Below are 72,089 nucleotides of genomic sequence, written 5' to 3'. Positions count from 1 at the left end.
AGACAATGGGTGGCTGCTCCAACCCATCTAGGAGGGCATATCTTGGATCTGGTATGCTCAAATTTTGATATCACTATGGCCCAACCTGAGCCAGTAATCTGGTCGGACCATAAGCTTGTCAGATTCTCTTGGCCTCTACTGACTTCTGCTGCGGTTCATCCCCAAACCGCCCACACACAGAAGATTAATCTTAATACCCTCTCTGATGGCCTCGCTGCGTCTCGTCCTTTGCTTCCCCCTGATATTGAGGCTGCAGCCAGCGCATTTAATTCATGGATGGAATGCGCGACTGCTGCATCAACTAATAGCAGCCGGGTCTGCAGGCTCCGTTCTACCCCCTCCAAACCTTGGTTTTCCCATGCCCTCCGCGACCTCAAATCAGGTTGCAAAAAGCTAGAGAGGTTGTGGAGACAAGCCTATCTCCCCGAGGCAAAAAAAGATCTGCGGGCTGCGCATAAAAAGTATTATGCAGCCATCAGATCTGCCAAGCGTAGCTACTATGCAGGACGTATTAATAAAGCGAATAATAACAGTAAGGAAATCTTTACGATTGTAAAAAGTTTTACATCTCCCTGTGCGTCTCAACCTTTGTTACCCGCATCGAAGGAATGGTGTGAAGAACTATCTGAGTTCTTTATTGAAAAAATTGTTAAAATCCAGGAGGACCTGCAAAGTGTTTGTAATGGCTCCACATCACCTCTAACTACCCTGCTTCCCTCAATGCCCCCACGCACTGAGCAGCTGGCTGAATTCACCCCCCAACTAAATTCTGACATCTGCTCTACTATCGCTGCTTTAAAATCAGGATCTCCTTCTGACCCTTGCCCGGCTAGAGTATTCGCGGGTTTAGCGGAAACAGTGGGAAATGAGGTTACCCAGCTCATCAACCTTTCGCTCCTTACGGCTACTGTCCCCGCTTGTTGGAAGCAAGCAAAATTGCTCCCATTGCTAAAAAAAAATGAACTGGACCCGGCCACGCCGTCTAATTTTCGGCCTATATCTTTGCTCCCAGCTCTTGCAAAAATCTGTGAAAAGACTGTCTTCAAGCAGCTGGATAAATTTGTCGAATCAACAGAGGCCCTACATCCTGCTCAGTCTGGTTTCAGGGCCGCTTATAGTACCGAGACGGCCTTAGTCGAAATCTCGGAGGCTATTCGGGAGTGTCTTGACGAAGGTGGCAGAGCGGCTCTGATTCTATTAGACCTCTCTGCTGCCTTCGATATGGTGCCTCACTCCCTCCTACTCGCCAGACTAGCCGATATTGGTGTTATTGGCCCTGCACTTGATTGGCTGACTTCATTTTTAAATAACCGCACACAACAAATTTGGCTGCCTCCATTTGCCTCCACCCCTAAATTACTTTCAACAGGTGTTCCCCAGGGGTCCATTTTAAGCCCTTTACTTTTTAATATTTATCTTACCCCTCTGATTTACCTTGCTGAACAGTTGGGGGCAAAAATTATGGCATACGCCGATGACACACAGCTTTTGTTTACCTGGTCTAGAGATAATTTAGATACGTCGGTGGCCCAACATTGTTTGACCTCTGTCTTTCAATGGTTAGCACATGCCCAGCTAAAATGCAACGAAAGTAAATCTGAGATCCTGTTGTACGGCTCTTTTCCTGAGGACTTTAGTGAGCGTCTCTGGCCTGCTGACCTACCCCCACCAAAAGCCACATCTGGCCCAGTAAAAAACTTAGGAGTTTGGTTCGGTAAGAACCTTAAGTTTGAAGACCACATAAAGAAACTCACGGGGGTTTGTTTTGCTACCCTAAAAACTTTACGTAGGTTCTTCCCTCTGCTGCCGAAAGAAGCTAAAGAGACCGTTATTCGTGCCTTGGTTCTCTCTAGGCTGGATTACTCGAATGGACTGTTCGGTGGATTGCCGGCATACTTGATCCACCGCCTTCAGGTCATTCAGAACGCCGCTGCCAGACTCTTGTTCAATGTTCCTAGGCGTTCCAGTGCTCGTCCCCTGCTATGTGCTCTCCACTGGCTTCCAGTTGCCCACAGGATTCGGTTCAAAATTCTAGTGCTGGCCTACCGAGCTATTCATCAAACTGGCCCTATCTACTTGAGGAAAAGGTTCTGTTTGTATGTCCCTAATCGCCCTTTGCGATCGGCCAATCTGTGCCAAATGTCCGTTCCCAAATTTAAATACTGTAGACTTGGCGGCCAATCAATTTCGGTTAGAGCAGCAAAATCCTGGAACACTCTTCCCCTCCACCTAAGAACTGCATCGACTCTCAGTGCTTTTAAGAAAGGACTAAAAACTCACCTTTTCAATATTATAGTCTAAATATGTTCCCTTCCTTTATTTTCTGTTTTTAGATATTAGTCCTCTCCCAAACTGCTTTGCCTTCAACGCGCCAGGATACTATTTTTTTAGTAATAGAGCGCGATATAAAAGCCTTTAATAATAATAATAATAATAATAACTATTTGAAGTGAATTATGCGTAGGTTGCCATTTGACGTCAGTGCATCCATCAGTCAGGAGCTATGTTCCCAGTACTCCTGCGTGAGCTGGGGTTGGAGCTTCTCATTCCAACGGGCCAGACTTCTATTCGAGTCAGTTGTGATTTCGTCCATAGCTGCTTTGTATAGCTTGGTGATTAATTTATGATGCATGGGACTAACTAATACCTCCTGCACTGTTTGTAAATGTTGGTGGTTCCTCTGGAAAGGTGAGGTAGAGTGCCTGTACAGCTGCCCGAAATCTGTGATATGCAAACGCAAATAGTGGTGTCTTGTGTTGTATGTATTGAAAATCATCTGTCGTAAGAAATTTGCCATTAGGGTCCAAATCCTGCATTTTTTTCTATGCTTGCGTGTTTTCAAGTGTTCATAGCACCTGCTTCCTGCGTGACCGACAGAGCTGAATGATGTGCTAGTAGGGGCATTAGGGCGTATAGGAGATGTTTCGCGGCCTTGCGCTCTATTGCCTGCCAAGCATCGACTGTGCAATCTATTGTATTAATTTCAGTTCTAGGTGTTCCACATTTGGAGTGTGTCAAAATGCTACGTAATGGGATTGAGTGTGCATCACCGGCTTCCACCGCTAAGTGCGGTGTAAATGCGTGAGGACTGTACCAGTAATGCACGAGTTGTGCTTGGGAACAGAGATAATATAAATACAAATCTGGTACATTAACGGCCAGATTCATCAAGCCGAAAACGGCTCGCAAAGGGCCAGATTCTGAGAATCTGACCCTTTGCGAGCGCTATTTTTGCATTTGGGATTCATCATCCTAAATGCAAAAATCGCATTTTTAGAAATCGCATATTTGCGAATAATTGCATTTAAGGAATCTCAATTAGAGATTCCTTAAATGCAATTCAAGAAGCATTTAAAAATTGCGAAATCGATATTTTTGGCCGCTATTTACCGCGAAGTCTGACTTCGTGGTAAATAGCGAAAACTGAGAAAAATGCACTTTTGTGCATTTTTCTCAGTTGTATGTTACACACACACATGTCCATTGGACATGTGTGTGCGCAACATCAGTCTACATTTTAATTTCAGGGGTGCTACAAGGTGTACTTTGGAAACCCCTGGCACCTTTGAAATCGCATCCTTATTTGCGATTAGCAAATTGCTAATCGCAAATAAGGAATAACTCCCCATTCATTCCTATGGGTCTTTGGCCCATAGGAATTAATGGGGAGTTATTCCTTATTTGCGATTAGCAATTTGCTAATCCCAAATAAGGAATGTGTAGGAATCGCAATTTATTTAGCGATTCCTACATGAATCTTGTTTTGCAAGTCCTTAATAGCGATTCCTTAATAATCGCTATTAAGGACTCGCAAAACGGGGCAATGATGAATCTAGCTGATAATCCCCCCCTTCTTGCAGTCCAAAGTGAGTGTATCCCAACTTACTCGAGGCTGCTTCCCCCCCCACACCAGTCCCACCAGTTGAGAGCGTATGTTTTTAAAAACTGACTAGGCAATTTGATGGGTATGTCAAATCGGCAAGTGAAAGCAGTAACTGTATCCAGCTAGTCACTTATTGCTCCAGCTTATTATATGCTGTGCCGTAACGTCCCTCACCACCAATTCCGGGTTCCTATGGACCCATATCCCTAGGTACTTGACAGGTTCTGTAGACCACTCAAGGGGGTTTTCAAGTTTGTGCGGGATGGTTCTCTCAATTAAAGGTACTAGAATGGATTTATTTTAATTTTTCCTGAGCCCTGAGAACCGCTCAATTCTTGTGTATTCCAGTAGAATTGGTGCAAGCTACCGCTGCAGTTCCCTAATGAACAGCACTATATCATCAGCATACAGAGATATGTTTATAGGCCGCAGCGTGAATCGCAGTGCAGACTCTCTATGGCACTGTCAGACAACGCAGGCCAGCGGCTCCAGCATGAGGGTAAATAGAAGCTGAGAGAGAGGGTACCCTTGCCTCATTCCCCTGCGGATCTGTATGGGATCTGATGTCACACCCTCTATCCTGACTCTCGCCTGTTGCAGAGCATTTTAGGAGCCTAGTGTAATTTTCCTGATTCATGCCCTTACATAGGTATAAATCACCATATCCTTATATAGGCATAGAAATCATAACCATATTAAGACATAGCTCAGGCAGTCCAAATACGGCATGGCTACTTCCACTAGTTTCGAAAATCCACAACGATTTCTTGGAAAAACCCGCCTTCAGCAGTCAGGGACCTCACCTTGCTTGAATATTGATTTATCCAAGAACTCATGGAGTTTTCAAAGAACTGAGTCTTTTTGATGACGTTATTATGTACAACCTTACCCCAAACTCGGCACCTTCAAGGTATAAATATGCCCACACTTGCCCAGGCAAACACACAGTGGTTTGGAGCAGTTCGACTATCTACCTACACGACACAGCTCGCCGCAGCAAGTGCCGAAAGAAGCCGACCCTCCAGCAGACGCACTGAGAGAGACGTTGTTTTTTCTCTTGCCGAGAAATCCAGCTCCAGTGTTTCCAAGCTACCCTTGCGGGTTGTTGGGAAATCGAGTCCTGAGAGAGAGATACCAGACCTCCTTCATTCTAAACCAAGGTAAGGAGCTGATTAGACCCTTAAGAGAATTCTTGGATAGATTCTTGGCAAAGAATACTGAAACTAAGCTACACCTCACTTACTTCTTCGCTCGTACTAGACTTAGGTTAGGTACACCGGGGTAGGCGTATTTTAGAAGCACCAGTTGAGTACTTTTAGTCTTTATTTATTAATGTATGTATTCTATGTATTTTATGGCTTAGAAACCATATCATGCTTTTTCAGTATTATTTTATAATACTCTTCGTACTGTACGCATTGTACTTCGCAACCAGTATTGCGATTCTAGCAGTTCATTTCTTCTTCATGAGAAAGAAGACTGTTCAATAAATACTTTTATTGAAAACGCCCGTCTCTCTATTTCTCTGCACCTCTGGTGAAACGAAGAGCTCTAGAGATATATTTCTTATTCTTGGGAAGCAAAGTTGTCATGTTTATGCGGTTGTCAGAAACAAATCCTTTCTTGTTTATTTGAGAAAGTTTCTAGTGATCTCTGAGCTAGCTGGCACTCACAATTAAATCTAATATATTTGATAGAGACCTAGTCAACCTCAGTCCTACGTCTAATCTATAGTATATATTATTCCAATGCGCAGAGCCTATTGGGAATATAGGAACTACACTACATGCCATAGGAGCAGTATACAGCAGCCGCACCCATTTACAGTAAAACTCAGGCTCCCCAATTCTTTGCAATATCCTGAACATATAACTCCACTCAATGGAGTCAAATGCTTTGACAGCATCTAACATGACTGCTATAACTTGAAGGTCAGGGTTCAAGAGGTTCCATCAGGCAGCGCCAGACAATGCGAACCAGCAGTACACATCACAGCTCTCTCAGGCAACTTCTTCCACTCCGGGCCGGCCAGTGTTGACACTGCTGCTCCCCGATTTCCCGTCACTGCCTGTATCCGGATTCCGTCTTATCAGGCTGTCTCTGCAGAGCTGTTTTCTGTTATGTGCTCTTCCACCAGTACAGGAATCGGCGGCCGACACAGAGGCCCGGCCCAGTGAGGCCTATCATGCACTCCGCGCGGCAGCGATTTCGCCATAGCGAATACAGATTTTCAAGCCGCTCGTGGCCACAGACGCAGCGGACCACCACTGCACACTGAGGACTCACTTTTAGGGGGTGAGAATGCTGGATTGGCGAATTTTAATCTGATTGTTATCACCTGGCCGGCGGAGCTGCACTAATGTGCGGCCATCTTGCTTCAGGCTCTCTAGCGCCCCCATGACAGCAGAACTTAATTCACTTTATTGAAAGCATGTTTTCCGCAGTTCGGTGAAAATCCATTTAGTAGTATTTGAGATATTTGCTTCTCAAAAACTGCTGGATAGGCTAGAAAGTGTTATCACTTCTGTATATCTTATCAGGTGAAAAACTATTTGTTGTTTTTCGTAGAACATTTGCAGCTTCACAATGAAACTTAGCAGACATCTTGTAAGTTGAAATTACTCTTGGTGTTTTCAAATTTGTGCTGATCCATCAGAAAGAGAGGGCAAAATGGGAAGGAAAACAAATGTAGGGATGAGTATGCACCACAAATCCTTCGTTTTCGCTAACTTGAAGTTGGCGGTCTCACCACTGTGGTCAGCTCATGGAAAAGCCAACTCATAATACGGACCACGGTGAAACTCCCCTCTACCGTCCCATGGCAGCTTCTTTTCTCTGACCGCAACCCCGGCGGTCTGCGGTGTGCTGGCGGTGTAGACGTTCAGCCGTGTTCTTTCCAAATGGAATCTGCACATCTTGTAACATGGCAGTCAGACCGCCGAGCTTGTGGCGTTCAGACTGCGACCGTGGGTACGGCGGTTCATGGACCACCAAACTCGGAATAAGGACCTTAGTACAGGTATGTGTGCTGATTTTGTGAAGTGCAAGGATGAAGGGGCTTTGCAACTGTTTGTTGTATCTGCACATGTTCAACCTATTTTTGGCTCTCTCAATTTTGTGCAAGCCCATCAAAAGCAGTACAGAATTAAAGGAGGATAAAATAAGTGCTAATTTGCTGGTAAATTTAGTATAGTAAAAAATACAGAATATACAAGCACAAGAATACGCAGGAAAGTTTGTGCTTCATGAGCAGGGAACCAGAATAGGCAGGAATGCCACCGATAACAATCTAGGGGCTCACCCAAAGCCCGGCCTGTGTAGTATGGTATGCAGTGCTAAAAACGACCGGCAGGTGAAGTTACTTGTAGTAAGACAACAAAAACAGATCACAGCCATTCCACCAGCTCTTCCTGTCTGCATGAGCTGTCATCCAAACGGACACCAATGGCTAAGAAGGATATGCTTGCTGATCGTACTTTTTTAGAGTTACAAAAAAAAATTAAAATCACTAAAATTAATTTTGAAGGTCCTTTTAGGATACCATAGCTGCTGTTATTTTAGAACAAATTAATTAGAAGTTCAATTATTAATTAAAATTTTCATGGAAATAATGGTAATTTACAGAACACCTTAAGTATCCACGAATGCACTACAGAATGTATCCATAGAACATTAATTCTCCCCTAGTGCACTGTTCTTGAATCAAGACGTGAAGTCAGATTTCCAAAACGACGTCACTGATGACACCATAAAGGCATCACCATCTAATGCTTTTGTCTACAGACCAATCAGTGGAGGTGTTTCCAAGGTAAAGGGACTTTTTCTGTTGGAGCAGCCAGGGAGGGGGATATGGACAGTGGTTGTTGTTAAACTAGACCTTGAAGGGGAAGTGGAATAGAACGTGCCCTCACTGTAATGATCCAAATGACCTTGTTTGAAATGAAGGTGGCCATCAAGCTGCCTTCCTAATTACTTCTCTGGCTGCTTCAAGAGTTCTTATCGATCCCACATCTAATGGTGGGACAAGGGCAGCAATGCAAATGAGGCATTCCCTCACCACACATGCCATAGTGAGACTGGGGCAGTGCCACTCTTAAAGCATCATCCCACCCCACAGCATAGTGAGACACAGGAAGCTGTATGAATGAGGCATCCCCTCAGCACACATTCCATAGTGAGGCACATCAACACTGACAATGAGGCATCTCCACACATTCCACAGTTAGGCACAGGAAGCTGTATGAATGAGGCATCCCCTCAGCATGCATTCTATAGTGAGATACATGAACACTGACAATGAGGCGTCCCCACACATTCCATAGTGAGACACAGGTAGTGCTTTTCTAGAAGGATACCTTTGCAGCATAGTCCATAGTGAGACACAGGAAGCACTATAACCCCTTCGCTGTGGGGGTAATTGCCCCGCTGTGCTGGGGGCGGGGCAGCGCGCACAGCGCCCCCATGCTCATGACAAGCTCAGCTCGTCATGAGGCACAGTGCTCCTGTGCTCATGACGAGCTGAGCTTGTCACAGCCGCACCCGTTTTGGTGGAACGTTCAGCACAGCAGGGGAATTATCCCCGCGTGTGAGCGTTCCACGGCTCATGACGAGCTCAGCTCGTCATGAGCACAGGAGCACCGTGCCTCATGACGAGCTGAGCTCGTCATGAGCATGCAAGGTGTTAAATGAGGCATCCCCTCACCACACATTCCATAGTGAGGCACATGAACACTGTCAATGAGGCATCTCCACACATTCCATAGTGAGACAGAAGTAGTGCCTCTCTTGAAGGATACTCTCAGCGCACAGTACATAGGGAGATACAGGAAGCACTATATATGAGGCATCCATTCACCACACAATCTATAGTGAGACACATGAGCATTGCCAATGAGGCATCCCAACACCACACATTCCATTGTGAGACACAAGTAGTGCCTCTCTTAAAGGATACCTTTACTGCATAGTCCATAGTGAGACACATGAGGCAGCCCATCAGCACACAATCCTTAGTGAGACAGAGGAAGTGCAGCTCTTGAAGGATACTATCACTGCACAGTCCATAGTGAGACACAGGAAGCACTGTAAATGAGGCATCCCCTCACCACACATTCCATAGTGAGGAAGAAGCAGTGCTGCCCTTGGGGCATTCCCCATCACACATTCCATAGTGAGAAACAGGGAGAACTGCAATTGAGGCCTCCCATCCACACGTTCCAGAATGAAGCACTCGGGACACTACTAAGGAGCCATCCCCTAAGTAAGGCAGAAGCATTGCTGCTCTTGAGGCATTCCTCACAAGCATTCCTTAGTGAGACACAGGAAGCACTGCAAATCAGGCATCCCCTCACTTTACATCCCATAGTGAGACGCAGGAACTCTGCAAATCAGGCATCCCCTCACCACACATTCCAGAGTGAGACAGACGCAGTGCTACTCTTGAGGCATTTCCGACACACATTCCTTAGTGAGACACAGGAAGCACCACACATAAGGCATCCTCTCACCACACATTCCATAGTGAGACACAGGAACATTGCAAATGAGGCATCCTCTCACCGCACATTCCTTAGTGAGACAGAAGTAGCACAGCTCTTGAGGCATTCACTCACCCCACATTCAATAGTGAGACACAGAGAGCACTGCAAATGAGGCATTCTCTCACCATACATGCCATAGTGAGACACATGCAAAAAGAACAATTGACGGACAGAATGCAGAACAATGTCATACATTCTCCCCAGTACAGAGATCAAGGCCTAAATCCACAGTTGTTTTGCTCCCCCTGCCATTCCAGTTTGAAACCAACCATATGCAAATCAGTCTTGACACTGTGCCCAATGGGAACAGTCCAGCCCGAACTGCCAGGCCAGGTCCTCTCTGGACTGAAAGCAAGCATCCTAGGACCGGTTTCGGAGTTGTGCCCCTCATCAGCCAGGACAGCTTGACTCCAGTGGCATGGAGAGCTCGGGACCCACCTCTGGGCATTCCCATCCCACTCGGGATGACAAATGCAGAAAGAACATTTGATGGACAGAATGCAGAACAATGTCATACATTCACCCCAGTACAGAGAGTTGGGCCTAAATCCATCGTTTTAGGCAGTGCTGCCCTTGAGGCATTCTGTTACCATATGCTCCGTTGTGAGACACTGGAACACTGAAAATGAAGCATCTCCTTACCACACATTCTATAGTGAGACACAGGTAGTAGTGCCACTATGGAAGGATACCTTCACTCTAACGTCCATAGGGAGATGCAGGATGCACTACAAATGAGGCATCTCTTCACCACACATTACATAATGAGGCACAGGAACAATTCAAATGAGGCATTCTCTCACCGCACATGTCATAGAGAGACACAGGCAGTGCTGCCCTTGAGACATTCCCTCATCATACATTCAATGGTTAACACAGGAAGCACTACACACGAGGCATCCCCTCACCATACATTCCATAGTGAGATACAGGAAGAACTGCCAATTAGGTATGTCCTCATCACACCTTCAAAAGTGAGACACAGGAACACTGCAAAGGAGGGAAGTTTCACCTTACCACACCGGAAACATCCATTACAACGCAGACATTACATCGCACTGCTTTTACAAAGCAGCTGTTACAATGCAACTGCATTTACTTTGCATGCCATTACAAAGCATGACACTACAACGCATGCCATTACAACGCATACCATTACAACGTATGCCATTACAACGCATTATAAGGTAAGTAATAGAGATTTTTTGTTTTAGGGTGGGTATGGGTTTTTGGGATAATAGATGAGAATTACAATCTTTACCCCTACACTTTCCAACACTTTCCCTACTGTTGCACTCACTGGAGAGGGAATTGTTCTTTTTACCCCAACACTATCCAACACTTACCCCACTGTTCCCCTAAAAGTATTATGCGTTGTAATGGTATACGTTGTAATGTTATGCGTTATAATGGAATGAGTTGTAATGGGGGTTTTTAAAAATGCACTGTAATGGTATACTTTGTAAAATCATGCGATGTAATGGTAGTTGCGATGTAAAAAACATATCGTAAAAGCAGGCGTTGTAATTGTTTCCATGGAAATAATATATATTCCACCACACATTCCATAGTGAGGCGGACTGCGGAAGTAGTGCTGCTCTGGATGCAATCCCTTACCTCACACTCCATAGTAATACACGGGAAGCACTACAAATGAGGCATCCCCTCACTGCAAATGCCATAGTGAGACAGAGACCCTGCTGCTGCTCTTGAGGAATCAATTCACCACACACTCCATAGTAAGACACAGGAACACTTCAAACGAAGCATCCACCAACCACACATTCCATAGTGCGACAGACCAGCCGTTCTTTTGAGGCATCCACTCACTAAACACTCATTAGTGAGACAGAGGCACTTAGTGCAGCCAGTGGTACACAGCATTACCAGGCATGCCACAGAGAGACACAGGCAGTACTGAAATGAGGCATGTTCTCACCACACATCATGTAGTAAGACATGACAGGCATCCAATCATTATATGCACCATACAGACAATGCTTCCCAGGAGGCATCCCCTTCACCACTCATAGAAAATAAAGACAATGCTACACAGGAGGCATCCACACTCAGCCATCTACTTTGAGGCCCTGCCTCGCTTCGCTCCTCCTCTCCATCTGCTTTCAAACCGTCGCACTCTCACTTCAATCATGTGGTCTGTCTGTTGTGAGTGGATTTTTGTGCCTGTTTGTTACTGTGATTTGGTTTTGTGCCCATTGTCTTCTGTACGTGCTCTGTGATTTGTACCGTTTTACCTGGTTTTTTTTTTGCTCTACCTAGTCTTTCTGCCTTTACTTTTGTGCCTGTTTGTGTCTGTGCTTTGGCTGTTGTGCCCATTTTCTTGTGTGCTCACTCTGTCATTTATACATTTTTGCCTGTTTTTCTTTTGTTCTGCTCAGTCTTTCTGTCTTGACTTTTGTACCCATTTGTTTTTAGAGCCTTTGTGCACATTTTGTCTTTTGCCCAGTCTTTTGTGCCTGCTTTTTGTGCTCTTTCTTCCTTTTTTGTGCCTGTAATTTTGCTTTCCCGTTTCTCCCTTCACTTCTGGGTCTTCCCTCTCCTACCCCCTTTTGCGCTTTTACCTCCTCCACCTCTCCTTACCTGCTTCTCCTGCTGCTGTCCCACTTCTCCCTAACACAACTGCCACATGCTCCGCCCCTCTTTAGGACCTACGTAATGGTGGCCGAAGGCAAACCTGTCTGCACCTGGACCGCACCTATCACCATGAACCTTGGTCCATTTGTTCAACACTGTTACACTTCCTCTGACCTGCAAGAACTCAACAAATTGGTGCCGACACAACTGCTGGCCCAGCACCACACTGCATCGTGTGCTAAGACCGTTCTTATGCGCTCTCTGCTGCTTCTCTTGCAGCATCCCTCCTACTCCACTCACCGCACACTACACATACTGCACCCCACATTGCCTGCAATCTCCTTAACACCAGATCTCTTTGCAAACACACCAATGAAATCTGGGACCTCAACACACATTCCCTGGGCATCTTCTTTCTCACTAAAACTTGGCTCAACCAGTCATCCAACCCCACATCACAGTGGCCATCCCCCGGCTACAAGATTGTTCACCGCAACAGACTCCACAAACCTGAAGGAGGCCTCACAATCCACAAAGATGCCATCACCTGCCCTATGTCAACGGACGAGCCAAATATGCTCATGGAACACCTGCTCTTCCAACTGCATCTCCACCACTCCATAACCATCTCAGGCACTCTGGCCAACCGCCCGTCCATACCCCGCATTACCTCCATTTCCAATGACTTCCTACTGTTTGCCACCCTCGAAATCCATCTTGAGAAGCCAGTGGACTTCAATGGCAATGGCCTCCTAGAGAGCCTCAACAACATCAGGCTCACACAGCTCATACAAGGCCCGACCCACATAACTGGACATACATTTGACCCAGTCTTCACAGCCAGAAACAAGATTACCTTCACCCTCCTCACTCCACTCATAGGGAACAATCATTCCATCATACACTTCTACATCAACACACCCTACCCCAGCAAACCAAAACAAACCGACATCCTTACCCGGAACTGGACCAACATAACAGAAGCAATCTGAACCCACATCCTCAGATCGATTCAGCCTATCCTCAAAGATGACTTACAGAATGACCAATCTGACTTCAACAACTGGATCTCAAACTGCCCCAACACCCTGGACCCCCTGAAGAAGATCTGACATACCAGAACTCACGCTCAAGCCTGCTGGTGCACAGAAGACAGAAGAGACTCCATGTGCTTTTGCAAATAACTAAACAGAAGATGGAGACCATCAGTGACAGCACCTCCAGAGACACCTACAAATGTGCACTGAAAATATATCATGCTAAGCTCAAAGAAGTCAGATAAGTGGTTCTCATTCACAAACTCAAATCCTGCTTCAACTCCCATAAAGAACTCTTCAACATTGTCAAAGAATTCAGCAACCCTACAGCAACCTTCAAGAGCATCAGCCCCTCACAGATCCTCTGCGATGCCCTTTCTGACTTTTTCCACACACGTCGCCTGACCAGGGGCTAGACTGGCGCAAGATGAGGAGCCATCCATGAATCAGGTGGCCAGAAGACCTGCAAGGTCTGTGCCTAGTTGGAGTCGGGGCTCCCGTGGCATCGAGGAGAGCCCCACATGCTGAGGAGGGGATCGAAGCCTCGCGGGATCCGTATGGCTGCATCCTTTCTGATTCTTCCCCCCCCCGCGTAATGGAAGCCCCGGTGAGTGGGGCCTTCAGGGGAACACTGTTGGTGCCTGCGGGTGCCGAATTAACTGTGAGAGAAGTCTCGGTAAGGGGGGCTCCCAAAGCACACTGTTGTCCTACGAGAAGGAGCCCCGGTGAGTGGGGTTCCCGAGGCACCCTGTTGGTGCCTGCTTGTGACAGTTACATCAGAGAAGCCCCGTTGAGTGGGGCCCACAAGGCACTGTTGGTGCCTGGTGCCATTCGTACAGCTGCACCGCCAGATGGCAGGCAACTGCTACGTGGCGGGGGCTTTTTTCAGTCACTGAGAGACACAGGTGAGTTGCACGCTTACCCCCATTTTTGGTTCCTACCCATTGGGGCTTGTACCCTGCTGCATCAGCACCCTGGTGACTCAGACAAAGCCATGTGCTCAGAGAGCCCTAACTTTTGGACAGAGGGCCTTACGGGACAGCCCACGATGGGCCCCGAGGAAGGCAGTTGACCTGGAGATCACCTTGTGTTCTGGTAGTCCTTCAGGACCTAAGGTGATGTGTGCACCTCAGTGTACTGTGGTGCATGGGTAATTTACGAACTTTACTTAAGATGAAATGCCTAATATGGTTAGGTTACCTGCAAGGTTACCAGTAGTTACTGGTTGTTTCTATTTTCATTACTTGGATGTTCTAAATGTTTATGACAGTGGCCTGATTGGCCCTGTAATGTATATATATTCTCCTGTAAAGTAATACCTAGTGCCAGGTGGCACAGGGTATATATGTGATTGTGTTCTAATGTTTTTTATGAGTAATATAAAGGCTATTTTTTATATAACCTTGTGAGGAGTTTCTGTTTTGGTGTGCCTAGTGTGTCACTGCTCTCTGAGTGTATTGCGTAAACGATTGACACATTGCCTCTGGGATAAGCTCATGCCCAGCTACCAAGGGGGTGATCAGGGGTTATCTTCAGGGTAAAACTCCCTTGCCCTGACTAGAGTGGTGGTTTCCGCCTGGCTTAGGCGTGTGCCCTAGTCAACCAGGAATCCCATTTCTAATAGTGGCACAACCAGTGCTGCAGGTCCACTAGTAGCATATACTTTACAGGCCCTGGGCACTTATAGCACCACTTGTAAGTAAATTAAATACCAATTGGTTATGAGCAATTTTATGTTTTAAGGTGAAAGCACATGCACTTTAGGGCTCGTTAGCAGTGGTAGAGTGCTCATAGTCCTAAGGCTTGCAAAAACGAGGTCAGAAAAAATGGAGGAGGAATGCAAAAGGTTGGGGGGAAGACCACCCAAAGATTTACAGGTCTAACAGTCGCATCTCTAATCATATCACACAAAGACTCCAAATAATACAAAACACCACTATCAGAATCATCTTAGACATCCCAAGCAGTGTCCAAACCACTCCCTACCTAACTGAACTCCACTAGCTACCCATTTAGAAATAAATGCTGCAAGTTTAAGCTGCTAATCCACTCCTATAAGCCCTTCACTACACAAGACTTGCTTACCTCAATGACCGACTCCAACTCTGCCATCCCACCGGACAACTAGGCTTCACCTCTCTCTTCCTCACACGAATCCCACATATCTGCAGAAACAAGAAAGAAGGGTGGGCTTTCTCCTTCATAGCCACCAAAAACTGGAAAAAACTTCCCCAACACATCAAAACTGCCACTCCGCTCCTCAACTTCCCAAAAAAGCTGAAGACCTGGCTGTTCAACTAGGAGCACCGCCAGACCAAGCTCCTGTGCCTGGACAGCTTCATGGGTGATACTTTGCACCATACAAATCCACCTAACATAACATAACAAAGCATAACTTCATATCCGAACACTACACATGCCATAGTTAAGCATAGGCAGGAATGCAAGTGAGGCACACCATCACAACACTTTCCTTTCTGAAACACAGTCTGCAAAACAAATAAGGCTACCATCACCAACAAGTCAACCATACAGGCAGTCCTGAAAATGCAAAGTCCTTTCACCTCAGGTACCAGAGAGAGACAAAAGCACCCCTTTAAATAAGGGACACTTCCTACGAGGTTCACCTTAACCATGTATGCCATGGTGACACACTGGCAAAACTACAAATTAAGGTCTGCACTGCAGATAAGACAGCCAGTCACCACTCATTCTGCAGTGAGATGAAGACATTGCTACAGAAGTGGGCTCCCAAATACTTACACTACATAGTAAGACATATGCAGCACTGCAAACAAAACCTGCCTGCACCTCATACACCATTGTGTGTTAAGGGAAAGCAGCCTGCAAGCCATCACCTCGTCTTTTACCATAGTGAGACATAGGCAATACTACACAATAGACATTCCATTACAACACACACAACAGTAAGATGTAGGCATTGCTGACCTTGAGACCCACCTTCATTACAAATGCCTGAATAGGACACTTGCAGCATGACAAATAATGTGGACACTCACCCCACGTTCACAGAGAGCCACAAATGTTGAAAATGGGACACTCCCTTAATACACATACCATAGTGAGACACAGGCAGTGCTGCATAATAGGTATTGTTGTACCAAAATACTGTTGCCAGAATATTGTCTGACATAATGTGGCCCCATTGAAGTTGATAATGGAAAATTGACACCAATGAAAAAAGCTAGTTTTATCAATAATATTCATGACATTATATATATGTGAGATAATGTCTCTGTACAAGGTATTCTGACATACAACCCACAAGCCATTGTGTCATCACACAGACCATCATAACATCTCTGGAAATGTGCCTTTCCCTCACTACGAATACCCTAATAGGAGAGACTGCACAACAAATGAGGCACAGTGTAAGACATTGGGTTACTGGTTGAGGGTGTTGAAACCTTACTCCTGCAACATCCTCAACGCTTGTCAAAGTAAAATAGCAAGCAAACCCCAAGTTAGCCTGTGTGGAACTCTCTGGCAGCTTGGCACAAAGCAGTCTAGCTTAACACAAAAGCAATATGTAAAGTATTTATGCAGCACTTCAAATGTTAATAAAGTGAATGCACAACACAAGAAAAATCCCACACCTGATTAGAAAAATGGAGTACGTTTAAATGAATAAGACAACACCAAAATGACAATAATCCAATCAGTAGCACTGGAGAAATGCAACTACAGGGCCAAAAAGTGCAAAGCGCCAATTGTGGATATCTGGGCGCGCTAGACTGGAACAAAGTCAAACACTGAAGTTGACTGTGATGGTACATGGCCCCACTATAGGGACCAACTGTCTGCTGAAAACAGTACCTTAATCCTGGTTTTGAAGAAATGCATAGTCACGTGTAGAAGATGTGCTGCCTAGCGTGACTGTTGCAAGGTTTAGGCGAGGAGATGTGTCATGCAGCTGCGTTTCCAGGGAACTACAACGGGTGATGTGCGGGCCTTGCATGGACATGCGTCACTAAGCGGCAGTTCTGATGAGCTGCAATGAGCAATGCAAAGTCCTTGTGTCTGGGAACTCCACGCAGCAGCAGGGATACATTGGTTCTCCTGGGTGTTGCGCCACGCAGCAGTAGAAATGCGTTGTTCTGCTTGGTCCACAAATTGGCTGGAAGAGTACCTTCAGGCCCACTTCCAAGAGTCCAGGACTAAAATGGCACTACTTGGCATGGCACAACTCACAAGTGGCAGAGAACAGGTGCAGGACAAGCGACAAGCCTCTGGCGTCACTCCGGTGGTCCTGGGTGCAAGTTGCAGGTTCATCACTTCTCACCAAGACAAAAGGGAAGCAATCAGCAGAGCATCATTCAACAAGTTAGTAGTCCAGCAGAGTGGCAGTCCTTCCAGCAGCACAGCAGTCCTCCTTCCTGGCATTCTTGCAAAGGTCCAAAGGTGTACTGTAGAGCTGGTGTAAGAAATTGGGTTACTGATTGAGGGGGTGTAGCCCTACTCAAGCAGTAACCACGATCCTTGTAATGGTGAGGCACAAGCAAATACACAGTTAACCTGTGCTCAACCCTCTGATAGCTTGGCACAGACTTAACTTAGAGGCAATGTATAAAGTATTTATGCAGCACTTCAGACAGTAAGTAAGTATAGTAAAGACACAGCACAAAAAAAATCTCATACCACTTTGGAAAAATAGACCAACATGTAATAAATATTTTGACATCAAAATGACAACAATCCAATCAGTAGAACCGGAGTTATGCAATTTTAAAGATTTAAATCAAAATAGCGCTAATAAGCCAAAAGTGCCACTCACAGCTATCTGGTCATGCAAGACCAGGAGAAAGTCACAAATGCAGGCCAACTGCGATGAAGTGCAGTTTGGATACAGGGATCAGGTTAATCCCACTGAAAGGTTACCTTCTCAGCATAGCACAAAGAGTCCTGGTCGCGGTGGAGAGGGCCGTAAGGAGAAGGAAAGCACCTCAGATGGTCATTAATGTAGCACATAGAGCAGGCTTGGTAGCACTGATGGTCGTCGCTATGTGAAGATCCTGTTGTAGTCACCAGCTGTTGAGCTGAAGTTTTGGGATGCTGCTCCCCATGAGTTGTTGATGCTGTAGCGTGAAGGGTTGAGTTGACAAAACTTCGCATTGGAGGGCAGTGTGAGCAACAAGTTTTTTGAGCCAACATGGCCTGTTCGCGGTTCTAAAGAGCCCAACAATCTCAATTCAGTTTCACTTAGGCCGCGCCAAGGGTCCAGGACCTGAGGAGCACCACTGAGGTGTCAGATACTGGCTCCAGCAGCTGGGACTGGGTGCTGGTTGAGGTGGATGGGAGCCTGCTATGTCCCTTTGGTTCTGAATAGGAGGCCAGCAAACTAGCCTTTGGAGTCAGTCTGGGAGTCTTGGGTTCAGGTGCACGTCCAATCCCTCTGACTCAGGTAAGAGGGTAGCTGGGCAGCAATCGAGCAAAGTAGTATTCTAGCAGGGCTGCAGTTCAGCAGAATGGCAGTCCTTTCAACAGCACAGCAGTCCTTTTCCCAGGCAGAGTCTCCACCTGTCCAGAAGTGTACTGAAGAGTAGGTGTCTGAGGTCCAATATTTATATCAGGTGCCTTCTTTGTAGTGGGAGAAGTTTCTAGATGTTTCCCTTTGAAGTGTACAGGTTTCCTGCCTCCCTTGCCCTAGCTCCAGACTAACTACAGGGGTTTTCAGCCCTTTGTGTGGAGGCAGGGAAAAGCCTATTCAAGTATATGTAGGTTGTGCCCAGCTCCGCCTTGTCATTCTGCCAGTGATGGCCCATCCAGACATACTCAGGCTTTGCCATTGTGTGTGGCTATCTAGGAGGACTACACAAGGCCCAACTGTCAACTACATCCAATCATGTGACCCAGAGACAGGCTGCAGGCACTAAATGACTAAGGCAGGAAAATGCGAACTTTCTAGCAGTAGTATTTTCAAAATTGTAATTTAAAATCGGACTTTACCTTTAGAGAGGATGTTTCCAAAGACACCACACATGAACTGATTGCTGTTCTCATTTGGAAGTTACAGCTTATTCAATTTAATTTGGTAACTTCAATGTTATCCTATGGGTGAGGTAGGCCTTGCAGTAAAGAGAAAATGAATGGAAGGGTTTTTCACTACCAGGGCATCTAAAACTTAGAAGTACATGTCCAGCATTTTAAATACACTGCCCCCTGTCCTATGGACTCTCTAGGGCCTACTCTAGGGGTGAATTATATGTATTACAAAAGAAGGTTTGGGCCTGGAAAAAAGGTTCTTTCAGCATGTTGAATTGGCAATTTAAAACTGCACACACAGGCTGCAATGGCAGGCCTGAGATAGGTTTCAAGGGTTTCTCAAGTGGGTGGCAAAATCTGTGCTGCAGGCCCATTTGTAGCATTTAATTTACAGGCTCTGGGTACATATAGTACCACTTTAGTAGGGACTTACTAGTAAATTAAGTATGCCAACTGGGGATAAGCCATTTCTACCAGGTTTTAAGGAGGAAGTGAAATCACTTTAGCACTGGTTATCAGTGGTAAAGTGTGCAGAGTCCAGAAAGCAAACAAAGACAGAATCAGAAAAAATTAGGATGAAGGCAAAATATTTGGGATGTCCCTGCAGAAAGTGCCAAATCCAACCGCTGGTGTTAGATGTCCAATTTTTATGCTTGATGCCTTAAATATGAGAAGCTTCTAGAGTGGGTGGGGCAGTACCCAGAACCACCCTCCCATCCTGCTGGGTGATGGCCTATCCAGGCACAAATAAGCTCTCTACAGTGTGTGGGTGTATGGAAGGAATACAAAAATTCCACCTGCCAACTACACCCAGTCATGTGACGCAGGAGCAGGCTACAGGCTACAGGCTCAAAATGGCTCCTTCAGGAAAATGCCAACTTTTTAAAAGTTGTATTTCCAAACTTGTCATTGAAAATCTGACTTTAAAATTAAAGAGGATTTTTCATTACAGTTCCAAAGACACAAAATATGAACTGTCTACCTGCTCCCAATTGGAAGATATAGCTAATTAATGTAATAAGTTAACTCCAATTTTATCCTTTTGTAGAGGCAGGCATTGCAGTAGTGAAATGCCATTTAGAGAGTGCACATCCTATTTTTTAAAGACATGGCACCCTGCCCTATGGGCTGTGTAGGGTCTATCCGAGGGGTGCCCTGGGCCATGGTCAGCAGACTCGATAATTCTCACCTCGGTGCCTACTCTAATCATGGGTCCCACACTGCAACTCTGGGCAATAGCTTGCTTAATCTCCACAACGGCCACGAAAGCGCTGGCATGACTGGCTTCACCTTGGGGGTGCCCAGTAGCGGGCATCTCACAGGGAAAGCCAGGAAGGGTTCCACAGCGGTATACAGCGCCAGGATGCCTGAAAGGTGATGGTGCGCTTTACAAGTATACATACATTACATTTATTAAAAAGGAAGGGTTAAGACCAAAAAGAGGATTTACTTTGCCAGGATGAAAAGACAGTTTACATTGCAGACACAGACCTAAGACCGTTTTGTGAAGCTACTTAAGTGGGTGTGACATTAGTAGTATTTCCAACAAAACCTCCAAACATGCCAGTTTGTCCACCCCAGAACTCAGCACCACCAAGCACAACTGCAATCAACTCGAGAAATGATGGCGCACCACCATGAACCTCGCCAAGAGAGCAGCTCACAAAACAGCCCTTAGCCCCTACCACTGGCACATCCAAAAAGCCAAGAAAGCAGCCTTCACCACCCACATCGAGTCTGTGGCCAATCACACAAAGGAACTCTTCAAAATAGTCCAAGAATTCTCCAAACCGACAGCCAACGAGAACGCCGTCCACCCCTCCTAAAAACCCTGTGACTCCGTCTCATACTATTGCCACAGCAAGATCACCAACATATACAACAATTTCAACCTCCAACCTGCCACCCTCAACTGCAACGACTTCAACCAAGCAGCAAACATCAGCCAAACAATTACCACCTGGTCTCAACCCACTCCCCAGACCACATCAGCCATCATGTCTTCTATTCACTCTGGGGTGCACACGACCCCTGACCCCTTCACCTCTAAAACCTTGCAACAAACCCAAGCAGCACGTAACTCACTAACATCCTCAACTAATCCATATCCACAGCAAACTTCCTGGACAGATGGAAACATGCAGACGTTAGACCCTTCCTTAAGAAAGCCTCTGCCAACCCCAGTGAGCTCAAAAACTTATCGTCCAATCTCCCTGCTCCCCTACCCAGCCAAAGTACTTGAGAAAGCTATCAACCAACAGCTCACAGAATTCCTGGAACAAAACTACCTACTGAGTGCCTCACAATAAGGATTTTGTGCCAACCACAGCTTTGAGACCCTGCTGATTGCTGCCACAGATCACATCAGAACATGCTTCCACCATGGAGAAACTGTCGCCCTTATCCTCCTCGAACTTTCCACAGCATTTGACAATGTCTCCAAAAACACTTTCATTAAAAGACTCCACATGATATGAATACAGCAGGAAGCCTTCAAGTGGATCACCTCCTCCCTTACAGGACGCACACAGAGCATCCAACTGTCTGACTTCACCTCCATATCCAAAGACCTCAAATGAGGTATACCACAAGGATCATCCCTCAGCCCCAACCTGTTCAACATCGACGTGACCCCCTCTCAGACGTTGTCAGATCCCACAGACTCAACATAATCTCATATGCAGATGACTGATCCTCTCACTCACTGAGGGCTACCTTCTGCAAAGCCATGATCAACGTAGCCAAATGGATGAAAGACAACTGCCACCAACTCAACTCTGACAAAACTGAAGCACTGATCTTCGGGAAGTCCCCCTCCACATAAGACCACAGCTGGTGGCCTGCAGAACTTGGACCTATACCCACACCGACCAACAATGCACACAATCTCGGGATCGTCCTTGGTAGACGACTGACCATGAAACGACTAGTCAACACAAACACCTCCTCCTGCTTCTACACACGTCACATGCTCCGCAGAATCTTCAGGTGGATCCCAACCAACACAAGAAAAACCGCCACTCAGGGCCTTATCACCATCCGCCTTGATTACGGTAACGTCCTCTACTCCAGCATCTTCAACCAGCTTCTCAGAAGACTTCTAACCATACAGAACACTCCAGCCAGACTCATCCTGGAACCCCCCAAACTAACGAACAAACCTCCACCTGAGAGACCTCCCCTGGCTCCCTATCCTGAAGAGATGCCAGTTCAAGATCCTCACGCATGCCAACAAAGCCCTCCAGGACACAGGACCTGCCTTCATCAACCAATGAGTTAACTTCCACCAGCCCTCTAGACACCTGCACTTCTCTTCATTCACCCGCATACAACGTGCCCCCCTCAGCCATCACAGCTGCAGCAGAGGCAGCTCCTTCTCCTACATGGCAGCCAAGATCTGGAATGCCGTCCCCTTAGTTTTGCACAGCCCCCTCGCTGGCAGACTTCAGAAAGAGACTCAAGACCTGGCTCTTCGACTGAGACACAGCACCTAGAAACCCCTAGGGGTGACAGTGCTGCACTATACAAATGCTGTTTGATTTATTTAAATTACAGGCCCTGGGTGCATGGAGCATCAACTTAATAGGGATTTACAGGTAAGTTAAATACACTAACTGGGTATAGGTCAATGTCCACAGCACACACACTTTAGCACTGGTTAGCAGTAGTAAAGCGCACAGTCCTTATGCAAACAAAATGAGATCAAAACAATATGGAGGAGTAAGACAAAACTTTAGGGTAAGACCACCCTAAAGCTGACACGTCTAACACGCAGCAACACTGGGACACTGCATTACAAGCACAGCTTGCCTTAGGACTCTAGAATTCCTTTCACCCTTACCTAAAGGTGCCATCCAGAGTAAAGAAAAAGCAGTTCCCTTTACCTAGCCCTTCATAGCTAACAGTCACCTTGTGCTTTAACCCTTTCCATGCTGGTGACGAACCCCAGCCGTCACGCTCTGCGGCGCTCGTGTGCTGATGACGGCTGGGGTTCGTCACGGCCCCGCCCTGTTCTTTTGTTTACCGTACAGCGGCGGAAACGGCCCAGCATGGAAGGGGTTAAGATGTATTGTGACATCATTCACCCGGTGGCCCCTAGAAGACTTGAAAGCAACATGGCAGAGGATTGGACTCACGCCTTCCTTGTCATCTTTGGTTTGAGATAGCCCACAACTCCTGAGTTCAAAAACCTTTCTGGTCTGCACTGTCGGGCCTACAGGTCACTCGCTTCCAACTGCCTACCTTCCTGTCAGATGCTAAAGACAAATCCCCACCTTCTTCCTAAATTCTTGCAACCTTTTCCAACATAAAACCCAAGGATAAGATTAAGACGGGCTGACCTACTCAGTCCACTTGACTGCCAACCAACCCTTTTACATGCCCAAAGCCCTCCCCTGCAGCAGAAATATGGCAAAGGGTGAATTGGAAAAACATACATAAAATCAAACAACAGTGAGCACTGCAAAGGTCAGTCAGTCAGTTAAAGTACTTTATTTCGGTAACATACCATAAAAAGGCCATAAATACACAATAAACACAACACAATAACAAAGCATAAAACAAGGTAAAACCTTGTGTTAAAAATCTCATACAAACAGTTCCTGCAAATATTAAAAACATCGTATAAATTCACCGAGATGTCAACATATAAAATATCTAAAATTGTATAAAAAGTGTGGCACCTCCTAAAAAGTAGCCCTTAGTGGGAAATATGAGCTTCCAGCTTTAGTATGCACATCTCGTGTACCACATAGATTGGAGAAATCTTGCTGTGGCAAACACTATCAGGGGGGTAATGTCGTATTTAAGAATCCTGAAGACCTCCCTGTAATCCCTAAAGCCCCTAGCCCTACATAGCTGTAAAATCCATTTCTCCCTTGCCCTAGCGTAAGTGGGGCAGAAGAGCAGCACTGCAAAGGGTTTCCCTAAGAACGTGTCAAATAGTGCAGCTCAAACAGCAACATTTACGTGTCTTCTTCCATGTATGCACTTCTGACAGTGAGAAACCCGCAGCACTAAAAATAAGGCGCACCCTCACACTTTATTTACTTTGAGGCACACAAGCCTCAGGAGGGTCCTTGCTTTTTTTGCAACTGTCATATATACGGATAGTCGAAGTCTATCGGGCAGGTTTTTCAGCACAGGTTTTCAGATATCAATGTTCCCCATACATTCAGCATTTTTTCTCTCGTTTTCTGCAGATTTGCATTGTCCCCTGGGGCCCTTTCAGGATGCACACTGGCATCGTGTGTGTTGCAGGAAGAGGAGATCCTGACTGCGTGGTATATGGTGTTTACGCTGCAGTAACTCATTTAGAGATTATCCCATGTGTAAATGAAATATTGTGTCAAATGGGCAATATGTGGGCCACTGTACATTTAACATGACTCTTGAATTCAGAAACAAATTGTGTTACTGTAAAAACATGCAGCTCCGCATGAGAAATCCTCAGCCAACTCCACACTTTAAATGTGGATAATTGTGCAAAAATACAAATTCCGCATTTGATTCCCCATTTGAGCAAATATCTTGATACATTCAGATTATCGGCTGCGCTAATGTAATGAGTGGAGTCGTGGTCTGGTAGTATTAGGCCTGACCTTACTGATAAGATGGGCACATCGTTATAACCTCAGTCATCATGTAGCTTCTATGCCTTCGTTGCAATGGCCAAATTCGCAAACATTCAGCCTAACCAATACCAAAATCAGGAACATTTGCCCTGGAGCAAAGCTGGAAATGGGCGAAGGCGCTATAAAAAAACGAAACTCACAAAAGAGTTTCTCAGACACGTGCTGAAGCGATTTGCAGGCTTAGGTTCATCTGAGATACACAGAAGCATCTCATGACTTGCCCCAGCATCAGTCTTTGTGGATCAGTTTCCTTGGGCTTATTCCACAATGGTATTTTCATGTGTAAATTAAGTCGCATGCACAACCTTTGTTACAAATGTAAAACTTGCAATCCGCAAAAGTTGGTATGAAACTAATAAAAATATTTCCAATTTCGTCTGTGAATCAGGTCCCTTGCACTGACATCACTGTTCAACTGACCCGCTTAAACGAGGACCCCCTGAAGACATCAGGACGTGGAAACCACTTGCACTGAGCTAAATAGACGGCTCTCTTTTCTTATTGCTGGTTTTATGTAACAGGAAGGACATTAGAGTGCGTTAAGGAGCAGCAGATTAGGTCACACAAGGTCAGATGTTCTGTTGAGCAGATGCCGGGCTCAACCCAGGTTCAACAGTTCCTACCTCAGCAGCTCTGGCCTTTAGGCTACATCTCCTGAGGACTAGGCTGAAGGGAGGGAGCTCCCGACATTGAAGAGGCAGGCTTTGCGCACTCGGTCAGCGAACAAGGTCAGAGATAATCGTGAGGGCCCCTTCCTTGAGGTCAGGGCGAGGGTGAAGGCCGATGGCGCCCTCAGCTGCGCCCCTGAGGGAAGTCCTTTCCTCCCCAGCACAAGGTGAGAGTTTATAATGCTAAGGCCTCCTCCGCTGTGCGGAGAGAGACTTCTCTCTTAATTACCGCTAAAGCAGATGGATATTATCGATCCGGTGGCTAACAATAAGAAGCCCTTGTTCGAAGGCTGCAAAGAGAATTTTCAAAGGCGAGGGGAGGCGCGCACGTGCCTCCTCTCAGTGGCGGCTTTCCCGCTCAAAGCACGTCTTCTTTAACTTGGTTATTCTGAGCAGGCAGGTCCCCTCTGATTTGGACGGTCGAGACCAAAATACGCTCAATTTCCCGCCATTCCGCTGCCTCCAAAAGTCAGGATGGGCAGGGCTAGTCACAAACATTCACCTGTGTCACCCGCATTACCAGCATTACGCTTTGTTAAGAATTATTTTATGACTGAAATAAAAATAGATATAATTAGCAGAAAACACTGCATTACCTAATTAATTTGTCAAAAATGCAGATGGCTAGATGTACACCAATGTTATAGGCACCAGTTGTCTCCTTATGTTATTTAGATTTACGCATGGTGTGAGTACTGTTTTTTCCCGTTATCCTTAAAATGTATTAGACTCATAGCTTAAGCTAACATATACTGGGGCATATTCTCAAGGAACTATTGCCAAGTTAGCAACACTTTATTGCAAACAAAGTGGCGATAAATTTATCGCCCCATTCACAAGCTGGTGCAAACAGCTCATAACACCAGTTTACCTGCGAGAGCAGCCGCAAAAAACATCGCCACAGATGACCCCGGCAACTATCGCTAATCAGATGCCTAGTAGGCATTCCTCTGCAAAAAGCAGCATCAACAAAACTCTGTAACATTCTCACCGACCAGCCAGATCAGTGATAAGATCACAAAACAGGCGATAAGGTGCGTAGCAGCAGTAAATTAACACCTGCTCGGACCTGGTGTAAAGTCGGACGAGAGCCTGCACCAGAAAAGGGAGCCCAGCCCAGAGCGACACCTGAACACAAACAGAAGCCATGGAGCTACTGATCATGCAGTTCCAAGCCCCAACAGGGCCACAACACCCACCGCAACCATCTCCAGGCCCGCCAGCACCTCACAGACCCTCCCCAGACCACCACAGAGGCAGCGCAGACACAGACAGCGGACCTTCAGAAAACGCACCAGCCTCACAGACTTAACACCAGAGTATGTCATTGCCCACTACAAGCTCAAAAGGACAACCATCCTCCGCATCCTGAGCATCATTTCCCACAGGTTGGCAGTACCAACACAGTGAACAACCAACATCCCACTTCAGACAAAGCTGCTGGCTGTGTTACCCCTATTGGCCTCTGGTACCTTCCAACCAACAACCGCCAGAGTCGGAGGAGTCTCACAGCCAGCCCTCTCAAAGGACCAGCCCCAAGGAATTTTAAAGTTACTAGCCCACAGGAGCCAGGTCCTTTTTAATACACTTTTTCACTCACCCCTGACCCTTCCTCTCACAAACTCCGCACCACACATAGTACTGAAGATCAGTGCTCCAGCGTAGTAGTAGGTCGTAGCATGCCCCGTCCCGCAGCAGGGCGGGAAGACGCCCATGGTTAAGCATGACACCAACGGCCCATTTCGTGTGTGAGGTGTATTTAAACAAACACTGTGTGCTTTCAGCAATTGTAGGAAACACACTTTAACCTGTGAGAACATCATTTCTAAAGAAACCCATCTAAAGGTGGATTCTTATGTTTTGTATAGATTTCTAGAGGAGGACGTATCCACCTCCAGTGCCCTTTGTGGACACTGCCTCTTCACTCCCTCTCTTGTTTTTTGTAATATTAGGCCTTGCCAGGGAAGTGACTAATGCGTGTGTCTCTGTTGTAGTGTTTGCGCCACCTGTCCAGCAATGGACAATGTTGCTATGTGGCATGCCCCTGGAGTGCGGGCTCGGCCGAAGGGGTACATGAGGGAGGGCATGTCCACTCGGGGTCAGGAATCACACAAGCCAACTGTTGTGTGTGTCGCTATTAGCCCAGCATGTGGCAAATGTCTACCCTCACCCACATGGCGAGTTCAGCCAGGCAGGTACTCTACATCTGTGTCAGCCCTGTCCCTACAATGGGCCTACACACACGTTGCCTGCCACCTTCAGTGCACATCATCACTGTGTCGTAGTCACGCTTGGGGACATGCGTAGACAGGCATGACAATGGTATGCCTATGGGTGCAAGTGATGCAACCGCGCCGCGCACACTAGTGACTATGCTCAAGGAAGGGAGGAGCAGCAGTGAGGCAATGTAATACACTTTGATGCTGTTCATTTGCAGCTAGCAGTTCATGTCATACAGGAATCACTAAGTCACACATATCACACACCAATGTACCAGTGAGCCTGGCAACACATCATGCAGTACATAGTCTTGACTCATGTCTATCTGCACTGTCACAGGTGACCAAGGAAGGATATGCACTCTGCGCTTGGATGATGACACCCCTCCGAGCCCTGAACACACAAGCCCAGAGGCAGTACAATTTGGCCCACAAACGCACCAGGGGCATTGTGGAACACACATTTGGCGTGTTGAAGTCACGTTTCAGGTGCCTGGACATCCCAGGTGGCAGGCTCCTGTACAGCCCAGACATTGTGTACAAGATGATCGTTGCATGTTGTGTGTTGCACAACATATGTGTACGCAGCAATGCCCCATGGATACGAGTGCCAGATGCACCGGAGGAGGATGATGAGGATGAGGCAGGTGGACCACACCACACTGCAGCCGCAGCAGGAATAGCCCATAGGAACACCATCATTGACAATTTCTTCTCATGTTGACGTCACATTGTAAAGGTCCTTAGCAATCATGGAACAGTATGATGAATTACCACAGGCACAGCATGTGCAAATAAATGGATTTCAAGACACATTCCGTGCGTGCATGTCACTCATCTGTACAGGCACTTCATTCAGATAAATGTGGGTGCGACATGAGTGCTAGCAATTTTGGTATTTGTGAATGGATGGTGGGTGTGTCACCTCGGTGCAGTGAGGGTGTTTAGGGTATCACATAATCAAACTGCCAGTTCTGTGTGTCCCAGTTGGTACGGTATCCCACTCTTCAACGTTTCACATGTGTCCGAATTCATTCCATTTTGGCTGTCATTTGTGGCCTACAAGTGACAACAGGACTTCTTTTGGGCTCTGATATGTGCCGCCATGATACAGGGATGCACCCTGTGACTGTAGTCCCACGACATGTACAACATGTACATAAGGGAGAGTCACTGCCCCTACATTAGTCCATGCTTTCATTATCGTTTGATCATGGACATGGCATGTCTGTGTGCAGGCAGGGGGTGTTGATTGTCCAATGTGAAGGGGAGATGCGGGTTCACAGTGTGTTTTATGTATGTTTCCGCATTGGTGCAGTTTACATACAGTATGCATGTCAATGTACATCGTAGCTGTTTGTGAGGAGATGCCTATCTGATGCGGGACAATGGTCATTTGTTCAACGTCACGGCTGTGGGGTTGTGCTTGTACTTTGTCATCCCACCGTTTTGTTACTCTTCTTTTATGGAGCATTTTCACACATGACGTGTGGGAATCGTAGGCCTATCGCTGGTTATCGCTGATGTTTGTATCACGATTGGCCTCACCGCTACTATTTTCGAGTTGGTGTTTCGTGTTTTTCCGGCATCGCGTTGGTTTTAATGCAGACATTAAAGCGATGTGCAATGTTGCGTTTAGCAAATTTTTAAGGTAATTATCACATGTTCTTGAGAATATTCTCCACTGTGTTTACACCAGCTGCAGCCAATGCGGTAGGGCCAGGTGAGTGTGGGTTTCGACGGATGATGACAAGTGAAAATATAAGAAATGATTAATTTTCGCTCTTCATCGTCTGTCGAAATCTCCCCTCACCTGGCCCCACCGCTCTTACCTGCACGGGCCGAGACTGGTTTACACTGTTCTCATCTTCAAAGAAGTAGCATAACATTAGGCCCTGCAGGCCCCTTGGTGAAGGGAGGCCCCGAGATCCAGGGGGCCCCCTCCGGCACTGAGTACGGGCTGTGGGCCCCGGGCCTGAGATCTCCTGACTAGGTTCAGAGCATGGGGAACCCCCTCCATATATTTTGCAGGGGGCCCCCCTCATGTTTTGCTACACCACTGCTTCAAGTGATGTGGTAGTAAACCACATAATACTCAGCGCTGTTGATCCTTGTTCGAAATAAAGAATACAGAGGTTTACACTAATTATAGGTGAGCGTTCCCAGAGACTTCTTACCATGCTGTACATAACCAAGGACATCCTAACTGTCTCAGACTGTTGCTTTCAGCCGAGGCCCTTGCAGGTAAGAGCGGTGGGGTTGGGGAGGGTGTGGGGGTATTTGATAGATGACCATGAGGGAAAAGTAAATAAGTAATTAATTTTTCCTCGTCATCGTCTGTTGAAATCCTCCCACACCCGCCCTCCGACCCCACTGCTCTTACCTGCACGGGCTGCGGCTGCAAGCAACAGTTTGAGACAGTTGGGATGTCCTTGGTTGCTTGCACAATGTATTAACTATCACGCTTGAATAAACTGTGAGACTGATTGAATTCAATATCATAGTATTGTGAGATAATCTTCAAATTCATTCTGTAGTTTCTTCATTCTAGCTCCTCATTGGTGCATATCCTGTATAGTAATGAATGAAAGCCTTTGTCCAAAGTCCTATAAAATGACTTGCTTTCCTCTGTATGTAAACTGGAGCCCGTATTTCCCGCCCTTACAAGGTGAATCTAAGCTGCATTTTTTGTAGAACATTACTGAGTTCTCTGTAATTATGATATGCATGCTTTGCTGCTATATTTATCGAAGGTTTGCCTGCTAATCTGTTATATAAACCTTTAAACATTTGACCTGAGTCCATCATTCTGACTGAAAACGTTACAGTTCTGATTATTGATTTGAGGTACATGTGAATTAGACTGGTCCAATCGGGGAGTACCAAAGTCTGTATCAGGACTACACTGCTCCTGGTCCTAGCCTTTGCTGTGCTCATAGTTTGATTAAGAAAGACTGATTTGTACACCAACAGATCTTGTAGCAAAATTGATGATTCTGATAGGATCTAATCAGTACTAGACGAAACCCAATTGGCTATAGAACGGATCACTGTACCTTCATGCTGCAGCATGTTTTTCCCCAGAGATCCAAATAGACTCAGTTCCAACCCGATCCTGGTTCCGGAAGATGAGGTGGCTGAGTATCAACAGGGATTTGAGCGCACGTGAAGGATGAATGAGAAGGTAGCAGCGAGGCAGTGAATGCTGGGCATTTTAGTGAGCGTATTGTGATGGAATGCAGTGGATAGATTGAGAAAAAATATTATGTGGCATTAGTCTTTGGATTTGTGGGGACAATAGTTATTGTGTTCTTGATGCTGTCCTTTGACTGCCCTGTTCCCACCAGAAGCGGCCGCTCCTCACGCTGCTCCCCTGTTCTACCTGGTATCGTAGCGCTATACCGCCAAACTGCTGCCTGCCACCTCGCCTTACTACCACTACTGCTATTGCCAGATCGTGTACAATATTAGAACGTAGCGCTAGATTGCCTGACTGCTTAATTAATCGCTAAGCATAATTATTTCGTAGCACGAGATTGCAAAAAGCGCTGTAACTTTGTTTTCAATTGTGCTGTGCTGCCTGAAGTAATCATTTTTGCCTAATTGTGCCGGTGCAACTGCCATTAGCATCGCGCTTTTAGTGACTGTGCCCCAATGCTGTATCGATTTTGGCTTGGTGCCATTTTGTTTTTGTTGTTGTTGTTGTGCCTCTCTGCCCGGATCTCCACCCCGCTCCCGCCTCCCAGCTGCTCCTCCCTCCCACTGATACTATTAGCCCCGCTCTCCCATTTGTTGCGCTGTGACCGCCCTGTTCCCACCAGAAGCGGCCGCTCCTCACGCTGCTCCTCTGCTCTACCTGGTATCGTAGCGCTATACCGCCAAACTGCTGCCTGCCACCTCGCCTTACTACCACTATTGCTATTGCCAGATCGTGTACAATATTAGAACGTAGCGCTAGATTGCCTGACTGCTTAATTAATCGCTAAGCATAATTATTTCGTAGCGCGAGACTGCCAAAGTGCAATTGTGCTGTGCTGCCTGAAGTAATCATTTTTGCCTGATTGTGCCGGTGCCACTGCCATTAGCATCGCGCTTTTAGTGACTGTGCTCCAATCCTGTATCGATTTTGGCTTGCTGCCATTTTGTCTTTGCTGTTGTTGTTGTGCCTCCCTGCCCGGATCTCCACCCCGCTCCCGCCTCCCAGCTGCTCCTCCCTCCCAATGATACTATTAGCCCCGCTCTCCCGTTTGTTGCGCTGTGACCGCCCTGTTCCCACCAGAAGCGGCTGCTCCTCACGCTGCTTCCCTGCTCTACCTGGTATCGTAGCGCTATACCGCCAAACTGCTGCCTGCCACCTCGCCTTACTACCACTACTGCTATTGCCAGATCGTGTACAATATTAGAACGTAGCGCTAGATTGCCAGACTGCTTAATTAATCGCTAAGCATAATTATTTCGTAGCGCGAGACTGCCATAGTGCGCTGTAACTTTGTTTTCAATTGTGCTGTGCTGCCTGAAGTAATCATTTTTGGTTGATTGTGCCAGTGCCACTGCCATTAGCATCGCGCTTTTAGTGACTGTGCCCCAATCCTGTATCGATTTTGGCTTGCTGCCATTTTGTTTTTGTTGTTGTTGTTGTACCTCCCTGCCCGGATCTCCACCCTGCTCCCGTCTCCCAGCTGCTCCTCCCTCGCCCCCGCCCCCTCCACTATCCACATATGACAGATGCTTTTGCGCGCATCGTTCACGCGCAGCGGGCGCGACCCATGCGCGCCAAAGGTGCGCCAAAGGTAAGCGCCCAGCGCCAGACCCCCTGCCCCCCGTATTTCCCACTTCTCCCGCTTAACGTACGACGCCGCATCCCTCTCAGCCCTTAACCCCGGCCGCCCACCAAACTGCTACCAAGCCGCCCCAGGACACACCCATGGACCCTTCACCTGCCACTCCTGCAAGTTCGACTGCATCAGGACCCACACCAAATCCCCTAATTCCAAACAGAGCTCCGACAACAACCACCTAAAGTGCATCCTGCTCAACACCCACTCGGTCCACAGACACTCCATTGAACTTTGGAAACTACTCGACACCACATCGCCGGACATCGCCTTCACTTACAGAAACCTGGATGAACGCCTCATCAGCGCCCGACATCGCCATAGCCATCCCGAACGGCTACAAGATCATTCGAAAGGACCGCATCAACCAAACGGGAGGAGGCATAGCCATCGTCCATAAGAACACCATCCGCATCACGACCAGTTCCGACTATATCCTCGCTACCGCCGAACACCTTCACTTCCAGATCCACACCGACCCCAAGACCACACTCAGAGGCACCCTCATCTACAGACCTCCAGGACCCCGCACACAATTCAGCGAAGACATCACTGACTTCATCAGCCCACATGCCCTCCCCTCCGAGAACTACATCCTACTGGGAGACCTCAACTTCCACCTGGAAAAGAATAACGACAACAACACCACCACCCTTCTGGACAACCTGGTCAATCTCGGACTCAAACAACTTGTTGACACCCCCACCCACCTTGCCGGACACACGCTCGACCCAATCTTCACCTCCAGCAAACACATCTCCTTCGATCACACCACAGCTCTCCATTGGACGGACCACAGCTGCGTTCACTTCAACTGCAAAAAGACCACGACCCACAACCCCCCACAACCTATCCCCCGAAGAAATTGGAAAAAAAATCACCACCGGCCAGCTCTCCTCTTCGCTTCACCTAAACCCTCCTGCCAAATCATCGGACCCAAACCAAGCAGCCATCAACCTCACACAATGGATCACCCTCAGCGCCGACGAACTAGCTCCCTTGAAAAACCATCAAATCAAGCAAGGTAGCAAAAAAGCCCCCTGGTTCAACGATGACCTTAAGAAATCCAAGAAGCTCTGCCGCACCCTCAAGAAAGCCTGGAGAAAAAACCCAACCACTGACAACCTGGCCACCTTCAAGAACGCCACCCGCAAACACCACCAACTGATCCGATCTACCAAGAAATCAGCACTCAAAGATCGACTTGACAACAACGCCCAAAACAGCAAGGAACTATTCAACATCGTAAAAGATTTTACCAACCCCACCGCCAGCACCAACGACATCACTCCCTCCCAAGACCTCTGCAACTCTTTTTCCTCATTCTTCCACAACAAAATCGCCGACATACATAATAGCTTTGAAAACCAGTCCGAAGACTAGTCAACTCCACCCACCTCCGAACCAAAACAGCACTCTAACATCCTTTGCGCCTGGAACCCAATCACTACTGAAGACACCATCCGCCTGATGAACTCCATCCACTCAGGATCGCCACCCGACCCCTGCCCCCACCACATTTTCAACAAAGCAGACTCCATCATCGCACCCCATCTCCGCGATGTCATCAACTGTTCCTTCAACTCCGCTACCTTCCCGGAAATCTGGAAACATGCCGAACTCAGCGCCCTTCTGAAGAAACCCACAGCGGACCCCTCTGAACTTAAGAACTACCGGCCCATATCGCTCCTCCCATTCCCTGCCAAAGTCATCGAGAAAGCCGTCAACAATCAGCTCGCCGCCTTCCTTGAATGCAACAAATCCCTCGACTCCTCACAGTCCGGCTTCCGAGCAAAACACAGCACCGAAACCACCCTCATCGCAGCTACAGACGACATCCGAACGCTACTGGACAATGGAGAAACTGCTGCCCTCATCCTACTTGACCACTCCGCCGCCTTCGATACTGCCTGTCATAACACCCTTATACAACGCCTCAGCAACGTCGGAATACAAGGAAAATCTTTGGACTGGATCATCTCATTCCTCGCCGGAAGAACCCAGAGAGTCTGCCTCCCCCCATTCAAATCAGAGGCCACCGAAGTCATCTGCGGCGTACCACAAGGATCATCACTCAGTCCCACCCTCTTCAATGTTTACATGAGTCCCCTCGCATCCATCGCGCGACAACACAACCTCAACATCATCTCCTACGCAGACGACACCCAGCTGATCCTCTCCCTCACCAAAGACCCAAACACCGCCAAAACCAATCTACACGAAGGAATGAAAGAAGTAGCCGAATGGATGAAGAACAGCCGTTTAAAACTTAACTCAGACAAAACGGAAGTCCTCATCTTAGGATCATCCCCCTCTGCCTGGGACGACTCATGGTGGCCACCGGCCCTGGGTACACCACCCATACCTACAGATCACGCACGTAACCTGGGCTTCATCCTGGACTCCTCCCTCTCGATGACCAGACAAGTCAACGCCGTCTCATCATCATGCTTCAACATCCTACGCATGCTCAAAAAAATCTTCCGTTGGGTCCCCACCGAAACAAGAAAGACGGTCACCCACCCACTGGTCACAAGCCAACTGGATTACGGAAATACCCTTTACGCCGGAACCACAGCCAAACTACAGAAAAAACTCCAATGCACCCAAAACGCCTCAGCCAGACTCATACTGGACATCCCTCGTCAAGCTTACATTTCCGGTCACCTGAAAGACCTCCACTGGTTCCCCGTCAACAAGAGAATAACGTTCCGTCTCCTCACCCACGCACACAAGGCCCTCTACTACCTAGGACCTGAATGCCTCAACACACGACTGTCCTTCTACACCCCCACCCGCCAACTACGATCGTCCAATCAAGCCCTCGCCGCAATTCCGCGCATCCATAGATCCACCATGGGGGGAAGATCCTTCTCCTAATTAGCGGCCAAAACCTGGAACTCTCTCCCCACCCACCTCCGCCTTACACAGAACCACCTCTCCTTCAGAAAGCAGCTAAAAACCTGGCTATTCGATAAGTAAAGCACCCACCCTCCCTCAAGCGCCTTGAGACCCTCTGGGTGAGTAGTGCGCTATACAAATTTCTGAACTTGAACTTGAACTTGCTTTTTTTTTTATTGACAAATGAGTGAGTTGCTATATGTACAGCATAATGGTAGAAAGCAAGTTGTTCTGGGGGTGCTATCAGTTACACCAAGATAGGGACATAACTTTTCCCTTGTATGGGTGTATTAACAGAACTCTGTGGTGGTTCATTGCTTGATGCACGGGAGTGAGTGCACTGAGCACAGTGACATATGCTGTTCGAGAGTCCACTGTTGTGTGAAAGCAAAAAGTATTCTTGCTGTTGTACAGATTTCTGTTTAGATGAAACAGACAAATAAATAATTGTAGTGAAAAGTGGTTCAGGAAGTTCCAGCTGTATTCAGGCTCTGTGCCAATTTGATGCCGCGCAGAGACTGACTGGCAAATGCCATAGACGCTCTGCGATAGGGTGACCTTTGGTGGAGATGTACTTGTATTCGTAAGCAGGTCATGACCGGGTGTCACGGTCCCTACCTTCCTATAGCTGCTGCTGCCTCCTTCTCACTGCTCAAAAAGCATTTGCAAAGCAATAGGTCTCACATTTGCGAGAGTATGATCTCGTAAAGTATCGGCATTATAAATGATAATGCCCCGGTTACTTACCGGTAATCTTCATTACTCCGAGTATAGTCTTCCTCGCCACATGATTTACATAGTGAGCTTTAGCTCCACAACAGAACCCTCCAAAGCAAAAGAAAAAACCTCCCACCCCCTCCCAACATGGCCGACCAGTCCCACCTGACCTCTATAAGAGGCGGACCGGCCCCACCAACAGCCTGATCTACCAAGCAAACAATGAAGCCGATAGCCAGACAGGGAGGGGGGGAGGGAACTCATGTGGCGAGGAAGACTATACTCGGAGTAATGAAGATTACCGGTAAGTAACCGGGGCATTACCTCCTCGTAAGTCTTCCTCGCCACATGATTTACATAGTGAGCAAATACCCAAGCCAACAAGGCTTCATTGACCACCAGAAGAACCACACCACACGGTGATGCAGGTAAACCAACATAAGGTTTTAATCAGCATAAAGTAAAGCAAACAGGAATTACAGCAAACCTGAATCCAGACATAACAGAAACACACCTCAAGGAGCCACCGCTCCCGCACTGAGAACGGCCCCCGCGAAGTCCCCATGGACAGAACCACCCAAGACAACGCGATAGTGTTCCATGAACATGTGGGGGGACGACCACGTCGCCGCCCGACAAATCTCCTCCGTGGAGACACCCTTGAAGGAGGCCCAGGACACAGCGACACTCCTCGTGGACCGCCCCTGGACCCCCGCCGGAACCCCCGAACCCAGCGAAGCATAGGAAAGGATGATAGCCTGTTTAAGCCAGCGACTCAAGGTGGAGAGAGAGGGCTTGTGGCCTGATCGGACTGGACCGAAAGTTACGAACAGGCTATCACACCGGGCCAGGGGAGATGTGCGTTCAAGGTACACCAACACTGCCCGCCGGACATCCAGCAAAGCTAAGGCAGGATCCATGTCGGGGGGGAAAGAAGGTAAAGACACCTCCCGAGCCCGGTTCACCAGGGAAGGAACCTTGGGTAGGAACCGTGGGTCATGCCGGAGCAGCAACCGGTCCGGCAACACCCGCAAGAAGGGTGGGGAGCGGAGGAACGACCCCAGCTCGCCCATCCGCCCAGCAGACACCACGGCAACCAGGAAAACCACCTTGAAGGTGAGAAACCGCAAAGCCACCGAGGCCAGGGGTTCAAAAGGAGGACCCTGAAGCGCCCGCAGCACGAGAGGCAGATCCCACGGGGGGGACAGGCAGAGTGACCGCGGGCGACGGAGAAAACAACTCCGGAGCAAGCGAGCCACCAGGGGATCCAGCCCGTCGAAATCCGGACTGCGGAAGGCCCGCAAGGCCGCCCACTGGGCCCTCAGGGAAGAAGGGGCCAAGCCCAAGGAAAACCCCTCAGCCAGGAAATCTAAGACCCGCAAGGGAACAACGGTGGCGGGGTCAGTACTCCGCAGACCGCACCAGTGTGTGAAAGAAGCCCAGTGCCGGGCATAGGACGACAAGGTGGAAGACCTGCGGGAGCCCTGCAGCAAATCCACTACCCTAGAAGAACACCCCCGAGCCAGCAGCGTCACCCGCTCAAGAGCCAGGCCTGCAGATGGAGCCGGCGCAAAACCGACTCCGGGAGCGGGGGCCCCTCAACGGGAAGGGCAGATCCGGGATCGGCCAGCAGGCCTGAACCGCCAGATCGCAAAGGAGAGGATACCAGGGGCGGTGGACCCAGCCGGGCACCACCAGGAGCACCCTGGCCTTGTCCAAGCGAATCTTGCAGAGGACCCGGGGGATCAGGGGGAACGGGGGGAATGCGTACAGCAGACCGGAAGGCCAAGCGAACGACAGGGCATCCACTCGCCATACCCCCGGACCCGGGAGGAGAGAGCAGAATTTGGGCAGAAGGGCCGAGTCCCCGTCCGCAAACAGATCTACCAGAGGAAGACCGAAACGAGACACCAGGCGTTGAAACACCCTCGGGGACAGGGAGAGACAAGGAAGCGCAGGAAAGATCCGACTTAGTCGATCCGCCTCCACATTGTCGGACCCCGGGAGATAGACAGCCCGAAGTGACAGGACCGATGTCTCCGCCCACGAGCACAACTCCTGAGTCAGCAACCAGAGGGAGCGAACCCTGCACCCTCCCTGATGGTTGACATAGCATCTCACCACCTGGTTGTCCGTCCGCACCAAGACATGGTGACCCAGCAGTGACGGAGCAAAATGATGGCAGGCCAGGAGGACCGCCTTCAACTCCCGATAGTTCGAGGAGCAGCGAGACTGAAGGGGATTCCAACGACCCTGACTCGACTCCATGCCCAAGGTCGCCCCCCAGCCGAGGAGACTGGCATCGGTCGTGAGCACCCTGGATGGGGATACCAAGAAGGGAAGCCCCTCCGAGAGGTGAGCCTCCACAAACCACCACCCCAACTCCGTCCGGAGCCGAGGGGAGACCGGGACCAGAAGCTCGTAATCCTCCGAGTGGGGGTCCCAGAAGGACAGCAGATGGTTGATCAAAGGATAGAGGTGGAGGCGAGCCCAGGGGAGCACATTGATGGTCGCCGACATGAGACCCTGAACACGTAACCAAAGGCGAACCGGAGCAGACCCCTGAGCCAGCAGAGACCCCAGATCCCGCCACAAAGTGTCCCGGCGCCCTAGAGGCAAAAACACCTTCCCCAGCACCATGTCCAGACGACCCCCAATGAATGCCAAGTCCTGAGCGGGCAACAGATGAGACTTCCGCTCGTTGATCAGGAAGCCGTGGGTGGACAGGACCTCGCAGACCCTTCTGACGTGTAGAATCCCCTTGGAAAAAGAAGAGGCAGAAATTAGCCAATCGTCCAGGTACGGAAACACCCTGATCCCCTCCCGGTGCAGAATACCCACCAGGGGGGCCAGGATCTTAGTAAAAACCCGCGGGGCAGATGATAAGCCAAACGGAAGTACCTGGAACTGATAGTGGGAGCCTGCCACGCAGAACCTGAGGAAGGACTGGGAAGACGGATGAACCGGGACATGGAGGTAGGCGTCGAGGAGATCCAGCGAAGCCACCACCTCGCCTTGCACCAGAAGAGGCAGAATCTCCTGCAGAGAGACCATTTTGAACTTAGTATGAGGAATATAAGCATTCAACCCCTTCAAATCCAACACAGGGCGGAAATCCCCAGACACCTTCCTTACCAGAAACAGGATGGAGTAGACGCCCAGGCCCCGCTGTGACGGAGGGACCGGGCGGATGGCCTGTTTGGCCAGCAAGTCCTGAACTCCGGCCAGCAAAGCCTGTCTCTTGACCAGGGAGGAAGGAAGGGGTGTAGCGCGGAAAAAATCCGGAGGAGGGGAGGAGAAGGTGATGGATAATCCTTCCCTCACAATCCGAAGAGCCCAAAGATCCGTGACCGAAGACTCCCATGCCTGGATGAAGTGGCGGAGACGGCCCCCCACAGGGAGCACCCCGGAGGGAGATGGCCGAAAGTCAGGACTTTTGGGCGGCAGAGGAAGCGGCAGCCGCCGGTTGAGACCGGGATTTTCCGAAGTAAGGTGCGCCCCGGCCGCGACCCCTTCCACGAAAGGGCGCGCCGCCCCTACCCCTGGAAGCTGAGGGGAAAACCCGGCCGCGACCCGGGAAGCGGGGCCCAGATGACCTGATGGGAGCCAGCAACTTGCGGTCCTCAGCCGACTTCTTAATCATCGCCTCCAGAGGTGGACCAAACAGCTTAGCCCCTGTAAATGGAATTTTCATGAGCAGAGCCTTCTGGGCCGCTTCCGACTTCCAATGCCGCAGCCAGATCTGTCGCCGGGCCTGAATCGCCGCACCCCCCGTGGCAGCCGCCGCACCCAGGGTGTCAAAGGAAATGTCCGATAGTAGGCGAGTCTGCTGTTCCATCAGGGCTAGCGTGGGCACCACATCAGCCCCTTGATCCAGGAGTTCCCCCAAGGACTGGAAGTCTCTTAACAGAGACTGTACCGTGCACGATAAATATGCCGAGGCCCGGATGGAGAAATTTGCAGCCGCATAAGAGCGCTTTGCGGCAGCCTCCACGCGTTTGTCCACCGGGTCAGAGGGAGAGGCGTCTTCCGAAATGATGGAACCCTGGGACGACAGACCCACAACCAGTGAGTCCACCTTCACAGCCGGGGGGAATTCCTTGGTGAACTCCTCCACCGCGTAACGTTTCGTCAGATAACGCGGAAAAGCCTGTTTATCAATGTCCAGCCACTCCCCCTCGATGACCTTCTTGACGGAGGCATGCAGTGGCAGGGAGTCCGGCGCCTTGAGCTGATATTGGACAAAGAAATCCTCGGACGCCTCCTCCGTTGCAGGTGGCGGGAAGGCCAAGTTATCCTTAATGTGCGCCAGGACCTCACGCAGTTCCTGGCCCTGAATGTAGCGACCATGGAGATCCTCCTCCTCCCCCTCCGCATCAGAGACAGGGGAGGGGTCCCTGCGTGGCCGTTTCGGCGAGGAAGGACCCTGCGCATCTCGTATGGCCAGGGCATCGGCGACCGCTGACTGGATCATCAGCTGTAAGGCCTGAGCCGAAATGGGTAAAGCAGAACAGGGGCCAGGTCCCTGACCCGCCGTGACATCCTCCTGCTCCATAGCGCCAGAGAAAAACACCACAAACCAAAGCGAGCGGAGAAACTCAATGACCCCCCGGATCAGGGGACCTAATAAACCGCCCGAGGACACAGCTGCAAGTCCTCAACTCATGCGCTGCACCTGGCACGAAGCCCCGCCCCCAAAAGGCGGGACGCGACCTCGGCCAATCAGGGCACGGCACTGACTCGCGTGCCGTAGCTGAAGAACACCCTGTCCGGCGGCAGCGTCCAGCGCTGAAATCCGCCTCACCCGCCGGTGTTCAGGAGCCCCCGGGGAGTCGACCAGGAAGACCTGGAACTGCCGAGGCGGGAAGACAGTCAACCCCCGGCCCGGCGTACACCGGTAAGCTGTCAGTCAGGAGGCGAACCAGGAGTCTTCTGCTCCGTAGGCAGTCTTTAACAGAGACTGTACCGCGCGGCAGCCTCCTTCACCAGCCCCGAGCGGGGAGCGCGGAATCCCGCGAGCGAGACCCCAGGCTCAGGCCAGACGCGGCAGCCCCAGCCACCGCCGAACGGCCCCACGGGGAGACACTCACACGGCGGACGCAACAATCAGCGACCGGCGCCGCGTCTCCCCACCCCCTAGAGGCAGTGATGTGTCCCAGAGCCCGAGAAACGGGCGAGGGTTACCCCAAACGGTCGGTACAGGGGAAAAGGGCGCACCTTAACCCCCCCTCCGCCGCCCCCCCCTCCCTTCCCCCCAAGAGCCCAGGTACGCTAGAGCAGCACCTCACCCGTCCAATAGGACGGGGGACGGAGGAGGGGGAGGGGGCAGGGTCCCAGGTCCTAGGGTCCGCTAGGGCAGGACCTCCAACCCAAGAGCCAAGGACCAGCTAGGGCAGGTCCCATGTCTTACCTTACGGCGCTCTGGAGTAGAATGCGCAGAACAAAAAAAACAGGCTGTTGGTGGGGCCGGTCCGCCTCTTATAGAGGTCAGGTGGGACTGGTCGGCCATTTTGGGAGGGGGTGGGAGGTTTTTTCTTTTGCTTTGGAGGGTTCTGTTGTGGAGCTAAAGCTCACTATGTAAATCATGTGGCGAGGAAGACTTACGAGGAGGTAATGCCTTTTATTTATGGGTTTTGTAAACCTGCACACGATGCGTGAACACGCACCTTGCACTAATAGTGGTTTCTTATGAAAAGCAAGGCTGGCATTAAATATGCCTCTTTTACTGCCAGCCTTGCTTCTCGTAAGCAAGTACTTCAAGTACAAAGTGCGGATTTACAAAGAGCGCATTTACGCGCCGCTTGCACGTTTTCAAAACAATTAAATAAAAGGCAGTCTATTAAAAAGCCAATAGAAGGGGGATGGAAGCACACTGCTTCACCTCCAAGCAAAGATCACCCCTTAGCATCCTGGTAAATGCAGTTCAGTTGAAATGCTTACTTCAATTTTTGTAGAAGTGTTTCACAAAAGCTGGTGCATGTTAGTGCTGTCAATCTCTAGACACTTGTTCGTTAGTTCATTTATTATATTTTTATTTGGCATATATAGCCATAAAAAGTAAGAGTTGCAATACATACAATTAAAATCTGATTTGAACAAATCCTATAGCCATAAAAACAGTATAAAACACAATAAAATCCTGATAAAATCGAAAAAAGGAACTCGACCAGACCATAGGGAGTACCTAGTTCATCATCAGCCAGGGGAAGGAATCACCTATACATTAGGTATACATTTGTACATCCACCATAAATAACAAGGGCCTGGGGTATCGCCAACATGGTTAACATCACATTTCTGCCCGCCCCTTTTAAATTATATAACCAATTCCTTAAATGACTCCTGTATAGCAATGAAAAATCTCCCCATTGCATATGTCACATTTAAAAATCTCATATTCATCAGCAAGCTAAGCGCTTGATCCCTACTAAAGATTTCGTAGATAGTAAAAAGGGGTTTCAAAAATGTTTTCCGTTCTTCTAAGAACCACAAGCAGTCAAACAGAATATGTGGGCCATTGCATTTCACTTGTAATCCACATGTTCACAAGCCTTGTTCATTCATCATAGCGAATTTTATCTTCCAAACAGTGTTGCATGGGTTCAGGCCCATTCTAAATTTCAAGATTATATTACTAAGTTTTGGGTTAGGCATGGCCTCAATATAGGGGAATATTTGATTGTTGGTCCACCAGTTTATCAAGATCCGGGAGGACGATTTATTCCTCAAATAACCCAAATCTTCCTCTCGGCCTTCAAATTAATAATAGCACGCAACACCGACTTGGGAATCTGCTGCCCCAACCTCCATTGGTCTGGTTCTAGGGATAGTTTGACACACACACCTTATCTAGCCTAGTTCTAGCTTGGGAAGCCCAATTTGGTTCGCTCCCTCTATTTCTTTTTTACAGAGTTTTGCGATTTTGGCGGCCCCTTTCCATTCATTCTCTGCAAAAAATTCAATACTGCATGCACACCCCGGAAGTTTCAGGTTGTAAGATGACCTCCCACTCGCACAACCTGTATCATTGTTGACGAATAGAGTGAAAGGAGCTATTTGACACATTTACCCTCTTCTAAGTTCCAATCCGATTTACCTCCCATATATAATACCGCTACACTATATTGAAACTGTGGGCGTACCAATGCATTAAAAGCTGATAGAATTGACTGCAGAGAAGGACCTCCATACTTTTGTTTGAAGTGTTTGAGACCCCACACTGAGGAGAGCACCTTTGATTTGAGTGCTGTATGTGATCCCTCCAATTTAACTTATTGTCGAGCCACATACCCAAATATTTATATCTATCCACCTCTTCCACTCTAACCTCTCCCAATTTCCAGTACAGGGAGATCTTCTTTTTTCCCAATACCATTATTTTGGTCTTTTCTATGTTGACCGTCAGGCATTGTTTTTTGCAACATTCGTGAAAAATATCCCGGTTTTTTTGCAAGCCCATTATCACTAAGTCATCTGCATATAACAGACAAGATATGTGGGTCCCTCCCATCTTAGGACTTTCCCCACCTGCCCTACTCATTATATTGGGGCAAGAACACAGCCCTGCCGCAAACATTCAGTATCTGGATTTTGTTAGATAGGGTTCCCTGGGTATCCAAAATGGTTCCATGTTTAAATATCGATTACAAAATATAGATGAAAAAAACATCGATGTAAAAATATCGATTACAAAAATATCGACTCTCTGTATTTAAACAGGTAAGTACAATAATATCGACTCTAAAATATAGATGTAAAAAATATAGATGTGAAAAATATCGACTTTAAAAAAATAACATAACCTAAATTAAATTAATTAAATAATATGAATATTACTAACAAAAAAAATTAAATTGAGTATATATTTTAACTAATTATAACAAACAAACTTAATTTAATCAATATAAACACCAAAAAATATGTACATATACATATATTTACTTAAATACATTTTATTAACTATTATCTTTATTAAATTTATAAACTTTTTAATTATATAAAAAAATAAACACATATATAAATAATTTAAAATAAAATATTCTATAATTAACACATTGAACTATTTAAAAAAAAACAACATATATTTATTAAGAAAATAGAAACATTAGTAGTTAAAACGTTAGATAGTGAGAGGGTAAGAATTACTATTCCCACTCCAATGAGTGCAACAGTAGGAAAAGTGCTGGATAGCGGAGGGATAAAAATTACTATTACAACTCCAAGGAGTGCAACAGTAGGGAAAGCGTTGTATAGCGTAGGGGTAAAAATTACTATTCCCACTCCAGAGAGTGTTACAGTAGGGAAAGCGTTGGATAGCGTACGGGTAAAAATAACTATTCCCACTCCAGAGAGTGCAACAGTAGGGAAAGCGTTGGATAGCGGAGGGATAAAAATTACTATTACAACTCCAAGGAGTGCAACAGTATTGAAAGCGTTGGATAGCGTAGGGGTAAAAATTACTGTTCCCACTCCAGTGAGTGCAACTGTAGGGAAAGCACTGGATAGAGGAGGGTAGAAATTACTATTCCTACTCCAGTGAGTGCAACAGTAGGGAAAGCGCTGGATAGCGGAGGGGTAAATATTACTATTCCCACTCCAGTGAGTGCAACAGTAGGGAAAGCGCTGGATAGAGGAGGGGAAAAAATTACTATTCCCACTCCAATGAGTGAAACAGTAGGAAAAGCGCTGTATCACAAAACAATAAAGAACAAAACCTTCAACATTTTTATTACATTTAATTTCCAATATTGACATAAAATAATATATACATTTAACCCGTTCGGTGCTGATGACGGCTCCTGGCCGCACAGGCGCAGAATTCACGCTTTTATCCACACTAATAAAGCAACGTTTCTACAAAACAAGGACTCCTTTTATTGCATTCAAACAACACAGGATTGAACCTAAGGACACTACAATGTAATGCCTAACACACTCATCATCCTTTTCAAGCAGAATTCCGGCCGCAGCCAGGGGGTTAAATATATTATTACATAAAAAGATAATAAAACATAATTAATTACACATTATTGAACACTATAATATTCACAACACAAACCTAAAACTAATTACACATTTAAATGTAATAATTACTAATTAATTAATAAATAATAATGTATTATTATTTATTAATTAATCAATAAAACATTATATACTTACCACCTTTCACACCATTTACACATATAAACACCATAACACACACCTAAAATTAATTACACAATTGCAATTAATAATTACTTATTAATTAATGGTAATTAATTTAAAGATATGTAATAATTAATTAATTACAATGTAATTACTTACCACCCTTCACACCACTTACACATATACATAACACACACCTAAAATTAATCAAGCAATTAACATAATAAATTTATAATTGACTAATTGAAATTAACAACTTTTTTTTAAACTATTATTAATTAATCAATCAACATATTAATTATTCAATAAATTGTATATAATTAAATTACTTCCCACCCTATTCCCCTATAAACCCACAACCTGCTATGGAACTAAAAACGCAATATTCTAATTAAAACAAATGTACTACTATAAATTATTATTTAAATATGTATAATTAAATTGCTTCCCAGCTTATTCCCCTATAAACCCACAACCCGCTACGGAACTAAAAATGCAGAATTAAACTTAAAATAAATTAATAAGTAGTAAAATTCTAAAACATATAATAAAATGACAATCAATTCTCATTAAAAACACAAAAATACATAACATTATTAATACATCGATATTTTTGTAACTATATTTTTGGAAATGATATTTATTACACAGACATTTTTTAAATAGATATTACTTACCTGTCAGTCGATATTCTTGTCAACTATATTTTTGTTGTCTATAATTCTTTCCCACGATATTTTGGCGGCGATTTTTAGGTCCTACGATATTTCTCCGTCGATATTCCTGCTCTGCACCACCCAAAATAACTCTAGCCCAATTACTGGAGTGCATTTCCTGGATTAAAGCAAGTACTGCCTCGTTGATTCCGAGGTCTCCTAGCATGCTCCACAGTAGACTACGATCTACTGAATCGAAAGCAGCTCGGAAACCCACAAAGCAGCTCGGAAATCCACAAAGCAGCAAAACAGGTTACCTCGCACTTCGATTGCCTTTTTTGCCATTGCCCATAAACTGAGGCAGTGGTCAATGGTTGAATGGCCCTCCTGGAACCCCTCTTGCTCTATTGGTATTAGGTTATACTGCTCTGCCCTGGATTTATCTATGCCTAGTAGTATTTTAGAGAAAACTTTCTCCCCTACATCCAGCAAACCTATTAGGGGGTAATTCTGAGGTAGTGTAGCATCCCCTTTTTTTATAAATTGGACTCACAATAGCCCCCTTCCAACTTTCTGGGAAAACGCCTGAAGTTATAATATGTTGAAAGGTCGCATTTAGAAACCTTGCCCACCAATCTGTACTATTTTTTAATATGATTGCTGGTAGATTATCTGGCCTTGTAGCTTTAGTTAGCTTTAGGGATTAAATAGTTTCTTTTATGTTTTGAATGGAGAAGTACAGCCCTTGTAGTTCAGACTCCTCGTACCTTATTTCCAGGGTCTTTTCCCTATGTAAACCATTGTACAGTTTACTCAAATGGCTAGCTTAATCGTCTTTACCCACGAAACACAGCATTTCCTCTTGTACGTTTCCCTCTTTTTCCAGGTGCCAGAACGTCTAACATTGTATCACAATTTTTGGCCATATATTCCAATTTACAGGTGCATCCCCAAGAGCTCGTCAGCTCAGTGGCGCAAGGGTGCCTTTTTAAACAGAAGGGGGATGGGAGCACACTGCTTCACCCCCCAACATAGTTCACCCCTTAGCATCCTGGTAAATGCAGTTCTGTATAAATGCTTACTTGATACAACTGTTAGAAAAATTCAAGTAAGAATTTAAACTGAACTGCATTTACCAGGATGCGAAGGTGTGAACTGTGCTTGGAGGTGAAGCAGTGTAAAGACAAGAACCAAGTCTGTACAGCTCCGTCCAATATGACACGGTGTAAAGCATTCTGATTGAAACATCAGACTGCAGCACCTTGCATGTCAAAAGGCATCAGCATGTAGCTTTGCCGAGTCCACTCAGCAGGTGAGAATGGGGTTGTCATGCTGTAATGGGCTATTGGAAGAGGCTCCAATCTGCATATTTATTTATTTATTTATTTTTTAAACTTATATGGCGCAAACAGCTACCCAAAAAGGGTTTCCCGGCGCCTAAGTGCACAGCATCATGGGTGAAATAATACAGCAGAGGTCGTTCAAGATTACTGATCGAACAACCAGGTCTTTATCTTTTTACGGAACCTGGAAAGACTTCCCTCCTTTCGTATGTGAAGTGGTAGTTTGTTCCAGATAGAGGGACCCTGATGGGCAAAAGATCTTCCTCCCATCCTGGAGAGCTTGAATCTAGGTACACAGAACTTTTCAGCTGATTGAGACCGTAGGTTTCTTGTTGGAATGTAGGGATGGGCTAGTGTCTGAAGGTATTTGGGAGCGGTACCTGCTTTGATTTTAAACATGTAGTTTAGGGCCTTAAATCTAATACGATTTTCCACCCTCAACCAGTGCAGTTCACGCAAGTAGGGGGACACGCTGGTGTTTTTAGGTATATAGCAAAGGAGTCGGGCAGCCGCATTTTGTACAAGCTGCAATCTCTTTATGACAGCCTTGTTTGCACCCAGACAAGGACAACAGGTAAATATATGTAGACATGTCCAGACTTATTTTCCTCTCCAGGGAGTAAGGAAATCTGTGTTTCTACTTGGAGTATTTACTTACTGGCAGGGCTAACACTGAGTTCCTTGTACCCAGAACACCCCATTCCGTTCTTTCATTTGACTACCTGAAGGGATCTGGTCGTCGTAGTGTGGGTTGTTTTGATTGATACAATTGAACTGACACAGCTGATAACAATGATTTGCAATAGTAGAGCCCACATCGCAAAGGCTGATGTCCTAACAACATGGAGCTATGTGGCAACTCGAGAAGTTATTGGGGTAGCCTGCTTTATTTTGTATGGTTGGTTATGACTAGTTAAATAGTACATGGTAGAGGGGACAGGAAGAGTAGCCCTCCCCCTTGAAGATTCTTCAACAAAAGTCCTGAACAGCTGATCTCCATGGGCTGGCTCTAAGTGTTGACTGCGACCACGGGGTGGGAACACCCTAGGCAGCGGATCTCTATTTATGAAACTCTTTTAAGACATCTTATTTCAGTATGTTACTTCCCAAACAGAAAGAGGAGAACTTTCACAGAGCGGGTGGCCAATAGGCCTCCTGCCACTCAGATAGTCATGTCGGAGTCCCATGCCATGCAGAGCGCAGCAGCGGCAGACCTTGAAGGGAGGGTTGTGCACCAACACACATGAAGGACATGCAGCCGCAATGCATCCGATATGGCCAGAATTGGATCCGCCGTCAGTAGAACAGGAGCTTCCCACTAGAGCAGTCCAGTTCTTGACTCCAGTGTTTGCGTCCCTTAGTTTATGGTGCTGGACTGGCCCAGCAAATCCTTAGGTCATGTTGCCTACTTACCAAACACAGCTAAAAGGAGACAGTTGCTGAAACCCTCTGCCTTTAGTAGGGAAGTGGCCACCAATGTTCAGATGGAATTCAGTGCATAGCTTCAGCACTTTCTGCCTCCACCATGGTGTCTTTCGCTCCCTCTGCCAGCCCTATGGAGCCACATTTTTTATTGAGGAGCTCTATTTACTTATTCACCACAGAAGCTCTCCCTACGTGCCAGCTATATCTGCGCCTGCAGGGGCGGCCTTAGGCATGTGCAAGCTGTGCACCTGCACAGGGCCACCCAACCCCAGGGGCCACCACGCCAATATATATCCATAATGTAATAATCCTCTGAGGATGGATACATATTTGCGTGGCGGCCCCTGGAAGGGATTTGGCGGCCTCCGGCTCTGTTCCACTTCCAAACACTCTGACCCCCCCTAGCCCTTTCTTCACTGGCCGCCGCGCTCCGCCCCGCCCCGACCCGACCCCCTCTTCCGGGGCCGCCTACCTACGCTCCTTTCCCAGGGCCGCCATGAGCCTAGAGCCGCCCCTGACGCCTGCTAATGTATGCCTCAGTTTCATCATAAAGGCTGCTAGTGGACAGAAAGAGCTCCTGGTCTCTGTCACATGTTTGGCCCGAGTCTGGGGTGGCACAGAGAAGGGAAATTAGCCCCAAAGGGAAAGAGAGCAGCTTCTCACGAGACACAAGACCCAGATAGCTTCACATAACAGGAGCTCTGTCGTAATAGCCCATCTGGTAACCAGTAGGAGGTGTGGAAAGCAAACCAGCCGCATGTCGCTTAAAAAGACAGAGTCACAAATAGCATGCCTAAAATGTTGTATCGAAATGTTCTATTTAATGCCAGTCTCATCCAAGCAAGGGGGTGGATAGAAAACTTTTGACATCATTCATTACAAACTGCTGTGAACCCATAAATGCCAAAAGAAAGGACAAAAAAAACCTATAAGCCTAGGTGGCATATCATGACACAATCAACCTATGTGGCAACACAACACAAATAATAGCCAGGGTATAACGAAAAGCCACATTAAAAACAGACTCTTTATTGTGGTAAAATACAGTGAGATTTACAGCGTCTGTGAAAAAGACTGGCTCTTCCTATATAAATAACCCCTGAGATAAGGGTAGTTAGGATGGGAATGCCCCCTGCATGGTGTACGGTGACCCTCCTCCTTCAGTGTTTGACGGCAAGTAGCAAAATAGGAAATTCGGTGGTTGGGTTATATTTGCGCTGGGTAACAGTGATAATAGTCAGGATAAGAAAATATATGAAAGCTCCAAGGACAAAGTTTAGACCACCAATCTAAACACAACAGGCATGAACCAGTCAATGCCCTGATACACAACAAAACAGTAGTCCTGAGCTAATATGAATATTCACTTTTCAGCCAATAGACAAATCACAAATCACTGTTATTTTCTTCTCTTCTTTCTTTTATTTCATTTGTTGATCGTTCATAAAACCTCCTAGTCGACACGTGTTTCGTCTGATATGGCGTTAATCCACAGACTTCTTCAAGGCTAGAACAATGGAATTTTACAATTTTTACAATCTATACATATGTATATTTGTTTACAACATCCTCATTTTTCACGAACTCAGATTTTAAAGAGTCCCCTAATAAAGTGTTGAAGGTTATCAACATCAAAGAACAGGTGCAGTGTCACCTAGAAACCACACAAGGTGCCATGAGGAGAAAGTTTTGTGAGCGGTGATCACCAGTTGAAAAATTATATACTAAAAGTATAATAGAAGAGAATCCCACCACCGTGCGCTCTGTCCTATGTGTCATTTTAGTCAACACCTGGTCAAACTTCCAATATTCATAAGTGCGGGTATGATGTTGTGACCAGAGAGATATAGCCCCGCATATCAACCTGACGTGCTCAACCGGAGTTGTAAATCAGTCATAGGTACCTTAAATGAATAAATTCGGCCTCTAATCTCCTGTTTAGCACCCCTGCCACATCATCAATGGGGTTTAGTTGTCCTCTTGACTATCAATAAAAAGACCACAATTCAGAACCTGTATATCGTTTCTCTATATATGCATCATAGACCAATCTTAATTGCAAAGTGTTTAGTACTCACTCTGTTTTCAGTAGTATTGGCCCATAGGTAATGGGTAAAGTCAGTCCCTCTCAAACAGTATTAGTCGGGTATTTTCCTCCTGTAGTCAAATTAAAATAGATGGAATTCTCCTAGTTTAGGAAATATTCGTTTTCGTCATCAAAGACAATTAGATTTAGTGACGAGGGTCAAACTATAGTTGACCCACATTTTAAACTTAGTGAGCTGTAAACGTTAACCCACTTAACTGGCAGCAAGTTCTAATCATTTTAGTTACGCGCATTACACAACCCATGTCCATTAAAAGGCGCCGCAAAACGTGCCCGGCAAATTAACGCCGCCACATAAGAGAATCTGTGTATGCTTGGGGTCTCACCTGTGACGATATCTCGTCTTCTTCAAAGTCGGGTTCCTGGCGTTCAGCACTCGCGCCATGTCGGAGTGTCTACAAATACACACGTCCGATATCGGACATAGAAAAAGGACTATTCGAATATGGTGCGGTTTCCGAGATGGAAATCCGCGCCATCTTTAAATATATTAGCCGATGTCTTTTCTCTGCCATATCTTATGTCTGCTCTGGGTTATTTACAAGTATATGTGCACACCCAACATGGAAAAGGAAAGAATATAAAGAAAATTATAGACACAGAAACCCAGTGAAGATTTCAATCACCAGGTGTCATTTCTTTCAGTTTCATTGTTAACATTATGACACTACATTTTTCACAGAATCTGTTGTCGGTACATGTAACATTCTTGAATTACATTGGTGTTATAGAAATTTACAGAAAAATATAAAAACAGCATCCTTTCTCATAAAAATGCTTAAAAGTAACTTTGCCCAATCATAATGAGATCATAAAACATGATTAAAAACATGCTTATCAAAATCATGTACATTTGAAAATTCAGCATATAAACACAATAGCTGTTCTTTAGATCATAAGTTTCAAATGAGTCATATTTACATGATTTACACAGGTTGGCATTTAAAGTACTCCATCCGGAGTTTGTCGTCAGTTAATTTCCCAGAAAGAATTGAAGCTCGTCATCAAAGTTGAGACCCCTCTCCACTGCATGGACCTGCATTATCCATCTGGCCTCGAGTTGTCTTAATCTGAGCTCCCTGTTACCTCCCCTCACATCTTGGGACATTATTTCAATACCATGGAATGACATAGCTAAATGTTCATTTTGTGATTCGCACTCCACAGCATGCGCTGTTAGGGGATGTCTCAAATCTTTGTTTTTTAGTGCTCTAAAGTGTTCCGCCATGCGATCCCTGAGTTTGCGTATGGTGCTACCAATATACACCTTATCGCATTTACAAGTTATCGCATATACCACATAAGTGGTGTTGCAGTCAATATGCGATCTTATGTAATAGGTTTTGGATCCATTATATGTAAAGTGAAGTGTTCCGTGTCGTGACATTCTACACATGCTACAGTCACCGCACCGGAATGAGCCCTTTGCAAGTAGGTGTAACCAATTTGGAGTCCTCTCAGTTAATTTTGGGTAACTGGGACTAATCATATTTTTTATCGTCATACCACGTCGGTATGATATAGAGGGTCGTGAATTGATGTAATCTTTTAAGGTTTGGTCAGAACTCAGTAGGAACCAGTACTTTTTCAGTATTTGGTAAACCTTAGATGACCATGGATTATAGTTGGTAATCAATCTCACCTTGTCTTTGTTACTATCATTATGATGAGATTTGGCATTCAGAGTTTCTTGTCTATTTAATTTGAAGACTCTGTTTCTTGCTCTACATAGGACATCTGGTCCATATCCTCTCCTAATGAATCTCCCTTCAATGTCTGTTGTACATTCTAGAAAGTCGTCATCCTCACTGCAGTTACGTCGAGCCCTATATAGTTCTCCATAGGGGATTGAGGTGACTGTAGACCTTGGGTGTGCACTGTTATTGTGTAGAACTGCATTGCAGGATGTAGACTTTCTATAGAGTTTGCTGCACAATTTGTTGTCTTTTACATATAGGGTTAGATCTAAAAAGTTGATTTGTTTTTTGGAATGCTCTATAGTGAAGGTCATATTATACACATTGTCATTCATGTAGGCAAAAAAATCCAAGAGCTCAGCCTCACTCCCAGACCATATAAGTATAAGGTCATCTATGTACCTTCCATAGTAGTTAATGTAAGAGTGCCATTTCGCACCGCCCCGGCCCCAAATGTGTACCGCCTCCACCCACCCCATGAACAGGCAGGCAAAACACGGCGCAAATTTAGAACCCATAGCGGTCCCACAGGTTTGTTTATACCATTGGTCTTCAAAGAGAAATACATTTTCTTCCAGAATCAATCTCGACATCATTAAAATCATATTCGTGTGCTCCAGCAGTTCAACCGGTCTCCTATGTAGGAAGAACTCGAGGGCCTTGAGACCCAACTCATGATTGATATTTGTGTATAAGGAGCATACATCCATCGTGACCAATGTCATCTCTGGTTCCCACTCAAAGTCATTCAAAATGTTTAAGATGTGCTTAGTATCCCGGATGTTAGAGGGTAAGTTTAAAACATACGGTTGGAGAAAAAGGTCTACAAATTCTGCCAGTTTCTCTGTTGGCTAATATGCGCAGAGGCCCAAGCCTGTCCTTTGATGAGAGTGAGTTCTTGGACTGCACTGTTATTGAGGTGGCTCACAAAGGATTGCCTCACTTACTGGCAGTGGACTCCAGTCCCTGTCATGGGTTTAGCATGTAGAATGGTGGTGGCAGTGTAGGGTGTTTTATGGTGTTTTACTTGTGGTGAGACCAACCGTGGCACTAGAGTGGATGCCTACTGGTACACTCATGTAAAGTTAGCTCTGGTCCTACTGTCAACATCCCAAGTGCATGCTATGTATGGGTCTGTATGTGACTTTGTGTGGCACATGCATGATGAGCATGTGTGAGCTAGATCCCCCTAGTTCCCTTCTGCAAAACTGTGGCCTGTACATGTGCATAGGGTGGAGATGTGATTGTTTTCCGAGACAGTGGTGGCCCATTGTTCGTATTCCTGAAGCTGAAATGAGGACAAATGAGACAAGGATACTTTTGAAATTCAATTTGGCCCATAGCTAAAAATAGTTACTGATTAGCCTTCCAGTAACACAGCCATTTGGTAGGTGGTAGTAGTGATTTGGTAGGTGGTGGTAGTGAAGTGTGGGACTGCAGTCTCTATTGTTAAGGATAAAGATAGCCTTTTAGGTAGCCCAGTAGACTCCTGCATGATCACTGCTCAGGGCGACTGTTGAAATGCAGGCACTGAAAGCTCATTCCTTTTTGTGCCTTTGTTGAGGGTGCTCCGTGATGGAAACTACCCTCCTGGGAGGCGCATCACTCTCACAAAGACTGTATCTTGAAAGAAGACTAAAAACGATTCGTTAAAGAAGAACCACCCAAACCCACTTCTGAAAGTACGGACAGAGAATTCCCATCTCCTGTCTCCTTTGACTTCATAAAAGTAGGAGCCACTGACTCACGTGTTGTTCCAGTCCCACGTTCTCTATAACCAAGGAAGGTAGTGCTGCACAGACCACTCAGAGGACCGCTATGCAACCAGACCTGGTGTCTGCTTGGCGGCTCGATGAAAAGTGCCGGTAAGCCACTGTGCCTGCTGAGAGAGAAAAGGAGGGTGCCAACCCTTTAGGAGGGGTGGCTGTCCAAGTAGAGCCAGAAGCAGCCTGATCGCCAGTGATGTGTGGTTCTCCCTGAACAGGAAGCCTGGGGAGAGCTATCGGTGTGCCTGAGGAGCGTGGGTGCAGTCTCTCCGTGTGATTGGTTCCAACAGGGGACTGTGCCACAGCATCAAAGAATCTGTGCTCAGGTGGACCGTGTAGCTGCATTGAAGAACTGTGTTTGAGTGAACCGCAGTTGCATCCGGCACGTTTCGGGGGTGGAAGGGCAAGAGTGGGGTTTGGGGGCGGAATGCAAAAAAAGAAAAACAATTACCTTATTGCCGCTTCTCTCCATCTCTCCTCCGCGTCGGACTCAGTCTGGTACAGGAAGCAGGATGCACTCTGGAAGCACCATGGCTCCCCTGACCAATCACAATGCTGCAATCTACCATTGTGATTGGTCTGAGCACTGTGGTTCGGCGCTCAGACAGGGACTGGAGGCCTGGGCATGTTCTCCACTCAGGCTGTAATGCAGCATTTGTGGAGAAAAGGGAAAGTGCGCATGACTCTTTGCCCTGCCCGAGAGGGCCGGCCAAACAGTCATGCGTATTTGGAGTGGGCAAATCACTCCTTGCCTTTCTTGCTCTGAAAGCAGAGCAGCCCCACCCACCCCTGCCACAAAGCAGCAGGAACACATGAAATGATAATAACATTGAGGTATTATCATTTTCTTTATCCTTTAGTTACACGGCTTAAAAGCAGTGGGAGGACGCTCCTCCGCCTTACAGGAGATCCAGCCACTGGGGAACTGTGTTGCTTTATTGAAGAACTATGCCCAGGAGGACTGTGCCATTGCATTGAGAAAATGTGCCTGAGTCAGACTGCACTGCATCATGGACTGCTCCAGAGGTGGACGGTGCCACTGTGGCCTCTGACTTCGAGGTCCAATCCCTGTATCAGTCGTCAACAGCTGGAGACCTTTGTCATTTGTTGGAGCCCCTGTAAGAACTCTAGGGGTCAGCCTCCATTGCTGTGGCCTCTGCCAAAGCACAGACAGAACCTCCAGCCAAATACCTCTCCTCCTTAAAAAGGAAGCCAGAAGGACACATGCAGTAGGTCTGAGCCAGTTCTCCGGAAGTACTAAAACAACTCCAATCTGGCAAGAACTGCAACATGGGGACCTTTTAAGATAACTGAATGCACAAACTATTCAAAGGGGCAATATTCACCTGAGCATTAACACCTACCATAGAGATCCCAAACCCAGAAAGGGGGGACCTGCCCAATGACACAACTGGCAGAGGGGAAGAGGTGGACCAGTGGATAAACCTGTCCTTAATCCAGATGAATAATTGGAATGTGAGGATGAAAGTAATCTCTCTGGTAATGCTGCCGTGAAATAAAGTGACTTGAACTTCCTCTGTAGCAAAGTGCACTGTTATTTGGCAAATAAAAAATGTGTTGAGAAGAAATTTCATAAACTGGATAACTGCCCTTATCACATCAATAAGCCCTTTGAGGTGAAATATCATAAAATATATATAGTTGTTTTAGAGGGGAATGATGTCACTTAAATAACCCGGGTGGCATGATAACATGTAATGATATGAATAACTGAAAGAGGCTGAGATACACAGTTCAGAAAGTAAATTAATCATTCATGAAATATATGACAAAGGGAATGGTCATGCCAAAAAAAGAGTTTCAGCAGAACACACCTACAAGAAAAAAGAGACAAACAGTTGCATTTTACATCTTTGGCCTACAGATCTCCAACACTGACTGAACAACTAGATGATGCAATCAGAGAGGCAGCCAAGAATGTCTCTGGGGACAAAACGCTATGCCAACTATAAGAGCCACAACAAACTAACCCATCTGGAAGGGCCATGAGTGCCAAAGTCAGAGGGACACTTGTGTACAGAGCAGAGATACAGTACACTGTGTAGTAAAAGGTAGAACATGAAAGAAATCCTTCAAGCTCCAGAACCTGTAATAAGCCATCTTGTTAGCTGACATGGCCAAAATATACCCTAAGTCAGTGTACACCTACCAGCTTTTATGTGTGTTTTCAAGTGAGCACAAGTCCTAATAACAAGATGCTGAAGGAAAAAAACAAAAGATCAGACCGCACCAAAAGCATGATGCAGAAATCTGCTCCTTTCTAGACATCTTCCAGCCCTGAAAGGGGAATCCTAAGTCATCAATTCACATTATCAACCAGGGTCAAAACAAACATGTATCGCCAAGATGACAATTCTTCCAAATCTCCTATTCTATTTTGAGACACTGCCCATAATAGTACAGAAAATGTCATTTAAAGAATTACATATTTGAATTTACGGGGGTGTCAGGGTGAAAACGATCGGAACTAAGGAAAATTCAGAAAATGGTGGCCAAAGAGGGCCTAAGGGGCCCTATTTTCGAGGCCTTCTGTCTAGTGGCCCAGTTGCAGCAGCAGATGAGATGTATTGATGACAGTGAAGACAGAGAAAGAAAAGTAATCAAAGCCAGACCAAGGAACGAAACACTGCATGAGGCAATACAAGGGGTCATGGACATCCTCTGACCCAAAGCAGAGACATTTAAAAAGACTGAACAGCACTGTGGCATATACACCAGCGACCCCATTGTGGTGCCTCCCAAGACTGCAGGAAGTGGCAAGAACCTGTGATAAGCACCGAGAGGCTGTCTTTGGGAAGATGGGAGACTTATATGAAAACTGTGTCAAACGAACATCAAATATAGAAAGAGAGGGTCATAGTGCAGGGGCAGGTCCATTCATGAGCCACAGAGCACGGTTGAAGGCTGCGAGGTGGGTATGGAGACTAGGGGCCTCATTTATGAAAAGTGACGCATCGCTGCGTGAAAACAGCAATGCATCACTTTTCATTGCGCCCTCCTTGCGACACCAATGATGCGTCATATTTACATTATGACGCATCATTGCGCAAGGAGTTACAGATACGTCAGTATTTCTGACGTATCTGTAAGTGCAAAAGTGATGCATTGCTGGAGTGTGTCACAAAAGTGACGCAACTCCAGCAATGCGTCCTTTCACATGGGGCAAGCCCCATGTGAAAGGGCCTACGTCAGTCTTACGCCTGCTGTGAGGCAGGCGCAAGATTTTGACGCAACAGCGTCCTAGAAGTGACGCAATGAAATCTCATAGACTTCACTGCGTCACTTCTACGACCCCTTCTTGCCTCAATACGTCCCCCTTGCATACATTGGGCCTTATTTATGAAGGCCTTGCGCCGCCGGTGCGCCACTTTTAAAATGGGAAAAAGAGACGCACCGGCGGCGCAAGGCCTTCATAAATAAGGCCCATTATACCTGGCACAGGTATAATGTGGCGTAGGGGTTTACAAAGTGGCGCATCTACTTAGATGCGTCACTTTGTAAATATGGCGCAACAAGGCGCAGGTTTTACGCAACAGGTCCATCACAAAAAGTGACGCACCGGTAGCGTAAAAGTGACGCAAGGGCTCATAGATGAGGCCCTAGGGGCGGCTTCTGATGGAACCACCCAGATCTGAGGGACTACACCTCCTACCAGCACTTGGACAAGGAAGGTGTTCCATAACAATATTTTTCAACTCCATATCCCACGGTTTCTACAGAAAAGAGTACAGTAATAGCAAAATTGGAGGGAAAACTAGTTAGGGAACTCTCTGACACCGAGTCGACGAAAAGTCGTGGATACATGCAAAATGTATATGTAAATTAAATCCATACTTCAGGTTCACCAAATGTAACTATTTACACCAGACTTAATTTTCCCCAAAAGAGGATATGGAGTCCACCGCCCCTCGAGACGGGACTGAAATGCATAAGTCCTCTATTAGAAGCCATGTTCCGGGAAAACCTCTCCGGCACAAGTGTCTGTTTTCTTTTTACTTTGTTTGATATGCCAGTCATCATCGTTTTCTATTGACCCGCTTTGGACTCCATATGATTCATCATCAGTTAGCTGTGCCCATGGGGAGAATGTTTGATTCTATTTCTCTATCATGTAGATGTGATTGAGTTTCGACTCAGGACGCCGTGCACTTTGTAATGTTCTGCTCCTTTTACAAAAGTTTACTGAAGTCTTTTAATCCGCCTTCCTTGGCTGGCAACCATTTTAAACAAGAGGCGGCCCGCTCTGTTTTATGTACAGTTAATGTCTGATGCGCATACTTGTTTTTCTTTAGCTTGCCTTTTTTATCAGGAGCTGTCAGATTAGGGAAATCATTCAATATGATAGTTGTATGGTATTTATTGCCGATGTCTTTCGTGGTTTTAATGAGCTAAAATCGAATAAAGAATGTGGATTACGGCCAAAGTTGTGACATGCCACTTACGGATTTCCATCATATGGTGTGGGGTGCGTTGTGATAACACACAACTGGCACAACAGACCGACGTCGCAACAGCGTGACTGCTAGGACACATCCTCCGACCCAAGAAAGCGATGGCCACCTGCAAATGTATCAAGGTAGCCTTCTTATTGGGCAAACGCCCAATAGACCTGCAAGGAGAGCAAGCTAGGAGCCCGCCCTTAACACCTTGCGTGCTCAGGACGAGCTCAGCTCGTCATGAGGCACCGTGGCGCTGTGCTCATGATGAGCTGAGCTGGTCATGACAGCCGCGGCGCTCTCACGCGGGGATACTTTCCATGCTCTGCTGAGCGTTCTAAGAAATGGGCGTGGTCAGGAGGAGCTCAGCTCATCATGAGCACAGCGCCACCGTGCAGCTTGACGAGCTGAGCTTGTCACGATCACTGCGGCGCTGCGTCCGCCCCCCCACCCTCCAGCACCGCAGGGGAATTAGCCCCGCGGCGAAGAGGTTAGGACATAGGTGACTGAACTAAAGAGGGGAGAAGATATTGAAGAAATGGGCCACCATAGAGAATAAACTGCATGCGGTGTCCAGGGGTGCAGCTGCAGGGGGGTGTATGTGGTGTTACAACCCCCCCCAATCAATGGTTGATCTGATAAATAGTTGGGTATAGGTGCTTTAAGTCGGGTATGGACAGCTGTCTGTCGGATTTCACCAGGAAGTTTTACATTCACACAGACAAAAACACACAATACACTCTATCCCTGTTTTGAAAGTCCTCAAAAATGTTGGTTATTTTACAAAATATTGTTTTATCTCACTTAGTACTCCTACCAATCCGCATTCGTCTTCCTTTCCATTGCCCCATAGGCCCCTCTCATGCACCCAGCTTGTCCTATAATGCATGATAACATTATATGCCTGTGTGCTTGTGATGGAAATCTGAGGCTCACACCCCCCACACTAACTGACCAAGCTACGCCCCAGGTGGTGTCACATAATGGGCCATATGTACAAGCCCCTATCACCACCACAATACCACTTTTAACGACGTTGTTGTGACAACAGGGGTTTCGGCCCCCCTTTCATGCATTGATTAGCGTGAAAAGGGGGGCAGTGGGTGTTGTGGTGGGCGTTCCACCGCAACACCCATAGTGTTTGATGCTGCCCCCTATGTGCAAGGGTGGCGTACATAGGAGGCAGTGCCAACATTAAGACCAGGTAAAGCCTGGTCTTAAGTTGCTGAGAAGAGGAGAAATGCATTATTTCTCCTCGTTTCTGCTTTTTCCATGTGTGCTGCCTTGTGCAGCACACATTGAAAAAGCAACATGCCGTGGATTCTTTATGGGCCCGATTCACAGCACTAATTTAAGACAAAATCCTAAACTTACTACTTTTGGTATTCACAGAAGTTAGGATTTTGTCTTAAGACACACTTAAGACAGACTTAAGACAGACTTAAGACAAACAAGACAAAATCCTAACTTAAGTCTGTCTTAAGTTTGTCTTAAGACAAAATCCTAACTTCTGTGAATACCAAAAGTAGTAAGTTTAGGATTTTGTCTTAAGTTAGTTCTGTGAATCGGGCCCTATGTACCCTTCCTGAACATAAACTATCTTTAAAAAAATGCCATTTTGTGACTTCCATGACATAGAAGTGACAAAATGGCATTTCAGGATTGTTTATGTGCAGGAAGGGACACCTTCCTACACATAAACAATCCTCTCATGCACGCAGACACCCTTGCACTATTGTGCAAGGGTGTCTGCGTTGTTGCTAAGCTGATGAACTTATCGCCAGCACGGGGGGAAATAGAAGGCTGCAGCACATTCTTGTAAATATGGTGCAGCCTTGCGTTTCAGAAATGTCGGAGTGAGGCGTTAAGCCATGACGCTAACACCTCATTCTGCCACTTCCTTGTACATATGGCCCTATGACTGGTAAACCATTCTAACAACCCTAGCAGGGAAAACAGCAGAACCCAATAGACACACCTGATAGAACAAATAACATGAATACATGCTGTATACAGAAGTAGATCCCACTAATAAAGTGAGGCAGCACATGCATGACACATAATTAACACATATTGGGTGAGGTCATGCCAAATGTTACAGAGGAATAGGAGTGGCCTGACTAAATACTCAAAGATAGATCTGTCCAGACATCGGTCACATAAGACAGGTTTTAAAAAATGCGAGAAGAGACTGGGTAACGTGTGTGTTTATTGGTGTTTAGGGTACAACAGTTAATATGAACAATGTAAAAAGAAAAAAATGAACTTAATGTGCTATTGTGTGTAAGACACCTAAGTGAATGTAACTAGGAACTACTGATATTCCCCTAACACAATAAGGGTACTGAATAAAAACACTAAAACCTGTGAAGGTAGAAAAATGCACAAGAAGCTCTGGACAAACTGAAAGGAATCTTCTGCAGGAAGATGTTTATTTTTACTATTAAGGCAACACCAGCCCACCCATGCAAAGCATGTGATCTCAGGCATGCCTAGGGCCAGTTTGTGGAGCAAGTAGCAACTTTCTACGTAGGCATTGAAACAAAAGGGCATGGGGCATCACCACGAGAAGGGGGGTGTGTCTCCTACAGGGAGGTTACAGGACGCTCGGACCACATCATCGTCCTATTCCCTCTCCATAAAGAAATCCAGAAACAGAACCTGCCCGACCTATGAGAAACTCCCACAGTGAGTGGGGTGACCAGATGCCTTCATGTTACGGGAACACCACTTTTCCTTTCGCTCCTTTTATCATATTTCATCCAATTGGATGGTGAAAATACTTGGAGTAGTGCTTTGATGTTCACTGTTGAAGTGAGTAGGCCATTTGTGAGGGGGAATTTAGTTATGATTGTGAATATGTGATCCAGTATTCGCACAGTAGTGCCCGGTGTCAGAAGAGAGTGATGGGCGGGAGAAAACAGCCATAACGAAAAAAAAGGGGGAAAAAGAACTTAGCTTACATCGCTGGACTTCTGCTCCCCTTGTGGTTCCACTGCAGGCACAGGCTTCGAGTCTCCCCGGCGTCTGAAGCTGCTCTTATTCATTGGAGCAGCCTCAGGATTGGTCTGAGCACCCTCGATTTATGCTCCCCAGGTGACTGGGAGCCTGTGGTTGCTGTCTTCAAACTGGTAACGCAGCTAGGGTTGGAAACAGCTTCAGTGCACATGTCGGATTGGCCCGCCTGAGCAGGCACGCCAAACCAACATGCGCACTGATAGCAGTGCAAAGCACTCCCTGTCGGTGCCTGTTATCATCTGGCTCCACCCCAAGACTCGTCCAGGAAACCCAGGTTTATTATCGTTTAAAAAAAAATCTGATACTTGGGGGGGGGGGAGGGGTGACACACTCCTCCACCATAGCAGAGGAGCTACCGCTGTATTTATTATTTACAGCTAAAGTTTCAAGTACTATGTGCCTATGTCTCATTTTATTATTGTGCACATGTCCACTAAACATCCATCACCTCTTCCCTACTTACCAGTCGTTCCTACAATGGCAGAACCAGGCTGATTAGACAGTGCATAAACTATTCTTGCAAGCAAAACAATTCCAGCGCCAAGCATGGTTTTTTTATCAGTGCTTCTTTAAGTGTGTTTTTGTTCTTATTGGGTTGGCAGGCAGCTGTTTTGAGTGCCCCGTCCCTGAAAGTTTAATATACAGGTCAATATTGAATTGCATCGCAAGGGCTTGAATTAGCTGAAAATAGATAATTCATTCAAAATTGTTCTGAAGAAGGGTCTCCAAAATATGCCTTGTACAGAGTCTCAAAATCCTTAAAATGGCGCCATCTTTGCAGAATGGCTATAAAGGCTGTCCTCATAAATTCGTACTTGGTCATCTTTGCAGATGGGCAAGAGTCTTCGAGGCTGCCTCCTGAACTGCCCTGTAGATGGACCAGTGAGACTATCCACATGGGCTTGCAGTCAATCCCTTCAGGCTCTCACCTGAGCCGCTTCTAGGCAAGCACGTGATGCTGGCTGCTGTGCTGCACCACTTGTGGAACTGCAGAGAGAAAAGAGATGCTTCATAGTTGGTCGACTAGGGCTGCCAAGCGGCGAGGTATCTATCTCCACACCTTCACCTGCCAGCTTTTAAGAAGCATTATACAGTTACAGAGTAGAGACTGTTAGATAAGATGCTGCGCCTACACATATGGAGATGGAAAGGGTTGCAGCTCATGCACAGCAATTATTAAAATGCTTCAGGGAGAAGGCACTGTATGTGGCATCTCACACACAGTGCACCAACAGCAGATAGGAGAGAAGTTTCTGTATTGTCACCCATCTCTGATGCAGCACTTCTAAAAGTACAGAATGGAGAGGTCACTGCAAGACCTGCCTTGATGTGTCGTGTTTATATCTAGGACCCTAATTCGATATTCCCGATTTATACCCTTGTGAGGTTATTATCAATAATATCCTGATAAAGGCATAAGAATCAGATCCATGTTCAGTAATAGCCCATGCAGTCCAAAGCACAGCACGGCTACTCCCATCGACTCCTAGAAAGCACATTGCGTTATTTAAACAAACCAAGCCTCCAGCAGCCCGGGAAATCCCCCCTGCTTTTGTTTTGATTTGAACAAGAACTCCTGAAGTCCAGAAAGAACTGTTTGTTCTTAGTGACGTCTTATGTCCAACCTTACGTCAAACCCGGCGCCTTCCAGGTATAAAATACCAACAGTTGCCTTAAGCAAACACACAGTGGTTTGGAGAAGAGCGGCTATCTTCTTGCCCGAGAGCCCAGCTGATGCGAGAGCCCATGGAAGCCGCCCCTCCCGTTTTACGCACTGAGAGAGACGCTGTCTTTTTCTCCAGCTGAGAAAATTCAGCTCCGGTGTTTCCAGCCTACCCTTGTGGGCTGATGGGAGATCGAGTCCTGAGGAAAGAGATACCAGACCTCCCACATTCTATTACCAAGGTACGGAGCTGACTAAACCCTTGAGAGAATTCTTGATGCAGATTCTCGGCAAAACAAATCTTAACCAACTTAACTTAAACTACTACTTACTTATCCCTTCCCAAGTATTAGGCTTAGGTCAGGTACACCGGGGTAGGCTTAGTTAGAAGCACCAGTTGAGTACGTTAGTCAATGTATTTATGTATGTATATATTTTATCTATTTTAAAGTATCATATGGCTAAGAAACCATATCAATGCTTTTACAGTATTATTTCCTAATACTACTTTTACTGTACGCACTTTACTTGACTTTAAGTATTGCAATTGTGGCAATTCATTTCTCTGGCATGAGAAAGAAGACTGCTCAATAAATGACACCTTTTGATTGAAAACGCCTGTCTCTCTATTTCTCTGCATTCTGGTGAAACTAAGTATGCACTGCTGGCTGAGTGAAATAGCTGTCTATTGTTTTCACACGACTCTAGAGATACTCTTTTAATCTGAGGGAGCATCTCATGTTTATGCGGTTGTCGGAAACTGAATCCCTTCTTGTCAGAGCCAGGGAAGTTCATCCCTCCCTATTCATTCAAGAAAGTTTCCAGTGACCTCTGAGCTAGCTGGCTCAAACCTAAATTAAGTTTAACATAGTCAGTAGAGACCTAGATGACCTCAGTCCTACGTCTACACTGCTGTTTATGTTATTCCAATGCACAGAGCCTATTGGGAAAATACGAACTACACTACATGGCGCCCAACGTTTGGTAAGGCGATAATCTAACGCAAGACACTAGAGTAACTCAGTCGTGCTTTTTCACAAAGACCCCTTTTTCCCGTAAAAACTCCAAAAGACGTCTGGAGTGGGTGAAAGGTTAATATCCGCCGGAACTTAGTAGGATGAAAATCCTATGTATTTGTTTCTGGTTTGATCAACGTTGAAGGATACAGTGTTTCAAAATATTGTGCACCTAATCTTTGTTTCCTTGAAACTCGATCTGCAACAGAAAACGTTCAGTCAGTAAAATGTCAGAAAGTGACGAAGAGAGAGAAAGAGAAGCCTTAGCAGCTCGACTCTTAGAGGAAGACACAACCTAAGTGTTATAATCATTCCGGTCAATATAAGAAGAACTATAACTCTTAAATTTATAGATAACGGACTGACACCACGAGGTGGTACAGTCATATTCGTGGTGGGGGCACATGAATATCGGCAGACAGAGGTATTCTATTCATTGATAAATTTTCCAGCAGCACACGCTGCGACAAAAGACTTCCACTATTACAAAATAGAGGAACTTCCGGGAGAATACACTCCTTTCGAGGACGTTGAAATCCCACTAAATTACCAAGAGCACCTGCTCTGGTTTAATGGCGCCCTAAAACATAATAATCACATCACCAGGCTCTGTCCACTAGGTAGACCAGGAGCAACATGGCCGGTTCTAGCCAGCTACACACCACATCCAGACATTGATAAAATGTCAGTTCCTGAACTTTTAGCTCAGCTAAAACTCTTAATTAAAATACATAGACAATTGGTCCAATATGTCATGCAGACTGCAACAGTCCAACCGACAATTAATATTCCACAGCTGATCCCTCACCAGGGGAACACAAACAAAATCATACCACAGAACATACAATCATGTCTTGGTAAAGTACCCATAAAACGGGAACAAATTCCATTCTGGTTAGCACAAAATAATACTCAAATAGAGGCAGTATTTCCAGATACTACTCCTACTGAGAAACACAGAATTCTAACTATCTGTCTCCCAGTGGGGATCGCACCACATGTGGAAGACTGTGACATTTGGGGCACAGTATTTGCTTCCATCTACACAAAAACACATGATGTCCCGTCATACCAGATGTACTAAGACAGATTCAAAATGAATACGGTCCAGAACCTGCTTTAACTTCAAGCAGGTGTTGGCTATATTATTAGCCAACATAAAAGGAGAAGCAGCATCTCTGGTGATCTGCCAAAAATTGAAGGAAACAGATATAGCAGGCCAACCATTTGAACTCGCCAGAATCATAGAAAAATCCTATGAAGAGCTAGGAAGAGATAGTTTGGGTGGGAAACCGGTAAAACCCCAACTAACTGAAGATCCTGAAAAAACATTTATTTAAAATAATTTAAAAACTCCAAAAAAGAGTTGGGATGGTAATAGACAATCCAATCCCAGGGAAAAACATTTCCAGCCCAGAGGAAGGTCTCCTCAACGTAGAGAGAGGCCTACAGGCGAGAAGACAAGTCTCCCCAAAGGGAGCCCACTGAAAAAAGATATAACTTTAGAGATAGGGATAAAATAAGAAAACCAGACAGATATCAAGATGTTGATACACGTCACTCTCGATCCTTCTCACTCAATCTTTCTCGATCTTCCTCACAGAAATCGGAAAGAAGAGGACGGTCAGAACACAGAGAAGAGCACGTCAAGTCCAAACAATCCTTTGTTTCCTGTCTCCAAGCCAGACAATTCATATCGTCTAGTTTTGGACTACAGACACCTTAACTCCTGTTGTAAAATATTTGCGGTACAAAACTCACATAGTGCAGCACTAATGAATAACATTGTGCGAAAAAAATATAAAACAACATTAGATATCTCTAATGGATTCTTCGGTCAAAACAATGCACCTGAAAGCAGGTATTTGACCGCTTTCTCAATAATTGGATCGCAAAAACAATTTTGCAGACTCCCACAGAGATTCAAGAATAGCCCAGGATTATTCTCAGCAAGGGTAACAGAGTTACTACAAATATATGATGATGAAGCATTATCATATGTCGAAGACATCTATCTCAGAGATGATGACCTGGAGACTCACTTAAAAAGGGTGAACACCATAATACTTGGGTTCACGTCAGAGGGTTACAAATTCAACTTTAAAAAGTCACGAATTGCCCATCTAACTGTCCTATTTTTAGGATATGAATTATCAAGTGAAGGCAAAAGCCTGGCAGACAATTTCTTAGAGAAATGTGCTGTACTCCAAGCACCAAAAACGCTGAAGAATTTACAATCAATACTAGGTTTCCTGAATTTCGGAAGAACATACATTCTAAATTATGCTGAGAGGGTTAAACCTCTCTATGAATTGATAAGACCAGATTTCAAACAAACCAATTGGACTCAGAAACACACAGAGATTTTGAGATCATTGCAAACAGACATGTTAACTAAAACAAAATTACAAACTCGCGAAAACATACGCAATCTTGTAATCGAGTCATCCCAGGAAGATACTAATTCATATACCTAACCTCTAATGAGGGAGAAACGGTACCTATAGCTTACAAATCTCATTTGTACACTCAAGCTGAACTGAAATTCAGTTCTACAGAAAAAATTCTGACAGCGGTTAAAACTGCTGTAGCAAAAGAAAGAGCCCTAGCCCAAGGCAGAAGAATAGCTGTTTTCTCAGCAGAATCAGCCCTTGAGGCATTAACAAGTCCATGTAATCGGATTACAGTGGCCTTAGATCCAAAATGGATAGAATGGGAAAATTCCTTTGCTACAAAAGACGTGAAATACTATTTTGACCCGAAACTGAAAAAACTAGATGATCTAGAATATGAACGAGAATATCCTCTGCCAGCTGAAATTCTGCCTCTAGAACAATATACTTGTGTAATCTATATGGACAGATTCGCACAACATTTTTGAAAAAAAATCCTACGATGCAGCGTGCCCGATTGTTAAAGGTCGCTGGCGCTCTGGTAAATTCAAACCAATGATTACCAAAACTGAATCACTCAGGAAATGTTCGGCTCAGCGAGCTGAAATAAGAACTTTAAAGATGGCGCTTGAAAATGCCGATCGCGAATTCCCCACACTAATAGTGTGCGATTCGTATTTCTGCGTCAAATCATACAACAGTGAAATGCAGACATGGATCAAAAATGGTTACAAAGATGACACAGGTGCTACAATAAAGCATAAAACGCTTTGGGAACAAGTAGTTCTTGTAAAGAAAGAACTACGAAAGACTCACGTGATACACGCACTGAGTCATCGCCGTGATGGCGTTCACGTTGCAGGGAATTCATTGGCTAACACAGCCACAGCGGAAGCGGTTCAACCGGCTTCTGTAGCCACTGAAAAGCGTTCAGAAAAACAAATAGATGGAGAAACTATGCTGGCAGTAAAAGCCTCATTAAAAGGCGATTATGCAGCATTACCTCTCAACTATCCACTCAGTAATACATATATAATTGATGCAAACTCCGTTCCGTTTGCTTGAATCCCTGGAGTGGGAGAATGCGTAATTCCAAACACGAACAGGAGAATCTTCTTACTACAAGAAGCACATATGGGGTTGGGTCTGAGGCACCAAGAGATCCTGAAATCTCTGATGGAACTATAATCGGAGTACTGGTGGCCGGGAATGAGCATAGATATCTTCTATTTTGCAAAAAATTGCAAGGACTGCAGCAGAGATCGCAGTTGTGAACCTGACCAGCCTGTAGCCCAGATACCACTATTAGATAGCATGAGGCTGTTTATAGCGCAGAAATCCAGTCGGAGAAATGCGTCCCATAATTAATAAAGACTTAATTCACTTAAAAATGTGGCCCTAGTACTCGGCTGACGCCAGAACTGTTATAAAAGATTTGTGAGTCTATATCGGCACATACGCAATTGGCATGCTACATTCTGATCAGGGTCCTGCGTTTAGCTCTCGAGCTTACAAAGAGGCCATGAACAGCATGGGCATCGCATTGCAGTACTCTTCTCCCTTCCATCCTGAGGGAAATGCGGTTATGGAAAGAAAAAAACGGGACATAAAGCAATCTATAACTGCGAGGGTATTAGGTTCGGGTGATGGGTAGGTAAAACATTTAACAAGTGTCCAACGTAGTCTTAATAATCTGCCAAGAAACTCTCTAAAAGGTCTCACTCCATATGAACTATTGTTTGGCACTAGAATGCTGATTCAGGATCTTGATTGTCACACTTCAGTGGTAAAAGAAAAATCCTTTGATATCAAAGATCGTTTGGCTGTTTTACAGGATTTAAATGAAACAAGAAAAAACCTGAGTAACATAAAGTTGAAACTACAGCCGACAGCCACTGAAGAAAAACAACCTGTCCTAGCAAGACCTGTCTGGATTCCAAAGATTGGGGATTTGGTCAGAGAAAAGATGGCGGTAAAGAAGGAATTTGGGCCTTCCTACAGAAAAGCAGTACCTGTCTTAGCTATCAGCGGAACAAGATCAGTTGTACTACTGCCCCTTGCTGGTAAAAGGGAGAACAGAGTTGTATCCATCGACCTGGTAAAACTAAAATCATGTGGCCAATAATAAATAGTAGGCCAAGTGGACTCCTAAGAAATAGCAGAATACCGAAATTTGCTACAATCCAAGAGGCTCATACTGAGAGACTAATCACATTTGATGAACCTGCAGTGAATAACAAAGGACTATGCAATAATGCCATGGAACTAGTACCTCTTGAAACCCAAATAACAACAGTTCGTGAAGAAACACCAGTCTACAATGATGTAGCTTCTGACTATGCTGATGAAACAACGACTTCTCTGAAGATCCAAGCAAGCATGAAGAAACGCCTCCAACAAAAACTTTCAAAGCCAAAGTAATTGAACTTTTTCACCAACTAAAAGAAACATATCTGATTTCACCATGGATTGAATTTTGGATTGTGTTAGGTGTACTGAGTCTCCTGCTTTGGCTCATCATGATTCTCAGTTTGGGAAAATTCATTGATGGAAAATATAGTACAATGGACACAGCAAGTCAAAACATCAACTTGGTCCTAAAGCCTCACACATCCTCTCACATCGAGAAAATAGAACTGACATCTGTAAACATCTCAGCCAAACTAATAGCCGTTGGGGTAGCATGGGACAGAACTGATTATGACATTTTTGGCCCGGTTGAGCTCTTGAAGTAGCCACACCAGTTCAAGGTTTCATTAAGTGACTTTGTGACACCAAGTACCTTCTCTGATGATTGGGACTTTGAAAACCTTAATAATATGATGTCAGATTTAGTAATGTCAGCCAAATTTACAGAACATGATTACTTACAGGGTTCATCGAATTATGAAGAGTTATACTGTTACAACCATTATGGTGATCACTATTTGCATAAACTGCTCAGCCTAGAAATGTTTTATCTTATAACCAGTGGGAACACTGTCCAACTCCACCAAAAGGCAGTTCGAAAACATTTTATGAGAAATTCCAGTACTTCCTAGGGTTTAATAACAGTGATCAAGAAACATTTTATTTTAAAATGTTAAGTAGGACAGGAATGAAAACAATGTTGACAAATACTAAACTGATTTATTCTGAAAAATGTTATGACAAAATGTCTACATTTGGTTTCGAATTTTGGAAAAACACCATTGAAACAAAAACGATCTGGGGTTCCAAAGATTGGCAAGTACAAGGCCTAGAAGCATTTTATTTGGGCCTACATGATCCCAGTACAAATGATATTCTTGAATGACACAATTAAACAAACTACTTGTCTTGGCTTAGCTAAGATAAAAGACTTAAATACACCGTCTATTCCGAAACCCATAACTGATAGTGACAGCACTACAGATGTGGAGATAGACGTATCCCATATTTTACACCAAAACAGAACACATCCTGATTGGAAAAGTGGTTGATCTGGCTAACAGACACGAATAACTGTCAAGATAGATTCCTGAACAAAACACAGGGGTTCAAAATGACCAGACCAGACCCTAGATACTCCCAGAGACAACATCCAGGGATAGTTACAACATACAGTGTAGGGAAACTATGCCTTGAGTGGCTAGAGAAATCCACACTGGCTGAAATTATGCAACACTTGACTTTACTTAAAGACAGTGCTGAATTGCGTGATTTCATAATGGGACCACACAAACAGCGTCAAAAACGTTTCATAGCAGCCGGTATTTATGCTGCGTACAATAAAGCATGGAAAGTAATGCAAATTATGACAGCAGAAAAATACGAGAAATTGATCGTATAAATTTGGAAAATTACTTTCTGTTGTGGACAATGGGTTAACGACTCTGTCCTCCAGAATATATTCACTGGACAGCATTGTATCATCTGCTTTTGATATAATAGAGCAGGACTTACGAATGTTACAACATGGTCAGTCTCAATTACGTTCTATTGTACAACTTGGTTGGACGTTGCAAAATCTGCGTTCAGGCTACGTACCATGGCGTTTAATCAACACAACGTCATTATTCGGAATCTTTAAACTTACTGATAAACAAATCAGTTTGGCACAAAAAGGAGCAGACTATGCGATTCTGAGCATTGAAAAACTCGAGAGATTACCATTGAGAATGTCAGAGAGACCTGTCATTGAATGGATAATACATGGAACGATTACAATTGCGATAACAACTTTCCAGTTTAAATACTGTCAAGAGTATATACCTGTAGGCCAGTATGAAAGGTTGGGTAAAGAATACATCAAATCAACCTAAGATTTACCTTATACACACAGATGTTATAGTGAAGGGAACAAGGAGGTATTTCTTAGTCGTAAAAATTGTAAAAAATCACTAAGCGGTACACTTCTGTGTCAAGGTATTAATTTGCATGGAGCCTACGAAGGGTCTTCAAATAACCTTTCATGTCACCTGCAGGGCACGCCTGCAAAACGGATAGAGACATTTTTTAGACCACTTTCTAACGGCAGTTACATTTTAATAAGTGACCACAGCTGTTGTGGCATGCTGGCAGGAAAAGCCTATCTGACAACTGTAACTTCCAGGGCCGTTTGCTGTATGCAAGTATTGTATCCACACAGCAATCCAGATATGGGGCCTGCGTTATGGCCTTCGTTGAATATCTCTTCTATTCGAATTGATACTTCAAGCAGAATGAAGTCTATTCTTTTACAGACAACTGTGCCTTTAACGTCATCAAAAGAAATGTATGATCTGCAAGTGGCAAGGACATCGGCAGAAATACATTCCCTTTTATCGACAAATTGCCCCGTGCATTTCGTAGATATACTAAGCCAAATCTTAAACATGTCTGATACCAGTGGCATCGCACATGTATTTAAGACAATTTTTTCGGGACTGTTGGCACCTTTTGAAACAGTTCTGGGCATCTTCCCGAATTTTGTCCATTCTGTTTTTGGCGGCCTACCCTTACTCTTGGGACTCATGGCAGGAATTTTATTTTTGCTCCTTCTGCACCGATATTGCAAGCCAATCCACAGACAAGACTCTAGCAACGATGGAAGAAATAATCCTAGCAATACGATACCGAGACCGTATCACTAAGGTCCTCGATTGGCCCGGCTAAGAGATCTGAGTACAACCTGGTTTCTTTCATTCAATCAATCAATCAATCAATCATCGTATTTATATAGCGCACTACTTACCCAGAGGGTCTCAAGGCGCTGGGGGGGGGGATCCGCTACTGCTCGAACGACCAGGTCTTGAGTTGCTTCCTGAAGGCGAGGTGGTCCTGGGTCAGGCGGAGGTGGGTGGGGAGGGAGTTCCATGTCTTGGCGGCGAGGTAGGAGAAGGACCGTCCCCCTGTGGTGGCTCTGCGGATGCG

This window comes from Lissotriton vulgaris, unplaced genomic scaffold, assembly GCF_964263255.1.
Source record: "Lissotriton vulgaris unplaced genomic scaffold, aLisVul1.2 SCAFFOLD_408, whole genome shotgun sequence".
NCBI classification, from domain to species: domain Eukaryota; kingdom Metazoa; phylum Chordata; class Amphibia; order Caudata; family Salamandridae; genus Lissotriton; species Lissotriton vulgaris.
The sequence above is the reverse complement of the archived record's forward strand: the minus strand, read 5'-3'. Positions refer to the sequence as shown.